This window comes from Dryobates pubescens, chromosome 15 (assembly GCF_014839835.1).
Source record: "Dryobates pubescens isolate bDryPub1 chromosome 15, bDryPub1.pri, whole genome shotgun sequence".
In the NCBI taxonomy this organism is placed as follows: Eukaryota; Metazoa; Chordata; class Aves; order Piciformes; family Picidae; genus Dryobates; species Dryobates pubescens.
In genome coordinates, this window is record NC_071626.1 from 11,787,140 (window position 1) to 11,859,228 (window position 72,089).

Below are 72,089 nucleotides of genomic sequence, written 5' to 3' on the forward strand. Positions count from 1 at the left end.
AAAACCATGAACTTTATGCATTCATTTTTACTTCCACAGTTCTAGAGGTTGGTAGTGATTTGCACACCAACCTCAGCAGGCCCCGCAAGGTTTCTTGCAGCCTCCTGTAGCGCGAAAACAGCGCGTGCCCATGCCAACGCCAGACAGTGACTGGGTGTGCCCGTGGTTTTCTGCCAGTTCTAGCTACATGGAAACCCTGCGGGAAACCCTCACCCACTTGGTGAATGGGGAAAATTAAGTGTTTTCTGGAAAAACTTTCCAGACCTAAAATTGGTGCTGGCTTACTGGGGACCCTGCCCATCATCCATATGTCCAAGTTTAGGGCTAGGCTCCGCAGGTGCACGTGCCAGATCCGCGGGACCAGGGCCAGACCCCCGCCATGCCTCAGGCCGGGTCCTCAGAGGCCGGGGGCTCAACCTCGGGGTTCGTCCGGCCCGCAGCCGTGAGGGGCGGGCTGGAGGCAGGCTGCTCTCTCCGCCGCGCCGGTGGCCAGGCCCGCAGAGGCGCGTTCTAGCGGGCCGGGAGAACGGCGGCGGCGCCCAGCCTACCTCAGCGAACAAAGAAGGGCTCGGGCCGGCCGCTCGCGGGGCAGCGATCCCAGACGCCACGGCCGAACACGGAGAGGACGCCCACGCCTCGTCCGCGGCGGCGGGGGCGGCCCGGCCGGAGCGGAGAAGCCGCCCCACCCCTGTCCTGTCGCTGCTACCGCCGCCGGCAGGGAATGGGAGGAGAGCACTGGTCGCCACCGCCCCCATCCCCGCCGTGCCGAGCCGCGCCCCGCCCCGCCGCGCCCCATGGTGCCGGCGCGGGCGCGGGGCCGAGGCAGAGGCTGTGAGGCCGGCGGGGCGCGCACACGCTGGCTCGCTGCCGCCGGGCATGGAGGGCGCCGAGGCGGCCGCCTGCGGCAGCAGCAGCCCCGCACAGCCCTGCTGCTCCTCCTGCGGCTCAGGGCCGGCCGGCGCCGAGGCAGCGGCGGCAGCAGCAACAGCAACAGCAGCTGCAGCAGCAGCTGCTGCAGCGGCGGCGGCCATGGAGGAACCGCTCGGGGAGGCTCCGTCCCCGGAGGTAACGGCGGCAGCGAGAAAGCAGCAGGGGGTGAAGCGGCATCACCACAAGCACAACCTGAAGCATCGCTACGAGCTGCAGGAGACCTTGGGCAAAGGCACCTATGGCAAAGTAAAGCGGGCCATCGAGAGGTTTTCTGGCAGAGTGGTAAGGCAGATGGAGAGCCTTCTCTTTTGCCTTTTATTATATATGTATGTGCATATAATTTTTCTTTCCAACACCCACTTTAGAACAGAGCCGTCAGGGTGCAATCCCTCAGGGACCCGTTCAGAGGGAGACCAGTCCATATGCAGGGCTGATGTGTCCCGGTGAGGCGGGAGCCCGGCGTGGCCGGCAACCTGCGGGTACCCGGGTCTGCTCCCGCACTGACGAGAGGGTTAGCATCTCACTCATGTCAGCGGTCACTTGGGTCCAGGGCTTTGTTTGGAGTGCAAATCCTATACAGAAACTTTTTTTTTTTTTTTTTGGTCGGTGGGTAGTGGTATTTTTTTTGAAGGTTGTGTTATTATTGGAAAAATAGGGTGGCTTATCGGCTTGTATTTTGCTTTTACATGCAAGTTCACTATGAACTGTTATTCTTTCCCCACTGGAAATTCTCAGTTTAACGAAACCTGTCACATCCCCTGAGGTAACCAAAGCCACTCACAAAGTACTGTCAGAAGGGCAAGCGCTGGTTCTCCGGTTAAAAATGCCATGATTCAGTCATGCTTTTGTGACCTGAACTTTGCTGACACCTAAAAAAATGGCTGGGACTGCAACCCAGCTCCATTGGTTTTTACGATCCGTTTCACCGCTCAGCGGTGCCGGCTGGCTGGAGACTTCAAGCAGCCCGGAGGTTGTCCAGCAGTAACTCGGCTCCAGCATTTCCTCATCGGTGCAGCACTCCAGCAGGGCGCAGAAATGCAATTGAAGAAATGCACACATTAATCAGAGTTATTGTCATTTTTCCTTCCCTGAAATACATAACTATTCACAGAGGGCAAGTGAATGAGAAGCAGGCGTTGCATTAAAGATTGCTCAGAGAAATAGATGGCTTTCTAAAGAGCTCTTAATGCTGCTTTTCATATGAAGCAGACTAATTGAGTTTTCACTAGACTTCATCTAAAAGCAAGACATTTCCGTAGTGACGTTACAGGTTTTATCTCATTTATCTTTCCCTTTTGGTTGCCTGGAGGCTCAATACACACCCAGAGGTAGAAGAAACTGTACAAAAGGAAATGAAATTGCAGATGTCATGGCTGTAATAAGGGACACTTACTTTGCAACTAAATATCTTTGTGTCGACAGTAAAAATGAGTTTCAGCCAAGCCGTAGAGTCATATCATGTATGCTTTCAGTTTATTAGCTCATTTGGAGGCTGGCTAAAGAGAAACCAGAGATGGACATCTCTGCACATGCTCACTCCCAGTCCATGATTTTCTAAGTTTGCTGTCTTGGCTGTTTTACAGTTGAAGGCTAACAAAAGCTTCAGTAGTTTGAGTTAAATTACAAAATGCAGTAAAGAAGCAAATATGTTGAAAACACCTTCTTTAGAAAGACCTGATTAATCACACACACAAAAAGTGACCATATTGTTAATCAGATTTGGGTTTGGGAAGGGCCCTCAGAGGAAAGGATGTAACATAGATGTGTATCTCCTTTAAGTCAACAACACACCTGGGTTTTTTTTTATATTGTCCTGGCAAGCATTTCAGTTATACAGCTAGGGATACTTAGATGATGCATTCTGAAGTCAATTTTTATGGCTAGTGCCATCTTGAAATGGAGAGGGTGAAAACCAGAATTCCCATGCAGACTTAAATGCAGTAAAAATGTTACACTTGCTCTTATCAGTTGGCATGTAGAAGCTAAACAAATCCTTACCAGAGTGTGAGTTTTATACCATAGTAATACAAGCCTTGGCGTGTGGCGCTTCATAATTATTAACTAGTCTGCAGGCAAGTTCTGGTGTAATGTGTCTGTTTTAACTTTAACATCTGTGAGTGTATGTAAAGTATCCACATTTTGTATGCTTACAGAATAAAAGCTGGTTGTCAGGAATCCAGCCAGACTTAAGTGCATGGAAAACTCTTGTGTTTTTTGTTTGTTTGTTTTTTTCCCCCTGAAAGTTCCCTTGTTTGACTGTTGCAGAGACCACCAGTTGTTTCTGTGGGTAAGACAAGGGCATGGACAGAACGATCAGAGATGGGCAGAATTTTCCTTTACTTCCCCCCTAGCCTTTCTCTTCCCATACTTCCCTCAGTTTTTATTAGTGTTGAGTGTTGCCAGGGCTCATGAGCAGGGTGGACTGGATGTGTGTCCAGCAGGGGATGCACAGAGCAAGCGATGCAGCTGACACAGTCTCTTGCACCATGTCCAATGCAAATCATCTCACAACTGGCAGCTAGGTAGCAAGAGTCCCAAGGTCGTTCAGTCTGTTTGCTTCCTATTCTGCTACTGGTTTAGCTAATCATCTTTTTCTTTACTCAGGCGTAAGCAGGTATTTGAAGCTGTACGGTAACAGATTGCGAAGCTGGACCTTGGCAGAGGCATTGTGTTCCCAGTCATCAGCCCTGTCTAAGTGATCCTATTTGGCCTTTCTGCCTCTCATTTGTTAACAATCTCTTTAGCCATACAGCACTTCATAAAGATATTTGCATGGTTAGCTAGACTTTTAATATGAAGCATGAACTTTGGATTTGTCATCATCTGTATAAATAGAGAGCTTAAGAGTGAAATAGAAATTGGCAGATTTGAGTTAGTGAAGTAAAACCAAGGTGAGAAAACAGTTCAATCAAGGGTGCAGATATGCTTTAGTCCTGTGTCACTGGAAATCAATAACAGGATTTTTGGTGACCTGCATGAAAGTATTACTTGGCAGTTATTAACTGCAGATTTATTCAGGTTGTTACAGTGCTTTGTCTTTCCTTTTAACTTAGTGGAACATGATTGTAAAGCTGCCTGCCATAAAACTCCAGGGTAGAGCGTATATGCATTTAATTTGTTATTGGAAACAACGTACATGAATTTGTGTCTTAGTTACCACAGTGACTACAGACAGTATTGCTTGCTGCACAAAGCAGTTAAAATATTGCCCACTGCATGACGTGTGAGGTGCCTAATTTTGCCAGCAAAGCTTCTTTCATTAGTACTGGCTTGGTGTACGCTGTGTGATATTTTAAATTAAGGCACCTGTTAGTAAGTGTAAGGATGAAGAGGGAATATCGCAAGCCTGTGAAGTAACACTCATGTTGACATTTCTGTGGGTGTTTTCTCCACTTGTCATCTTGCACATGTTAAACCAAAGAACTGAGCATTTGTTCATATTATGCATTCAATGTTTGTTAGCCAAGAAATCCACAGTTACACTTATGTCAGCCTTAGATAAGCTGTGTGTTGACCATGTCTGGCTGATCCTGTGCATGGTGCGTGGTGATGGTAGGTGCGCTTGGTTCTTTAAGTAAATGATTCCACTGGCATAAATACTCCTTCTAATGGAACTTTAAATTACAGATAGGCATTTTCAGTCTTTTTATATGTCTTTTCCTGACATTATGTAGAAAACAATGTCTGGCTGCAAAATGCATTACTGTTAGTTACATTGATGTCAATAAAGGAACACATAGCTCTAAAATGGGGAAGATACCTTGTTAGGCTGCCTGGGTCTCTCCCAGTAAGAGTTTAACTCAGGGGTTCAATATTCTGGAGGGCTTACAGCTTCCTGTGGGTGCCCTCAGTGGAAGTGCTCTGGTAGGAGTCATTTGCTTTCCCTGCTACTGCCGGACCTGGAGCTTGCTAATGTTGCTGGTTGGTTGTTATATTTGTTATAACCTTTTATGAAGCACCCCGTTTTATCTGCACCCTCTTTTATCTCTTTTTCCTTCGTTTGTCATCTGCCCTCAGGAGAGATTTTGCGCTTTGCAAAAGCCAGGAGCTTTTCTGCCTTGTGGTGGGGAGCGGCTTCAGGGGCCTCCCCTCCGTCTTCACCTCCCTCTCTGCCTGAGAGCTAGGACATCTTTTCTTCCTCCTCACCAGTAGGTGGAGGAAGCACTATTCTCCTACAGTAGTTCCTCCAGAAAGTTAATTTTGGGAATTGATGACAAGTTGCAGCCCGATATGAAAAAACAGGCATGCAGTGTGTATTTGTGCAGGCGTGTTATATGTGGTGGTGTGTGTTATTTATCTTTCATGCATAGGAACGCAAGTAGAGAGATGTTATCAAATTAAGTTGGTTTCCAAAATAAAATCTTGGTGGGGAAAAAAAAACGACAACACAACTCCCCAAAGAAACCAAACAATCCACAATTTAGAGTGACAGAAAATTTTTTAGTTGCAGCTCCAGAGAAAATCTTTGATATGAGACAGTTCTGCTTTATGGTGTTTTTGGACACAGGACTTCTGGAACTAGGAAACAACAGTAGATAATGCAAGAGGAGGACCTTTGCTTTGCTGGTTGTATTTTTCTGTATCACAGCAAACTGAAACAACGAATACCAACAGTGACAGCTCTGTCATGTTAGTAATTAAGGCCTTGTTGGCCACAAAACCATTTGTTTGTGGTGTGGTTTTTAGGGGTTCCAAATAACAAGGTAAAAGTGTGCTTGTGGGTCGCTGGGGACAGTGAAAGCCAGGTGGGACATTTTGCCCAATTCTCTCATCTGCTTTGCTCATCAAGTAAAAAATGTTGGTATACTTCTATTCCCTCTTATGTTTAATGCTCTCTTATCTTTAATGACATGTTATGTTGCCTTTTTTTTTCTTTTTTTTTTTTTCCCCTTGTAATTTCTTTTTCAGTTAGCACCTGGGGCACTAATTAATATTGATTTTTATCTTGATCACTCAGTGTGTATCTTCTGCAGGATGATGTTCAAATGTGATACAGAACTGTTTACTTGGGGTTTTTTAGGTTGTTGTTCTTACTATATCTTCTTTTATTGTAGGCACCAGTGGAAGTATCTACACAACACTGCTGTGATGTGAAGTGGTTGTATAGTACTTTGCACAGCAGGGTCTTGATTTGTGAATGTGGTTTCCACAGCTATGATAATACACTTTAATAGTAACAATGGCTTGTATCACTACCCTGTTTTATACATGAGAAAGAAAAACTTGGTGATTAAAGCCAAAATCATCAGAATTACCAGCTAGTTCCAAGTGCATAGCCTAATACCTAATTTTTTCAGACATGTAGAGTACATAGCATCAGGGTCCTATGGATGACAGCCTCCTCCTGCAGATCTTGGTTTCTCCTTCATCCTGGGCTTTCTCTTTACTTCAGGCTTTTGTCCCTGCATGACACTCAGCTTTCATCTCCATTTCTGGCTCTTTTGTACTCTGCTTGTGCTTTGTTCTGGGTGCCAGTGCTATGACCTGCCTAGAGAGCGCTGCCTTGCTCCCTGCTTCCAAGTTGGTAGCTGCCAGCAGAATCCGTGCAGCCTGTGATGGGAGCTGCGTGCACCTCTTCTGCCACACAACACTTATAGGGGACCAGAGGTTCCCCAGTGAAAGATTAATGTTATGCAAAATGTATTGCCCAAAGCCTTATTTCTTTATCTGTTTGTTCGTTTAAAATGTACAGACTGAATTCTTTTAGGGACTTAAAATGTGACAATGTTTCTGCAGTGCTGAAGGCATGTTAGTGAAGCTAAGATCATCCTCTGTAAAAATTCTATGAATGTATGCATGGAAATTCTAGATCTGGAATGAGTGGAAGTTCAAAAAAGTATATGGTCTTGAAAATAATTCTGCTGGGTTTTGTTCTACCTTTAATTATTAGATGTGTTCTGAGACTGTTAAAAAAAAAAAAAAGTAAAGGAAAAAGAAAAAACCCTCTGGATTTAATCTAATGTAATTTACAGAGAACATTGTGGGCTTATTACAATAGGAGTTATTACTTGGTTGTATAAAATTTACTCTGTTCTTCACATAAACACTTGTGTAGCTTAAATGTAAAAGAAGACCTGAACGTCGAAGGCTGCAGACAGAACTGATTGCGGGATGCAGGTCATTAGAGGACAGGCACTAGTACAAAATACTTTTTTCTGCACTGAGAGTTTTCGCTAGAGAAGCAGAAGGGTATGGTCCAGTCATAGCAATGGCTGATTAATCACTGGCCGCATCAGCTTGAACATGTTAATCATGTTAGTCAAATCTTTTACCAAATGAAAGAACAGCATGTTCTTTCTGAGCTTTCAGTGAACATGAAGTGATGTTCCTTCAAGGATGTTCACCTTTTACAGGTGAAAAATTAATAAGTGTTGCTTCTTTCCCCCCATCATTGGACCAAACAATTTTGGGCAGGTCAGTTAGCTTCCCTGTGGCTCAGTGTATTCTTTTCTGGAGGGATACTACTCAATATAGGGAAGCTAGACATTTTGGCCTGATACATATCTAGTGTGATCCCTCTAAATATGAAGTCCACAACAGAATTTGAGCCAATGTTTACAATGCAGACTTCAGCTCAAAACACTATAAAATGCCTAAGTGTTATTACAAATGGTTTCACAGCACCATATGCTAGAGAACGCAAGAGAATGGAAATTACTTGTACAAAGTTTTTTATTAGATGGCAAAATAAGCTGCATTTTTTGGTGGCATGTGTTCTAAAAATTATTAGTATTTTTTAAGAACCACAATGTGGATTTACCATGTGGAGACAATTACTGTATATATTGTAGTTGGGGGTCATACATGTTGAATAAAACTTTGTGGAATGTGCAGTTCTTGTGAGCAATTGTTTGTTCTTTGCAGAACTGTAATGGCAGTTAGTCTGTGTTTTGTCTGGTAAATAAATAACTAGAGAGTCTTTACTGGAGTGAGGAACTGAGAGGAGACGTGGCGGTCACGACAGTGCCAAGGAAGAATGCCAAGCGTGGGTTGGAAAACATTTCCAGGTATATCAGCCTTGAACACTGGTAGGTCATGTGTACAGCCATGGTAGTCCAAATGCAGATCATTTGGGATATGTTTCCAAAGCCCACATACCAGGGATTCAGAAATTGGCTCCTGACCTTTGCTTTGATGTGGGCATCTCCATGGCGCAAGTCTCAGCTCACGTACCACACTTACATACCCTCGTGAACCAGGATGCTGATGCCAAAGTACCTCCTCTTGTACAACCATGTCCTCTTAGCAGGATACTTGTTCTCATTGCTGCCTTGAATGCTTCTCCTGTGTAAGTGGAGCCAGACCATGTTTTCTATTGCAGCCCTGGACAATCTCCAAAGTGAGAAGCACAGATTTGCCTCTGGGCTTGGAGTGGGATAGGAGCTTGAGCATGGATGGCAAGCAATGGCAGCTGTCAGCTCCTGTGCTCAGAATGGCCAGAGCCTTAGCAGCTCCTGACCTGGACAGGGGTGGAGGCTGCTGTCAGTGCCCAGTGCTGGTGTACAGTGTGGATGATTTGCACACCACCAATGATGGGCATGTTGGTGTGGGAATCTTTAACCTACAGAGACTATTGATTTTACCTCTTCTTGCCTCCTGTGTAAGTCAGGATTTGCCCCAAAGTCACCCAGGAAGGCACCAGACAGTTCGCAGAAAAAAAAAATCTCTTGTTATGAGGCCTGCTGGGTTGATGTATTTGGGATAGTTGGTTTGTCAGAGGAAATGTCTCAGATGAAAAGGTCTCTGACTAAATATGCAAATGACATTTGTCAGCATTTCCCTCAAATATCTCCCAGCAGATGTGAGTACCATGTGTGTCCATTTAATAAACTAAACTCAAAATAATTTCCACTTTTCTAGATATATGGGGAATAGCTGGGGCAGGGGGGTGGGGAGTGAACTACAAAGCAAGGTAAAAACTGCATATGTGTGTTGTTATATTTGATGACCAATTCATTAAAGCCATAAGTGTATCCAGGCTTTCAATAGTATTCTCCTGCCGCTGCTTCCTGTTCTCCCTGGCTACAAAATCAGTCTCTATGCCTCTCATTTGTCTTACCCACATGAAAGACTTTGAGCATCTGCAAGTTATGGTTTGAGAAGTATCTGCTTTTAAAAAGAATGTATTTATCACCGTGTCTTCACAGGCAGCATAGTATGTTGTATAAATTAGGGGATCCTAGACCTTTGAACACTAGGAGGCTGGGTGAGACACTCAGGAGTACAGTGTCTGGCCATACCCATCAAACATCCTGGACCCATACCAAAAATGCCAGATGTTCAGTAGATGTGGAGGCTTTCCTGCAACCTTTGCTGTGTGTGTTGCAGAGGGGAGACAATGGAAGGGGTGAGGTTCTAGCTGTCCCTTGCTCTTGTGCCATTTTAGTACTGGCTTTGAGCTTAGTATTTTTCATGTTTTGAACTAAAGACTGTGGACCAACCCTCCATTCAGTCAGTTAAACTATTGTATGTTATAAATGCTTAGTGTTCCCCAACTCTCCCAAAGGCTGATGGGATTTGCTTCTAGCTCGGGTTGTTTATGAGACATCGCTCCTGGAAGCTGCTCCTGGCCCACAATGGGGTCTTGGGTCTTGCTAAGTGTGAATATTTTCAGGTTCTGCTCTTACTAATGGAGAAAAAAAAAACCCAACCTTTCATTATGAAAAGACAAGCCACACAGCAACTTTGGGAAAGGGGTTTGGTCTGGCTGGCATGTTTGAAAACATCCCAGCTAATTGTAGGTGAATTCAAAATCACAAAATAAATGCAGGTCCTGTGGTTTATAAGTACTAAGAATACAGGGAGGATGGTTATGGGGTCTTAATCTCTCTTCATAGGGGAGATGCTCAAGTCCCCTAATCATCCTTGTGGCTCTCTGTTGGATTCTCTCCAGCAGTTATGTCTTTCTTGAACTGGGGAGCCCAAAACTGGACACAGTATTCCAGGTGTGGTCTCATCAGGGTAGAATAGAGAGGTAGAAGAACTTCTCTAGACCTGCTGGACACACTTTTCATGATGCATCCCAGGATACCATTGGCTCTCTTGGCCACAAGGGCACATTGTTCCATGGAGAAGTTGCCGTCCACCAGCACTCCAAGGTCTTTCTCCGTGGAGCGCCTTCCCAGCAGGGCAGCCCCTAACCTGTACTGGTGCATATCGTTATTCCTCCCCAGATGTAGGACCCTCTACTTGTCCTTATTAAACTTCATGAGGTTTGTCTGCACCCAGCTCTCCAGCCAGTCCAGGTCACATTAGATGGCACCATAGCATCATGGGATGTCAGCCAGCCCCCCCAGTTTTGTATCATCAGCAGACAAGGGGCAATGGATGTAAACTACAGCATGGGAAGTTCCACCTCAACACCAGGGAGAATGCTTTACTATAAGGGTCACAGAGCACTGGAACAGGCTCCCCAGAGAGGCTGTGGAGTCTCCTTCTCTGGAGACTTTCATGACCTGTCTGGATGCATTTCTGTGTGACCTATGCTAGATTCTGTGGTCCTGCTCTGGCAGGGAGGTTGGACGCAAAGATCTTCAGAGGTCCCTTCCAACCCCTAACATCCTGTGATCCTGTGATGTAAAAAGATTAAGTCACTTGAACACAAGTTTAACAGAGGAAGACCGGAAAGCATTAAAAAAACCCAACAACAAAACAAACAGCTCCTGAGGGACGTGTTTGGAGCTGTCATTTATTTATGTATTTTTGCCAGGATACTCTGCAAAAATCAAATTTCATAGCTTCCCCCATGGAGTTCCCCTCAGGTGGCCAGGAATGCCATGGTGAAACTCAGCAGTGGTTTCAGCAGAGCCATGTTGTGGGTTGTTGTTTTGGCATGGGGGAAACAAAGAATGCTTTTGGGAGAAGAGAGGAGAGTGCATCCTTTCTGGCTGGTGAGTGTCCTAACACCATGCAACCTGGAGCATGAGATAGCTTCACTCCAGCACAAGATGAAAATACATGTAAAATACCCACTGGAGGCAATACAGGCTTAACAGACCAGTGTAAGTACACAACTGAGATGGGTTCACATTGTCCTCTTGGGAAGACACCTTTTTAACCAGGCCTCATACATGAGGCATATCATCTTTCATGCTCCTTTCCTTGTCATGTTTATTCTCTTTGGGTGAAATGAGGTGAAATAATGAAGCAGTCTGTGGGTTTAAGCTCCACCTGCTGAAGGAGATGTTTGTCACAGCTGTGCTTTGGGCACCCAGGAGGTTTGCCTGGAAAGTCTGTGGCAGAGCTGCAGGGAGAGATGGGGTCAACCACAGCTCCATCATTGTGCTTGTCCATTTCTTGTATGGGTGTAGCTATCTCAGGAAGGTTGCTCATAGAGTGGATGTCCTCTTTCATGGCTGTAGTCACACTCAGGAGGGATGGTGCCAGTTTCTGAGAAGTGCACCAGCTGTTGTGTCTTCAGGCCTGGTCGATCGGTACCACTTAGTGTGAAGGAATGAGGGCCTTCAGCTAGACTGTGCAGTGCTTTTGCATCCAGGCTATGCACTAGCCATTTTTTTGAGCAACAGGGTTTTTTGCCGTGTACAGTCAGGGAATTTCCTACCCGCCTTTCTGTTTCAGTAAAACAAATGTATTCTCCCATCCTGTCTGGCATTTCATGATGAAAATCTGGTCTAGTGGGACCTGTGAAATGCCTCATTGTGGGTTGTGCATTGCTTGCAAGGAATTTGTTGAGAAGGATTTCATGCTGTACTTTAACCTCCTTCCAGCCTTTCTTGGATGAAAGAAAAACTCTGCAGCCATGAATGTAACTGGTTATCATTATTGGATGTCATTACTCACTCGCTCCAAGTGTAAAACAGCAAAAAAAATACCGCATCCCCTGTGATGTCCGTGGGTAAAATGCTGCTCTCAGTTACATTAACACTGTTGTAAAATGAAGAGTAGAGTTCGGCCCTTTGTTTCATTTGAAATACTTGTTTGACACAGGCAAGGACTAAACAATACACTTGAAAGCTATTCGTGCTATTGTCTGTAGAGCAGAGCTAGTATTTTATGAACTGGCTGATCATAAAGACGGTATAAATCACATAAAGCATTCTCCTTTACTTTTTCTTTCTTTTTTCCCTTCTTGCAGATGGAGCTTGTAGAGCAGAGTTGCAGTCAGATGTCTGCTCCAGGATATTTTAGTTGTACTGTGTGAGTCCATTAAACAAATGTAATGGCTTTTTGGAAAGAAGCACTGTGTTTCAAACCAAATGTTTTACATGGAGAACATCTGGGTAGTTCTGTGTGTGTGTATGTAGAGCACATCAGACAGCAGCCGTAGTGAGCTCAGCTGGGAGGTTGCCTGGGATGTAGTTGTAGGATATGACAGTTCAGTTGTTACGGGGAATAATTCCTATGAAGTATCGCCATAAACTGAGTGTTTGGCACAAATAGGTGTATCTGTGTTTTACTGTACACCCGAGTTATGCTTATCTTCCCAGCAAAACTCTAAATGATGTTTAAACAACCCAGTAAACGTTGGCACCTCTGAGCTGCAGCATGTGCATTAAAATAACACCAACTTGAGAAAGCTGTTACCATTAAGGGCAGAGGAAGCCTGATCTTTTTTCAAGGAAGCACTATTGATTCCTGCCACAGGCAATGTAGTGTGAGCGAGTGATGTATGCAATGTGTGCAAATGGTGTGTGGGATTGAGTTGGAAGTGATCGATGTTCCAGTGGCACTGCAATGTGTTGCTTTGAGGAATGTGAAAATACAAAACCAGTGAAATGCATGTAATTAGCCTGACATTAGGGTTTATTTGGGCTATTGGAAGAACTTTAACCTGTTAAATTAATGAACCTGCTCTTACTACACAGCATCAGAGGTGATGTTTCCAGGAAATGTAGGAAATGTTGAAAAATGGCTTCTTTGGGAGTCAGTTCTTAAATTATTTCTGCAATTTAACTGAGGACTGTGTGGTTCAAATGAAATTAAAGTTGTAATTTCCAGCGTAGCAATGCAGCTTCCCCTTTCAGGATTGTTTAAGTAAAAAGTTAAACAAAGTGGGTTAGGCAGTCTCTTGCTTCAGTCCCTTGTGGACAGCAATTCACATCGCGCAGCACTGCTTTAATAGTCCTGCTTGGTCTGACATGATTTGTGGTATTTGCTGAGATGAATTTCTGGACCAAGCAGCGTAAGAGGGAATTGCTCCTCACTCTGAGGAAGGTGGTATGTCCAAGTCTGTGTGAAGGTCACTGGCAGGGTGAAGTGGGAAGCCTGTGCTGCTGTTGCACTACCTAACAGCTTAGCTTTTGGCAAGGGGATCCCAGAAATCTGAGTGCTAACTCTCCCTTGTTCAATTGACCCCAGCCAAAATACGTGCCAAAAAAGGTGTCTGAGGAAGGGGGCAACAGTCCCGTAGATCACAGGGTGTGGGGGAATTTTTGCCAAAAGCTTTCCATCTAGGAAAAAAATTGCTGTGCTGTTTCTCCCCTCCAGAGTTAACTCTCCCTGCAACTACTTACAATAACAGCCTGCAGTTGTGAACTCTTCTTCTAGCAGGGAAAGCTAGAATGGTGTGTTCAAGGCTGCAAAACTACTTGATTGCCAGCCACTTAATTGTAGGAAAGTGTAATTCATTCCTCACCCTCTGTGTCTATTCTAAGCCCAAATGGCTGCAGGTAGCAGGAGCATTTGTGTTCCTGTGTTACTCTTTCAGCTGAGCCATTAGGGTGGCCTTGGTAATTTACTTCCAATAAATAGAAGGGAACAGGAGTAGGTTCCTCTACCTTGAGAGGTGTAAATATTTCTCAGAAATCAGAGACCAGTATGGACAAAATGTTAGCAAACTCCTTTCCTCTCTCTATAGCAATTTTCCACCATGTTCTGTCATAAATTCTAGGACAGTCCCTTCCAAAAAGGGACCATTAAATAGGTAATGTCCAGGCAGAGCAATGTAATATGAAGCAATGCTTTCACAAAACCAAATTTAATACTGCAAAGTGGTCTGCAAGCCCTGGAGCAAAATAACCTGGCGTGGATACACACAATTTCCAAGAGTGTTTTTCCAGATAGGATGTGGGTTTATGGTTCACTAGATTTCCACCAGGAAATGGCATTTCTATTTTGATTCACTTTGATCAATTTAGAGAAATATACTAGATATAGGTGCTTCTGATAGTTCTGTATCATGAACCCTTCCAAATATGCTGTTCACACACATCTGTGTACCTTCTGTGATACAATCTCTGTGGCCCACCATTCCTGTGCAATGGGTCTCTGCTCATCAATATTAATCCAAAAGCCTAAAATCTATAAGCTCAACCTTAAAATCCCTCCATGCTTCAAAATTCCACTGGGTTAGTGAGGAATTTGAGGTGGTCAAGCGGTATGGCGTTGGGTTTTAATGAGTGTTGTGGTGCCTAAAGATACTGACATTTCTTCAAAAGAAGGCTCTTCCTGAGTTTTATTTGCATTATTGTAATTCTCATGGTGAAATAGCAGTTCCTTTTCTCTTCAAAGGACTGCTGAGCCAGGAGAGTAAAACTAAAAGATTGACACAATACCAGGTGACTTTGCATTTGGGGCAGAAGAGGCACTGTAAAGATGTGCGAAGTTCTCACTGGTTCTGAAGCTTCTCTCAACTCAAAGAAACTTCAGTGAAAGAGAGACAATAGGCTGACTTAGATTTATTTCCCCACAACTTCCTCCAGCAGAACGTACCAGTGAAGGAAAATGTGCTGTCAGGTGGTTTCTTGGAAAAAATTGGTTCGAAGAAAGAGTTTAAACAACGTCCAGCCCTCTTCCTTGTTTAATGGGAATTACAGCCTTGAACTGACACAGCAACTTTCACCTAAACATGTGTAAAATCACTTTAGAGATTCTGGTAACTGCCGAGGTTACCATTATTTAGCAATTATTTAACAGCACATTGCAACAGTTTGCAGCAGTTGCTTAGAGAGTGTGAATAACCCCATTTCCAATGTAATTTATTGGGAGGAATTACAGCAGACTCTGTCATTTTCAAACTGGAACGAAATCCAGGCACCAGGGCTTTATACCTTTCTTCGTAAGAAAGCCATAAAGGGCTTTTTCTAATGAAGCAGCGAGGATCTTGGTTTTGTGTTTCATCCCCAATTCGGTGCCTTGAACACTGTGCGCTTCTGCTTTGCAGGATTACTTCAGTGTGGTTCACTGCTTATTCACAATGAAAAAACATTGAGTTAAAGGCCCTCTCTGCTGCCCCATGTTAGCATTTTGCATTACATCAGCAGCTGTGGTAGCTGTGAGATCAAGCCTCAAAATTAATGTGAAATCTATCCGCCAGGTTTTGGATGGAGAATCTGTAATACCCATGTAACACTGAGAACAGTAAACTTGGGGCTTGTGAATTCTTTCACTCCTCTTTAACCTCACTTGCTAGTAATTTAATTAGTGCTAAACACTCTGCACACAGACTTGCAGAAGTTAGAAGTCTGACTGACATAGGATTCACTTCCAGTGACTTTTCCTCTTTTGCACATGTGCTGGATGAGGCTGTGCGGTGTTTGGAAGTTGATCAGTAATCATTGCACAATTCTAACCATATTTAAACATGATAGAAATAAATGCTTTGGATGCTACTATATTTTTCCTACTTAAAAGTGAAGTCATTTTTTTCCCCCTGCTTCTCCCCCACTTCCTCTTTTTCCCCCCTTTTTGGTTCCAACAGAATTGTAACCTGGAAGACAAGCAGTTAGACTTTGTGAAATCCCAGTTCATTGTAGCATTTGGCTTTAGGAAATGTGGAACCAAAAAATAAACATCTGCTTGGCAACTTCACCAGAAGTTAAGCTGTAAATGCAGTTTTCATCTTTTCAGTGAATGTGGCATTCAGTGCTGGTTAACATCTATTAAGGAGGAGTGATGCATGGTTGAGGTTGTAAAGCATTTTTTGTTCTTTTAAATTACAGTTATGAACCTCCATTGCCTCAGGGAAATCCCCTACTCCAGTTTCTTTCCAGACATAATTTCTTATGTGCCAAAACTTGAACTTCCCTTGAAAGCTTGAAGGTAGTTGGATGGGACATTGTGAGTTATTAGACTTTGGAAAAGAGATAGTCTTCTATAGATCTGTGCATGACAGCCCCCAAACTTCATTGTGGCCATTTTTTTTTTAATTGACTTTAGTCCTTCAGAATTAGGTCATAAGTCTCTTTTATTTTATTTTTTTCAGGCTGAGTTATGAACATTTTTGGACATTCAGAAGGATATGGAGTTACATTTAGAAGTGAATTAGGAAAAATGTAAGCAGTCCTATCCTTTTGTTCAGGAGGAAGTCTGCACATGACAGGGACTCTCCCATGATGCCAGCCTTGGGCTCTGGTCCTGGCAGGCTATGGTTGCAAACCTTGTCCTGTCAGATCTCTGCTTTTCAAAGAAACCTTTGCAAGCTCTGCTACTACCTGGGCAAATTTGTTTCTCTGAGGATCAGGGAGGATTGAAGTGGGTGCAAGTTTGCATAACGTGCTATTGGGACCATGGAGAAAGGTCAGAAGGGGCAACTTGAGGCAGCACTGTTGGAAGCATTTTGTTATTGCTAGGGGTGCTGACTACCTGTAGGATCTTTCTTCTAAAACTGAGCAGTTCTGTGACTTGAGACTTCAGTAGTGTTGTATGAAACCTTTTTATTTTGGGAAGGGAGAAGTTTTTTGGTAGATCTCTGACATGTGTGGACTGTCTGTTTCTGAATGCTGCAGTCCTTACTGCACTGTTTTGAAGATTCACTGCCTCACTATGAAAAATCAATAACCAGTTTGCTAGGTTGTGTTTTTAAATGCTATTGGAAATTGGATCTGTGCTAAACCAGATGAATGCGCTGGGTTTGGGTGGGTGTGGAGTTTTATGTTGTTGTTTGTTTTGGTTTGTTTGGTTTTGGTTTGGTTTGGTTTTGGTATTCCCAGGGATAAAAAAAGTCCTAGCATGTTTAATACAGAGGTGTAAGGTCTGTCTAGTAGTAAGGATGACTTGAGGCCAAGATTCTCAGCATTAAATGAGGAAAGATCTGCCAGGTAAATTTGTCAGAGGATGCATGGTATAAATATGTTAAGTTTCATATACAAAGCTGAAGATAGCAGGTACCAAACAATGAAGGGATGTAAATTTTCCAGTAGGGCAGTACTCATGAAACTCACTCCCAAATCCTGTTAACAGACACCATATGTGAGGGTGAGGAAAGAAGTGGAGGAAGGGTATTGTACGTGTTCCTCCTGGCACCCACTTTGTATACGTACAACATAAATGTGTTCATCTGGTGCCTTTTAATGCTCATTAAAACGTGGTTCCACAGGCGTTTTTCTCTGTGAATAAGAGGGGAAGTAGAAGGAAGATGTGATCCCCTTGCCTAGTGTTTGTGATTAGTTAATTCCTCTTCACTTGATAAATCATCATTTATGGTATGATAGCAGCAGCTGTGTCCAGCAGAACCAGAAGAGGAAAATTAAGCCAAGGTAATTGTAACCTGGTTCTCCAAGAGGCATGGGCACATTGTACCTCACCTGATGCAAATAGAGTTTTGATTTAACACACTGACTTGGGATTTCTTAGTGCCTTGGCATGAGTTTCTCTACATGTAGTCAGTGATAGAGTGTCAGTAAATCAGCTTTGGTTTTTAGAAATGTAATCTTTTTTTATGTAGTGCATTGGGAAGAGTGGAATGAAACAGGGAGGAGCAGATGTTTGCTATATGCTTTTGCCATACAGAATAAGGCAGCTGTAAAAAACACCCTTTCCTCTTCAAAGCAAATGAACTTGAAAGGTGCATCCCTGCACGTGGCTCCTTGCCCTTCATGTGTGCAGCTCCTGGCTTGCAACAATAGCAGCATTTTGTCTTTGGTAATATCCGTGACACAAACATGCAGTGGAACAGAAGCAATGGGCAGAAGCCCTGAGATTTAGATCAGCAGTCTCACTGGGTATAGGATAGCACCGGTTACTGCTTCAAGCAGCTCCCCTGGTTAATGCGTAGTTTGCTAACATATCAAACAACAGAATTGGGCTGTTGATAAATAATTAATACGGATTTTTTCACATGCTTGCCTCCCAGGCAGTATCACCATGGTGATCAGCTGGCCTTTAGGATCTGAAAAGTAGCAATCTCTATAACAATGGCATTGTGTCAAACTTTCTCCTTCTCTGAGAGAGTTCTCAGAGATGTATTAGCAAAATGCACAATGCCAAGCACTAATGTGGCTTCAAGTCACAGTGGTCTTTTGTCTAACTTTTCAGTGAGTGTATGGAGTGTTTTCTATGACCTTGCAGAAGTTTGTTCTTAGAACCGCACGTCCTGCATGATGCTCTTTGTTACTACATTTGTCCAGGGCCTGGACTCTCAAGATAGTTTTTTTTTCCCCCCCAGCAAATGGACACAGCAAAGATACACTTGTGTGGGAAGAGCCTAACAAGAAGTCTATGTGAGAATACCTTTGCAGAAGCCTTTGGGTGGTTGGCTTTCCTGTAGGGATATCTGTCCATGGCTCCTTCTTCCCACCTGGAAGGTTCAGAGGCCAGATAGTTATCCAGCCCATCCTCTGCCTTTCCTTTCTATTCTTTGTGCAACCTCTGAAAGTGCCATTCCAATGCAACTGGATTATCTGTGTCCCCCCTCCTTATCATTTGATTGCAGCAGCCTTAGGGACCACCCAATTTCATAGCTTTGTTTCTCTTCCTTTTCTGTTGGTGATGTCTGGGCCAAGAGCCATAGGCAGAGACTCCCCTGGAAAAAACATAATACACTGCCAGACTTTATTCTTTCTTGCTCAGCTCCGTGGAGCTGGAGAAAGAACAATGTGCCTTTTCTCTCCCCACCCCCAAACATCCTCTGCTCTCCCTTTCTCTTTTCCCCCTTGGTTGATCCACCTATTCTTTACCTCCCCGCCCCTGTTGGCACTTGGCGCATTGTACTTCCCACCTCGCAGTCTCAAAGAAAGGAAATGGAGCTGTGAAACCAGCCGGGCTCACCCACTTCCCATTGCTGGGTGGTTACAGCCTCAGTTCACAGCTTTTGGAAAGGAGAGGTTTATGTATTTAACCCTCCCCTCCCTCTTTACCCAGACAAAATATTTTTTAATAATTTTCTTTAAGCTACAATTCTGACATACCTCTCAGAGGCAGCAATCTGGTTTCTCTTTCTCAAGGGATTGCACTCTCTGTCCTGATGTCATTTTTCTGACTCTCCACAATAGTATTGCAAAAGCCCATTGGAATTTGCTGGAGCATGGGTGGTATGCATGAGTGCTCGAACCAGCTTGAAAGTCACAGCCCCCATGGTGGAAAAAAGCAGTTTGTTCATATCTCACTAGTCCTAAAAATAGCCTTGGTAGATAATAAAGAGTGGAAGATTGTTTTCAATGGGACTGAATGTACTGCATGCAGGAATTGCTTGGGAAGGTTCAGTGGTTTGTGGCATTCAGGTGGTCAGCCTCAGTTACCACACTAGCCAACTTAAAAATCTGTGACTTTGTGCCCTGTGGCCGATTCTACTTTTGTTTATATGCGTGCGTCTTGTCTGGGAACGAAGCAAACCTAAGTTCGTTAGATGAAAACAAACACGTGAAACGACATGCTGAAATCAAGAGGACCAGCTTTACACTTCGCTGAAAATATAGCTTTGTTGCTCATCACGTAAATGATGCCAGCAGTGACTCAGCAGACAGAGATTTGATATGGAAATGGGCACCTACTGCCTGCCATGCCCTTTGCCAGATATTTAGACTCAGAGATATTATTCTGTACATGATGGTCTTGATCTGCCTCTGTAAAACGAAAACCACACTCATTTTGCTCTGCACAGCAGCTTGTAAAGGAGGAGAGACATTTCTCTTCCAGATAGGACTGAGTGTACAGAAAACCTTGCAACCATCGTCTCTTTGAAGTATTTATAGTTCAAGTTATTTGTACCAAACAAAAGCAAAGAAGCATGAAGTGTGTCGGAAAATGCTTAATAATCTCTCTACACCAGTTCAGAGTGTCAATATAAATCCTCTTTCCAGCAAATGGAGACAGGTAATTTATTGCAGCCTTGAGAGAGGCTTATTTCTCCTTGCTTCCTGCCCAGCAGACTCTGGAAGCTGATTCATGGAGGGATGAGAAGCCAAAAGCTGTGCTCCCTCTTTCCTATCTGCTTCTGGAAAACAGAGCCTGGCCTTTCAGATGGTCTGAGTGTGGGCATGTGGACTTCAGCAGGAACCAGCTGCCCTGGCTCCATTTGCACTACTGGAGTTAGTATGTTTCAGACTTGCCCATTGTCTTTGCTTGTTTCCAAATGTTAGTCACTGTGATCTGAAGTAGCTGAGAGAGGGAAGAGAAAGTCTTGAATGTTAAAACCTGAGAGATGTGCTCAGCATTTCTTTCTTTATATTGAGATGAGATCTTGCAGCCTGGATGTCACTGACAAAATCCTAGTATTTCAGGCTGGGCTGCTGAATTCTACCCCTGCAACTGGAAAGTGTGTTTTCATGAGAGCTTGAGTACAGGCTTCAAAATTTGGTTAAACTTTTTGGTATAGCCTGTATAAATGAAGGCTACTAGGTGCCTTAACCACTCTTCAGCATGGGTTCTAAGACTGTAAACTCTCTGGTCCTGTTCAAAAATACGTTCCCAGGCAACACATCTGTTTGCATTTGAAGATTAATCTAAACATGTATTTACAGAGTGTCACCACACTTTTCAATCACATTTGCATTTTTTTGTATCTAAAAATATATGTTTTCATAGATGTAATTATTCCCTCCAGGCCATTTGCAGTAATTATGTGTAGACATACAAAAGTCCTGTCTGTGAAGCGCAGAGTCAAGTTAGTAGGAGATTGGTGTGCCCTCTGGGGTGTCGTTAGTGCTTTACCAGCCATGAATGGTGAAGAATTTGCTCCCTGTTGTATATTTGACAATGAAACCCTTCTTAAATTCTTCCTCAGAGCCAAGTACAAGGCTGTCTTTTAATAAAAAAATGTTTTTACCCATGACTATATTTATTTCTTGTAGGAATGCACATGCTGCTCCAAGAGCCACCCACATCCTTCTTGTATACAGGGTGTATTTGCATTTGCAGCCTGTCCCAGTGCAAACATGAGAAGGGGGAAAAAAATCCATCCTCAATGTTAGTTTTAATTGCCTTTTCCATCTCTAGAGTCACTTGGAGATAATCTTGATCACTCATTCAATTAAGATCTGTTATATTACCTTTTCTAGCAATAGGTGAAATGTAGACAAGATCATAGTTAAATTGGTACTTGTAAAATCTTTATCCCAAATGTCTGGTCAAGAGCAAGTGAATTAATTTGGTTTTAACATGCAAATTGCTTTGTCCTGTGAGTTTCGTTTCTCTGTTCTGCCGTTCCAAAGTAGGGTGGCACTTGAGCATAAGCTTAATTTTAAGCATGTGCTGAAATCTTTGAGAATTTGAGGGAATGGGGCAGGTACTTACTGCTTTTTTTGAACAATGTTGCTTTTCAGAGTTGAGGGCTTTGTTAGGAAACCTGATCCTTTAAACTAGCTTCTGTTTATGTACATTTGAATTGTATAATATTGTAAGTTTTCCCCTTATTTCTCCAGTGTCCATGATATTGCATCATACAATGAAAACAATACCAGTCATGCCACTTGCAGTTACTGAAGTAGGCCATTATTATTTTTTTTTCCTTTCTGAAGGAACTAGGGAAATCACATAAATCACAGATTTACAAATACTTTCCCAGGAGAGGTCGACAGTAGTTGGCTGCATAGAATGACAAAAGTTTTGTTTACCCATAAAAGGGTGGTCATCTCAGCAGGTCAGTGATGTTTTTCAAAGATCTATTGTTGATTTTAAACTAGCTGGTAATTTATTCCTTGAACTCTGGCTTAAAAAAATAAAGCAGAGTAAATATTGAGTATAATAAAGGCCATGCTGCCATTCAGTATGCACAATACCCTCACCTTCCCTCTCCCACCAGCTTCTCTCCATTGTCAGCTTCTGCATTTCTCATAGGGCATGAGCTGACCTCTGCGATTATTTATGGTGGTGTTCAGATAAGGCCTTTTTTCACAGGCAGCACACATATACACACTCACAAGGGCTGTTACAAATTTGAATTTATATTGCAAGTTCAGCTATCACTTCCTCTGTTCCCACCCTGCCTTTTGGAAAGATACCCAGTCACACCATGTGCTTGAAAAATGGTTGCTGATTGAGGAAGGATGCAGGAAGGATATGGTTTTGCAGTGATTGCATAAGTGCTGTGTAGGAACTGAAAGCCATGGGTTTATATAAGGACAACTTCAGATGTGAATTTCAAAGATTGATTTCTTCTGATTTTAGATAAATCCTAATTCCTGAGCAATTTGCCTGCTTCAGAGAACCATGGAGCAACCCTGTGTAAATGTGATCCTTTATGTATTAAGATGGACAAATGCAAATTTGTAATCAGCACCCCAGGTTCCCTACTTCTGTTCCATCAGAGATCTCAACCTTATTTCAGAGAAATTGTCTCCAAAGCTTCTATTTGAAGTCCTAACACCTGAAGACCCTAAAACTTCATGTCACCTATTACTCTAATGAGTGTATTTATTGCTATAAAACGAAAAGAGCTGGGGCATGGAGGTTTGTATTTTAAAGCTTTGGTTTTGTCATTCCATGTTCTGCCAACATCTAACATCTGTATTTATTTTTTGAACTCTCCTTAATGGATTCTATGCATCTATTCAGTTCCAAGAATAATGCCTGATTTCTTGAATTTATAGGTCGCAATAAAATCCATTCGTAAGGACAAAATTAAGGATGAACAAGATATGGTTCACATCAGACGGGAGATTGAGATCATGTCATCCCTCAGCCACCCTCATATCATCACCATATATGAAGGTTAGTGAATGCAGCTATCCTTCCTGACTGCTCTGTTATGTTCTTGCAGACCTGAGGTTCATGTTTCTTGAGATAAAACACTAAACAAAACCCTACTCCTAGTGTAAACCATTCTTTACCCAAGAGACTGTTTAGAGCATTGTCTTCTCTCTGAACCACCAGTGTTTCACAGATGCATAACCTTTTGCCTGGAGGAGTTTCTCCATGTGTGAGTCAAGCACCATCTCCATGGCAGGTGGGAAATTGTTGCATGATCACCTCATCTCCTTGCTCCCCTTGGATATCTGTATATGTCCCCATCCCCTAAACTGGTCTCTGTATGCTTTATTTTCTCTGGATCAATCTTACCTGCTCTAGTCCTTTGGTTTTCCCTTACCTACCAGTTAATCTTGCTGGTTCTGTCATTGCTTCTGTTCCTTCTGAATCCCAGCATCCGCTTCCTATGCACCTCTGCACACTTTCCTGTCAGTCTGGTTGTTGGTTAATCATTCCTGTTTCCTAATCCTGCCTTCCCCTTCTAACTTCCTTCTTCCAGTGACACAGCTGGGAAGCCTGCTAATTCCTGCCTCTGACAACTGTTCCCTGGTCCTACAACAAGGAGCAGGAAGACGGGAATTCCTCCCTGATTTGCCTGTTTGTTTCTTTATATACTTGTAGAGTGCCACCCTGCAGTAAAATCTCTTCCTTCCTTCCTTACTCAAGTGACATCCTACCTCTAGCTGGGATGTTCAGTCTGGGTACATGCTAAAGGCACTGGCCAAGAGGTCTGTTGCTGTAATGAGGACAGCTGCATGGCAGATCAAGGATATGGAGTCCAGAGCTTCAGAGCAACCTGGGTTGAGCAGCTTTGTCCCTGGGGATCATCTCTTCCCCTATGTGCAGAACAGGCAGCCCTGATTTAGCCCTACATATTTACATACCCATGAGGTAAAGCACAAGGTGATGATGTGTATATGGCAACTCTGCTCTGAGAGTTGATACGACTGATTAAAACAAGGACTGGCTTGGCGTACTGTTACAGTATCACATATTGAGTTATTCAAAAGCATGTTCTTGTACTTGAAAAGAGATGAATATCTGTCTTTTTATTGAATAAACTCATAACAGGATCTGGGAACAGAAAAAGGGAGGGATGCTGTGTCAGCATGTGGGTTGCAAATGGAACAAAAGTTATTTCAAATGTGCACAGGAACTCAGAAAGAAAAAAGATTAAGCATGCTGTGGTCCTTTGACCAATTGCCCTTCTTGTCCTTACCTTAAATAGTTTCTACTGAGTTAAAACATTTGTAGAAGCTTAAAAGATGACAACATTTTAAAGAAGCAGACAAAAACTAAGTCCAGTGGGAATAAAACCTTCCCCTCTGGCCCCGTGGGGGGAGGAGCAGTGTTTCTGCAGCAGAGCCAGTGAAACTCCACCCTGGTGGGTACATCCTGTCTGCCCAAGGGTGAGCGCCTAAGGCAGGTGATCTTGCGGTCCTCTTACAGTCCACCAGCCAGCAGCAGCACACAGCAGTGACAAATCTGGAGGCAGTTTTTTCTCTCATTTCTGGGAATTATTCCATTCTGTTACTCCTTTGTTTCCTTTTCTTCTTGAAAGCAGATCAGTCTTTCTGGCCTTCATATGTTTAATTCCTGGCCTGAAGGGATGGGCAGTGGAAGTCAGCTTCTTGATTGGACTGTAACCCATTGGAAGGAGTTACACATAGCAGAGCTATCGCAGCTGTACAGCTCATCCAAGCATTCCAAGCGGAGCTGATATTCGGCCTTTGGCAGCCAATGCTGTAACATAGGTATGGCAGCCCTGGGAAGATGTGGTAGCTGTGCAGCTGAAGTCAGGGGACGATTACGTGTTGCTAGAGATAAGGATGTGAGCTCAGGGAGCCTCAGACGTGTACTTCATTTTAAGATGAAGAGTACCTGTAGTGAAGTTCAGGGAATACATCTAGGACTGAAGTATTTGTACCTTCTTGAAACTGGATTCTAAACACATGCCTATTCCTCTTGAGTGATGCATAATGAATCATAATATTCCTGTCCTCTGACACAAAATGTTGAAGTCATTCAGTCCTCAGGGATGGGTTTAATATCATAAAATTTAAGCCATCCCATACTTAGGTAGTTGATGTGTGCTAGAAGTCTAGTGTCCCTCTCTAAGTCGAGAGAGACCACAATATACCCAGGGTGGTTTGCTCCCATCTAGGTGATATTTATTCAAGTGGGTGGGATAGAGACTCCTGTTGACTGTAGAAGGGGGTCTAGCTGACTAACTTAGATCAGATGCTTAACTTTTAAACTGAAGCCACCGCACGGATACTCTTTTCCTCTCTCATTAGTTTTTATTGTGATTTTCAAACTGCCACTGCATGTCTGACATAGCTTTCTATAGGTGCCAGGTTGCACAGATATACCTATGGTGGACAGTGCTGTAACTCCCTCTAATTTCTTTGAATGCTCTTTGTATTGCATTTACAAATGTGTTTTCCTTAAGTAGGATCCTTGTTTAGGTATCCTTTTGACCTGCCTGCTTAAAAGCAATTAACCTCTGAATTTGTCAGCTTCATGTAAACACAGGCTTATCTTTCTTTCTTTCTCTTTTTTTTGTTTTGATACTGAGCAAATTCAGATGCGTGGAAACAAAGCTTTCCAGTTTAGAGATACTTTCTGTTAACCTAATCAAAAGGCACATACCTTGCCCATTACTGCAAGGGCAGACCACAGTTGTGATTCCAGCGAAATTCCATCCTCTCAGCAGGGTTGTAATTGGCAATCTGTGGAGCATGGCTGCGAGGGAAGTGTTCTTTCAAGTGACTTTAAACTCCAGGCAAGGGACTGGATAGATGAAGCTGACTGTGTTCTGCTTTCAGCACATAAATGTTAATTTATAGAATAATGCCTCTGCCCATTCATCTGTCTGTCTCCTCCACTGCCCTCCATCCTTCCCCTGCCCTATTTCTTTTTTTGCCTTCAAAAGTCCAGGATTTGAAAATAAAGCCTTTGAGAGCTAGCATGTTTTTCCAGGGGTAGCCTCAGTACAAAATCTACCTCATCTGGCAATACTTTATAAAAGTTAAACCAGGGAAAGAGCATCAGGCCTGATTCTGCAAACTTTTAAACATATGTTGGACCAATCCTGAGAGCGAAGTTGTGCTTGGTACATTCAGGAGAGTGCTCTTGAATCTTTGTAGTGTGAAAAACTGCCTGTATGTGTCTTTCTGTGCTGGAAGACTTGTCCTTGGTCAGCATAACTGTACAGAAAAGTCTGCCCATTTACAAGATGCACTTAAAAATGAACAGCTTATTAACAGATATTTAGTAGAAATAGTTGAACAAAGACATTCCCTGAAGAATGAGTAAATATTAGGATCAGAACTTGGTGTCCATGGAACATGATGGCATTAACGTGAACAAGTAAGTGAAGGAAAGTGAAGTGTAAGTGAAGTGTACTGAACTGCTTTGCTGAATTGGGACCCGGGATGCTTAGAACAGTGCTGGACCCTTCACAGCAACAAGGCACACAAAAAATGATTTGCCATCTAAAAGGGACACTTTTTTACTTTTTTTTCTGTAGGTTGCATTTCTGATACTCTAAGGAAAAAGCACAGAGATTCTCTATCATATATCTGGCAGTTCACAATAGTTTGAGCTAGGGTTGCATGCTTTGGTTAATTAGGAAACTGGTTCATCTCTTCTGTACTTTGAAATCCCAAAGGCAACAGAATAAAATCTGACAGAGTGTAATCATGGTGGTCAGTATTACAGGATATATTCATCTTACTTGCCCAATATATGCTTAATCTCATACTTTGTGCCAGACTTCATGCCCCAAAAAGCAAGTACATCCTTGGTGTTTCACACCTGGGTTCAATGCAGAGCTCCTTGGGTTGTGTCAGTGAAGCCATCATCTTGACAGTGAAAGCAGCCACTTTGCCAAAATTACCTGGATGGCAGCCAGCAAGGTATATGGACACAAATCATTGCTGAGAAACTATGTGGCCCACCAGCAATGCCAGCTCAGACAGGTGTCCCACATCAGACTGGACATGAGGAAGAAGTTCTTCACCATGAGAGTGGTGAAACCCTGGAATGGGTTGTCCAAGGAGGTGGTTGAGGCCCCATCCCTGGAGGTGTTTAAGACCAGGATGGATGAGGCTGTGGCCAGCCTGATCTAGTGTGAGGTGTCCCTGCCCATGGCAGGGGGGTTGGAACTCGACGATCCTTGTGGTCCCTTTCAGCCCTGACTGATTCTATGATTCTATCATTCTGTGATCATCAGCCCTGATGTGCACCCCGGGATGTGACAGGCAGCTGGGTATGGAGGTGGCAGCTCGCACCATCAGTGGGTTTGTGCATGGGCATAACAGAGTCAGGTGGCTCAGGCTGACAGCACTGGGGAGGCAGTCCCTGCCTCTCTCCCAGCTTCTGCTCTTTCCTGTTTCCAGATGTAATCAAAACAAACGTTGGTGCCTAAGGACCTCAACCATTTCTGCGTGCAAAACACCAGAAAACTTCAAAAGTTCTTCAAAACATCACATGAGCAACTGGACTTTGAACAACTGGAAAGCTGGAAGGATTATTATTTTTTTTTTAAAATTCATTTGGCCAAGAGAAAGTACTTCAGCAGTGACACTATTTAACCACATTTCTAATTGATTTCCTCTAATTATGTAGGCTTTTGACCCTTGAGTGCTTTATTCCTATTGTTCTCAGTTGATAACATCCAAGAACATTAAGTAGCATTTTGAGAGTCTGGTGATAGTAAGGAAACAAGTATAAACAAACTTAACTCTTCAGTTACCATACCCCACCTTTATGAGTTTCCTGTCATTCAGGGTGATTGCCTAAACAATGTCTTGCTGGACATAAGCTGAACTCAAATGTGTGACATCACTGGCAGGTCCAACTCAGATGTCAAAACGATTGCATGCAACGGTGATATTTGTTTCTATCTTTCTATTTACACAGTCTTCCCTCTTCAATGTAAATGTTTGCTTGTCTGAAGTTCCTCAGCAGTTTGCAATCATAATTAAAAGAAAAAAGAGGAATTTGTTCTTGCATTCTTTGCTGAAACAAAAGGCAACTGGTGTAACATGTTATTATGGCTGAATTAGCAAATCTCATTTTCCTTTCCTTTTTAAAGAGCAGACCACCAAAATCTGCATATTCTTGGTCTCATTCTCTAAGAAACAACCTCAGCAAGGATAATGGTTTTCATTCTGATTTAATCTCCTCACTGGGGAGTAAATTCTAGCATGCTCTCTGATTTTAAATGATTATTGCAGAATCATAATTACGTTCCTTTAATTGAAGAAAAGATGCAGTTTGGGTGAGTAAGGCCATATTTCAGGAAAACAATTTAACACAAGCTCAGCTTTAAAACCCTGACTTTATATTTTGCTATCTTCAATTATAATGAAGCATATGCATAAATATGCATGTGCATACAAGTGGTTTTCTACATTAGTTTTATGTCCTCCGTATGTTCTGTTAAAAAAGAGTCATAAAATAATAATGAAAACCAAAATAAAAATAAACCCTAATGGCTTTCAAAGCAGACAAGGACACAGAAGAGACACACTCCTGCATTTCTAAGGTAAAAACCACTGTTCAATACCCACATGTCTTTTGGAAGAATAATTCAAGCCTTATTACACAAGTGAGGTAATTGGGTCATACATGACTTTTCTGAATGAAAAGGTTATTCTAGTCTGCATCTCCAAAATTAAAAACAAACTCTCTTGTTCTTTTGATTTGGCTGACCTTTAATAAAAGAGCATTTTGTAGCAGTGGAAAGGTACTTCTGTCTGCGGCTGTTAGGAGAGTAATAAAAATACCGCTGAATGGAAAGACACCAGATGGAAGGAATGTCAACATACTGGAACTAATTTAGGAGATTGCTCTGATAGAGAGCAAAGGCATGAGGAGAATTCAAATGGTTCCAGTGCGAAGAGATTGGCCGCCCCTCTTAAACTAACAAACTAAAATCCTTACCCCAGGGTTACATGTAAACCAAATGGAATCAGCCCACAAGGAGCTAGTCCATTAGGGGGGAAAAAGAAATCCACCTCCCTCTGCACTCACTCAGACTTTAGCATCCTGTAAGCTTGGAGGAAGCAGCAGAGAGCCTTCTGCTTTGTTTTGCTTTTTAAATTAGGTAGTAAACAACTCAAAGGCAAACTGTCCTAACAGAGAGATGTGAGATGTACTATTAAAACTCTGGTGTTTGCCAAGCCATGCCCTTGTGGGCTTTCAATGCTTTTAGGGTGAAGTCCATCTTAGTATTTTAGAGGGATAGTGAATGTGTTCATCCAGTGTCAGACTTGCCCTGTGGAGTTTTAGTGGAGGTGACTTTCATTTAGCTAAAGGGAAGAATTTAGCAGTAGAGTTGAAAGAGAAGTGCTGATCAGCAAGAGGTCCCTACGCAACCAGTGCCATTTAGAAAATGGAAAGCTGTAGATAGAAGCTGAGTTCATCATTTCACGGCCTCTAAATATAAATAAGTGGGGAGATTAAATCCAGGAATTATTGCTATAGTAGAACAGCTTGTGAAAGAGACAGCTTGTTGATGTTACAAAATGTACTTTGTCTCAGATATGTCTTTAGTAGTGAAAAGTGAAATTCTTTCCCAGTTTCACATTTATATTCTTCATTGAACTCTGAAGCCAGCAGATGTGGTTTCAATTATCAGCCTAGAAGTATAGAACTTTCTTTCTTTCTTTCTCTTTCTTTAAAAAAAATACAAACCCCAAACAAAAAGCCCCAAACAAAAAACCCCAAACAAACAAACAAACCACCACCAAACAGACACATTAGAGTTAAGGGGATAGTTTAAAGAAAAGCTGTGAGAAATCTTTGACCACTGCATCTCAAGCAGCCTTTGCCATATGGGTGAGGTGCTGCTCTTCTTCTCTGCTGAGGCTCTTGTAAGGCCAAGCTCAAGCAAGCTTGTAGCCCACAGGTGGATGCTGTTTCTCTATGCTGCCGTGGCCTGTGTCGTAGTAAATTAACACAGTGCACTTGCTCATCTCCTGGGGACACAATCATGTTGTTCCTCGCACCTTGTGGTACATCCCTTGTTCCTGATGTGCTCTCACAGTGCTGTCCCTCCCTCCACCCCTGTGGCCAGGTGGAAGTGTAGCTGTCTCAGAAGTAAATCCTTTATTCTGCAGGCTGCATTTGCAAAGGGGTACTAACATTTTGCAACCGCTACCCTGCACCACTTAACCACAATGGCTATAGCAGTGCAGCAGCCCTCCTGCTACACCAAGGTCTTACTGCAGCTCTCTCAGCATAACTCACCTTGCAGAGTGGTGAAAATAAATACAGTGACTCAGAAATAAATGACATACATCTTGTAACAAGGATTTATCTTGCTAGTGTCTCTAATTAGTGAAGCTCTTATCTCAGCAACTCCAATCTCTTGATTCATGATTGACAGACCATATCTCCAGCTACCATGTCTGGGTGTTGATACTGACATTTCTCTGCTTATCTTATTTGGCCAGCTGTCTTCAGAGTATCCATGATTTGAAGAAGAAAGAGCAGCCCCACCTTTTTTACACATAACCTCCCTCCTTCCCTTGACCTTGGTCAGAGTTGAGGAGCAGGCTTGTATGACACAAGTAGCAGGAAGCTGCAGGATGTTCCTGGGGCACAGCATCCTGCTGAGGCTGTGCTTCTCCATCAGCAGTAGCTGCCGCCAGGGTTCAGCCACACTTCTGTGTGGGGGTGAGTTTCAGAATATGCAATAGGATGTCAGGTAATAAATCATCCACAACAAAAACACAGAGTCAACCAGGCAGTCCCAGAAGCTATATGGAGGCGATCCGTCCGTCATCAGCCCACAGGTTACAGCCCAGGTGCTAACAGGGCAGTATATTTATTACCTCATTATTATTTGCAGTAAGTCAATCCAGCCTTTAATTAATGCCCTCCTCTCTTCCCACAGCCATTGGCCATAATGCTTTCTTGAAGCATATGTTTATAGAACTACATATTGTGCTCAGAAGGGAAATTCTTAAGTGTCTGTACAAAGCCTGCCTAGCATCCTAACTGTCTCTGTGAAGATCATGATATACATGGCCAATGATCTCAGACTTGCCAGAAAACTACCGTGTCATGTGCCTGATAGTTTTGACCACTGAAATCCTCTTTAAGAGTGGGGGTGTGTGTATAGGCATAAATCCTACTGCCTTTCCATTCCCTCCTCCGTCAGTGCAGCTCTCATTTAAGACATTTTTGTCCACTGTTCAGTTCCCCCTCCACATGAAGTAGCTGTGCACCCTTTCATGTGATTCAGTTGATACTATGGAGGTGCTCTGAACTGAAATGATGCTATGATGAAATAAAACATCATAGGTGCTCTGAACTGAACTGATGCTATGATGAAATGAAACATCATAGGTGCTCTGAACTGAACTGATGCTATGATGAAATGAAACATCATAGGTGCTCTGAACTGAACTGATGCTATGATGAAATGAAACATCATAGGTGCTCTGAACTGAAATGATACTATGATGAAATGAAACTACATCCCATGTCCCTGGAAAAAAAGAACATTCGCCATTCACCTCTGCTTCTTGGTGAAGAGATAAATTACTGTGCAATTCTGTAATTGTTCAGCTAGGAGGTTTCTGAGGAGGCCTCTGTTATGTGACTGAAGTCCAAGGGTAGTGCCATTCTCACAGTGCTCCCTCATGAAGAGAAAGAATGTACCCATTTGTCCTGAGTGTGCTGGTAAACTGAAACAATGCAAGTCACTGGGATGCTTCTATTCTATTGATTCTAGTGAGGTTTTTTGACAAAAATTCAAAATCTGGAAGTATGATTTATGCTTTCCTAAATTTAGTTTTAAGGTATTATCTATTTCCTAGAACACATAGGAGAAAAATTAAAATTGAAAGTACCTTTAAATGCCCAGTCCTCCAAACCAAGTGCTTTCCACTTCATTTCTGTAGAAATGCAGGAGAATAGGTCAGGACATACATTAATGTGGCAGATATTAGCCCAGAAAAAATAGATTTTGCATTGTAAGACTTCAGAACATCAAGAATATTTTGAGACGACTCTAATGACTGAGTGACTAAGGCAAAGCTTTAATAAAACACAGGCTGGAAGAATCCTTCATTGTAGCTGTTATTGTTGTCAGAAGCACTGAATTCCTGGTAGGACGGTTGGAGGAGTGGGGCAGGAGGAGATGAGAGCCCCTTCTTCCCCATCAGTACCACTCCAGTGAAGCAAATGTTCCCCTGAACTCAGGGTGGTCCTTGGCTGGTACTACTTGGAATGTGCAGTCCTATGAGAGTCCACTGAAATTGGTGGTGCCATGTGGCAACTTCTATACATGCATGATACAATAACCCCTAACTCATTGAATCACTGGGGGGATTGAACTCATTGAATTGAGGGGATGGGGAACTGGTAGTTGTTTATTTGTTATATGTACTTTTATTTAAAAAAAAAATCTCTTAAATATCATCAATTTTAGTGGTTTGTCTCAGCTTACTAAAGCTATTTCTTTTTGCCTTCCTAAAGAACCCTGCATCTAACAAGGCTTTCCAAGACTGGAGAAACAAATGTGTGTGTTGCTGCTTTATTGGTAACATATCACAGCACTTCCCTGTATGACACAGGGCATGTCCAATTTTTCCCAGACAGTATCAGTCTGTCATTCTTGGAGAGGATACTGCAAGTATAATCCATCCAGAGACGGCTCAACCAGTTTCCAAAGTTTATTGCTAATGAGGATGCACATAGGATGTAATCACTGGCAGGAGCCTCTGCTTTGGGGTACACTGAGGCCAGCAGACAAGTAAGCAGCCAATTTTATCTGGCTGTTCACTCTCCCTTTTACCAGAGCTGTTTGGCTGGGGTTCAGGGGTGTTAGAGGGAACTACATAGGCTTTGGCTTGTGCAGCTGAGTGACAAGGTGTGAGAGGACATGAGACAAAAACCTAAAAGCAGCAAAAACCTGTATTGAGACAGGCAGCTTCTCAGTTTACTAAGAATGCTGAAATTGTTGTTTTGTTTTGTCTTGTTTTGTTTTGAATCATGTGTAAGGACTCGTGTCTGAACTTTGCTGAAGAGATAGAGGAAGGCATCATTCCAATAGGGCTGGTCAAAACTAGCATCCGTTTGTAATAACCCCTGTAACCTCATTAATTTGCAGATGCTTTCCTGCCAGCATGACCTAGCCTCAGCAGGCTCCTGCCACAGATAAAAACGAAGATGAAAATCACCATGTTTCAGTATGAGCAGGAGTTATTTACAGCAGGTGCAGGAAGTTTCCAGTTGGTTGTAGTGGATTTTGATGTCTGACGGGAGAAACTGTTTAGCAGCCCAAGGCATTATGGCAATTTGAGGCAGTCTGCTTCACAAGGTTAAATGTTTAGTTATCTGCAACTCCTGGTGAAGTCCTTGACAGCCTGTGGCACAGAGTACCCTGAGCCCCAATGAACAGTCATGACGTGTATTTCATGAACATTCCTTGCACTGCCTACATGGGAGTTGTGCATTGCTGCTGGCTCTGCACAAGTGGCAAAAGGCATATCTGCAGCATGCAGTAGGACTTGTGGTAGAGGCAGGAGATAAGTAAGCTTGTGGATGTTGGGTGCATGAGACAGGATGCAGAGCTATACTGACAAGAGCTGTACAACTCTGGAGACATTTCAGCCACTGCTAGTTCAAGTGTCCTTGCCCACCATCCTGTCAGAGCTGGTGTTGAAGAGGGCACACACATCAGTTCACTTGCTGGGTTTTGATCATAGGTGAAAGCCAGCCAACAGTTGTTATAAGCCAAATGGCAATATATCAACCAGTCATTGAAGACAGAGTTTATTATGTTAACCCTTTGCAAATGGTATGAGAGTTACTGTTTCCTCCTGTCCTCTGGCCTCAAAAGGACTACTGGTAAGGGGCAGTCCCTGTTGCAACAGGGATTTAGTGTTCGGGTATTGCTGGCGCAAGTATCCACCTCACCTCATTAGGATCAAGCTGATTTTGCCACCCTGTGACTCCATATTAAAGAGCTTCTTTATGTAGCCATATGAAAGTGAAGTTAACCTCAACTTGCTCCTTTTGGTCTGAAATGAAATACTCTTCCTCTGGAACTAACTTTGGAACTTGCTTTTTTTTGCAGGGAAGTTGGTACTATGTCTCTGCAGGCTGCAGTGATGATACAGGGTGTGTTCAGTGATCCCGAGTCTTCTTCACTCTTTGAAGTGTCAGTTTTCCAACACTGATTGAACTATGGTGTTTTTTCTTTTTATCCCATGCAGTGTTTGAAAATAAAGATAAGATTGTGATCATCATGGAGTATGCAAGTAAAGGAGAGTTGTATGACTACATCAGTGAGAGGAGGCGACTGAGTGAAAGAGAGACAAGACACTTCTTCCGACAAATAGTCTCTGCTGTACATTACTGCCACAAGGTGAGCAAAGGATTCAATACTGAAAAGTGCTATTTGAAGGCTAATTAGTGACAGAGATTTCAAAGCATGTCTGAGGCAACAGCATTCATTTGTTAGTATGACAGCACATGATCATATTACAACAGATCTTCATTAATACAGTAGTTCACTGCCTGTTTTTGAAGACTCAAAATGTTTTCCTGCATTAAGGCAGTTTCCAGCCACTCCCTTGAATTAGCCATATATTGCATTTTTGCCTTGAAAATCATTCTCCTGGCTGAAAAAATAACTGACAGCATTAACTAGAACAGACATCTCACAAGATTTCTTCATCATTAACATTAATACATTCAGATGAATGGTAGCTTGCACTTTGAATGTGCAAGTGAACAGCTTCAGGAGATAAAATATATGGAGAAAAAGAAAAGAGCCAGGAGAAATACCTGAGTGTTCATATATGGGAACATACTAACTTTTGCAGATGTGGCAGGAGCACTAGAAAGATACCCTTTGATAATGACTTCATCCATCATGGTACCCACTAGAAGGACAATTTAAGCAATTAAACCCAAGGCAGCTGTCTGGGCGTCATCATGGACCTTTTATCTCTGCTAATGAAACAACTGCATAGAGCCAAAATGTGCACGAGGCTGAAGGCAATGAGCAGCTAACACAATTTTTAATATGAATTTTTAAAACACTTTATTCTCCACTGGAATTCTGATAAGTATACTTCTTTAAGGAAGACTTTGACCTAAACCCAGCTTGTTCATTTCCATCCTTAACATTTACAGTCCTTTAGGATTATAACTCCCCTCATCTGCGTGGCTGCCCACTGGAGGAATGAGGGCTTTTGTGAGGGCTAGCATCACCAACAGATAGTGTTTTCTGGTACCTGGGACGATTGTATTGCTTTCACACAGTGGGGGCAGGATGCAGGCTGGAATTAAGTTCCAAAGAGACATCCCCCAGCCCTGCACCCCCCAAGCCCCCTGCTGGTGTAGCAACTTTGTGGGAGGACAGATTCCAGTCATTCTTCTCTTAACCACACACCAAGTGACTAATACATTGCCTGTCACTAGTCACTGGGCCATGAGTGTTATGACAGTGAAATCAGCCCTGAAATGCAGATGCAAAGACCACCCTGCCAGCTCAGCTCACCTTTAATTTTCCCAATATCTTCTCATGTTCTCCCCCATTTTTTTCTTTCTTGTTTCAGAATGGTGTTGTCCACAGGGACCTAAAACTGGAAAACATCCTTCTTGATGACAATTTTAATATTAAGGTAGGATTCTTTTTCTCAGCTTCTCAGAATGGATTTGCATGTTTTGTAAAACTTTTATCTGGGGTCTTAAAAGAGGCAGTGTTATGGCAACAGCTACTAAGCAACAGCATCTGGCAAGAGGCTTAGGGTTTTGGAGATTGGGGAAAAAGCACCACTGGTGTGATGAGTCATACACACTAAATGAAGCTTTGCATAATTTAGGGGAGATGACCCTGTCTTGCCACCCAAGGGCAGTGATTCCCAAAGCAAGTTTACTGCTAGGAAACAGCAGAGCATTTTGTGCAGTGGAGTTTATTGAATGAATTATATTATTGCTGGCTGCTGCTAGGGCTAGGAAAAACCTCTCCTGGTCTACAGGGTTCAAGTGCCTCCTACAGAACACTCTGAATGTCCTTTTGATCATGGCTGGAAAATAAGCAAATAGAGTTTCAAAATAAACCTACTAAAGCACATGTGCTTCATTAGGAAATGGCCTTGGAACTCCAGATACGAGCGTATACTTTGGATAGTGATGACAATGATGTCATTTCCATGTCATTTCTCCTCAGTAAAAGCATGGGAATGACCTTTTTTTCCTTTTTCTTCTTTTTTTCCTAATTGCTGTAGCACAAAGATAAGTAATGTAGAGGTGAGAGCAGTCTCCAGGTTGCTGGACCTGTTTCACTTTCAAGTCTGTTCATCCCTAGATAGCTGGATGTGAGAGTGACTCAGTGTGCTCATCTGTGTGCAGAAAGAGGGAGAGATGCCAGAAGAGTTTCTGATTATGCTTGGGCATCCTTGCTTAATTATCCAAGTAATCAAGGAGCCAAAGAGCTAAATTCATTTTGTCTCTACTGAAAGCTACGGGGCTGCAAGAACTGATTTCTGTGCTTCACGCTGGAGAGATTGTCTTCATTTTAAGCTGATGTGCAATGGAAATGGAAAGTAACATATGGTAGCTGCCATCTGTGTAATGCTGATGACAGAAGCTAACTTGGATCAACCAGTGGATTAAAGGCAGATAAATATGTGGTATCTAAAAATAGTCTTTTAAAGAAGGCCTATCCAATGCAATAGTTGGACTTTTTTCTGTTAACATGCAGTGTTAGAGAGAACCTCCTCACTCCTGTTCCTGCAGGGACGCTGGCTGCAGCAGCCTGAGCTGTTCTCAGCAGTACTGAAAACAAAAAGTAGCCTTTCTAGGACATTGTATACGGAGCGGGCTTCCGCAGGCAGGATGACCTTTCTTTCCGCATTACGCGCCAAACTATCTTCCCAGCTAATCAGAGAAGTCTTGAGAGAAAAGAGGAATTTGGGGAATTTGCTAGCTGCGGCAGCCTGCATCTCCGCACTGTGGTCCTCGTATGCAAAACCAATCACTTCTCCATCCCTCTGGGGAGCTGTGCTTTCTCAGAAGGCTCCACTCCCTCCCCTGTCTTCTGTATGGGAGCATAATTGTCCCGCAGGGAGAGTGGGAAGATGGTGCAGGAAAGGGTAGCTTTGTGTTTGGGTCCAGACAGTGGAGGTGACCCAGTGGCACTGCTGTGGAAGACATTTGCGTAGCTGCAACTCCCCACATCCCTTCCCATCTCTGGACATATTTTTCTTGAAGGCTTTAATTTCCTGAGCTGCATTGTATTGAAGCTGCCTTGTAGGTATTTTGTGTATTTTGAGCCTTTTCTCAGTTACTTCTCTGCAAGGTATAAGGCTCACCCCTGAGCAGGCCAGGCTGCCTGGGCATGGATAGGTGGCTGCAAGTCCCCTCATCTTCATGAAGCTAAAAATAGACCAAGATTGGGAAGCTATTGGTATTTCATACATTTTGCTATCAATTAGTGTTTGAATTTGGATTACTTCAAGAAATCACTTTTTATATTGTTTTCTTTTTCTCCTTGCTGTCTTTTTGTAAACACCTTATGACTAGGGTCAGCTTTGAGTGCTTGATGTTAAGCACACTGCCATGAATGCTGAAGGTTTGAATGTGTTACTGTGGTTTCTGTGTTACTTGCACAAAATTTTACTTCCCACATTTTCTTTGTCTCTCTAAACAGAAACCGTTGGCAAGGAAACACATATGGAGCTGTAAATTATTTATTAGGAGTAAATTTATCAGGTCCTCATTCCAGGAATACTTATATATGCTTTATTCAGGCAGAAAAAAGAAATATGCAATTTTGGGGGTTTGATACAGACTGATGGCTTCAATTACTCAGTGGAAAACATTTTGTAGAAATGGAGTGATAGTCTTATCTGTACTTTCCCAGTATTTATGTTTCATTCAGTGGATTACAAAATTGGCAGTTTGATTTTAAGAAAGAGAAAATGAAAGGAATCCCTTTGTTCTTGGGTGCAATGTGCAATTAAATACATGTTTCTGAAGAAGCCAATGATCAATCTGTTACGATATAGCAAAGCATGTCAGAGTAGTGTGAAGGGAAAAATGTAAAAGTAGATCCAGGGGTAGCAATTTAAGTAATACTTTTTAGAACAGGAAATAAAGAGGACAAGTAATCCATTAGAAATGATTATCCAACCTAAAAGGACTCCAAGCCATTTTACATGTTACCATTATTAAATTTTAGCTAATTAAATAAAGGTCATGATATAGTGTATAGAGACAGTCACCTTTAAAGAGTTACAATAGTATAAGTCTCTGGAAGCAGGGTCATGTGCTCATGCAACTAGGAAACACTGCTATCTGGAAACTGATAATAAATACACGTCCACTGGTCCACAGGCCAGGAGGGTGATGAGGGGAAGAAAGTGATCTGGTCTGTGTTATATAATTATGCTTTTCAGGGACTTGGTAATATTTCCTGCAAACCATTACTTTAAACCTCTAAATACAGAAAGTAGAAGTGAATAAAACTAATTTTAAACACTTGTGAGACTGAACATAGCTCTATGGGGTATGAGTTCGTCTAGACAATTAATCAAACAGTGCCTTGCCTTGCTCCCCAGATAGACACCCCACCATGTAGCAAAAACCCCAAATGTGAGTGTTTCTCCTGGGAGCTAGCCTGGGATCTGTGGAGATCAGTAGTGTAGCACAATCCTAGAGCTAAACCTTGCCAAGACATTGCAGCCTCCCAGGGCAGAAAAGTGTTACTCGCTTTCTTACCTTGCTCATGGTGCCATGTTCCTTAAAGAAGGATTGTGGCAATGAAATAAAGGTTTCTGCAACGTGCAAGCCTCTCCTGCTTCACATTCATATGCCAGCTGCTAACAGCACAGTTCACCTTAAAGTATACTCTGTTCTTCTTTCAGCTGCCTGCACTTCCACCTTAGTGACTTCCACCCTCTAGTTCTAGGTAACTAGGAGATGTCTCCACTGCTTGCCCCAGGTTCCCAGGGATAGGTACAGCTGCTACCCCTGCCATGCAGGGGCTGAGCAGCCTCTTGCTGGCATTTTTATCCCATTAAGAAGATCATCATTGTTCATAATTCTAACACAGCAGGAGGTGGGCAGAGTCAGACAGGCAGCAGGGCTAAGGCATTCTCAAAGCAGCAAAGGGTCTGTCCTGCATTGATGAGTTAGAATGCCTTTTGAATGAGGAAATTTGTGATGGTTCTAGGCATCTGCCTTTGATGGTCTTCAAAAAAAGCCTTCTGGTGGTGTCTTCTTCTCTTCATTAGTTTTAAAAGGACCAAGTTTGCTAGTTTTTAGTTCACTGTAGGTATGAATTTGCTAGAAGAAATAGCTGTGGGGCAAGGATGTAGCTGCTTCCATTAGCCCATAGTTCCTGCAGTTTGGCCCGATGAGGAATGTATATCCCTAAGCATAGCAGTTCTTCCCAGTGCCAAAGTCCTCAAAACTGCCTGCAGGGAGTTGGAGAGAAGTTGCTGCCCAGTGCAGCAGCCAGGCAATTAGTGCCTCTTGCTGGCCTATCCATATTCCATGTCCCTGTCCTGTTACACAACCTGCCTTGAAAGACACCTCTGTCATGCAGCCTGGCATGATAGAGGGGACCTCCTTGTTCACAACAAGGCTGTGGTTGCTCCTGGGCTGGCAATTGCACCTAAAAGAGACGTTTAGTAGAGGCTGATGTAAACTGTATGACCAACCCCAAAGTGATAGAAGTAGAGAAAAATGCAAGTATAATAGTAACATAATCCTGCTAACTATACTTTCTCTTGGGGTAGTAAGGGGACACCAATCAGACTAACCACTGAAAACCCATGAGGGTTTCATAGTACAGGGTAAGTATATGTAATTGGGATTTACCTTTCTAGAAGTCTCACTGACTGCAGATACATTTGCTTTAAAAGACCTAAGTATTTCTTTATATACACTACAAAGAGACAGATTCTTAGGTGGGATAAACCAGCCAATTTCCATGAGTGTAAACTTCATGGAATTTAATAGTCCACACTTACAACAATAAATTACATATGGTTTATCATAGCTGGCAGTAAATATGAAACATACACCTCCTGAAGCGAGGGGAATAAAAGTCCACTTCCCCGCTCCTCCCAATTTAGGAAGTTTTTTTGACTTGATGCCTTAGTTCCATTTAAGTGCCAAGAACATGAAGTAATGTTGCCTTCTATTAATCTTGTTTTGGGGGGCATGACAGTTTTAATGGGAAAAGCTGATAAACATCAGTCTGTGAGTATGGGAGTGGACTGTAACATAAATACTCTTTTCCTGAATGGTCAAAATGAAAACATGAATGCCCGAGTCTAAAAGTTTCTTAGTGTGAACAATGGTATGTGTATCCCTAGATATATATATATATTCATGCACATCCACATGCATTTTATACATTCCATGGTGTTAAGGGAATGTATTTTCTTAAGGAATCACACTGTGCAGTGTTTGTCCTTGTCTTAGCTGCATCCTGAACTAAAATAAAACTCAATGACCAGCAGGAATTTTTAACACTGAAATGATCCCATTCTTCCCCTGATTGACAGGGCACACTTCATAAGGCTTAAAACCAACTTCCTGCAAGCCAGGCAGGGTGACTTGATAAGAAAGTGGAATTTAGGGCAATTAAGTGCAATCTGAGCCATGAGAATATGTTTGCAGACTGCAATTGTACACCAGCTGTTTTCAATGACATTCCAGCCGTACAATGAAGAATTTACAAACCACATTTATTTAAGGGTTGAATTTTCTGCTGTGGGTTGATAATGCACTGCTTGAGAGACTGTTTTCAAACTATGAATGGACAAGGTGAGATGACTTACTGCTAATGAACAGGAATCAGCTGCTCGTTGAGCAGGATCTTGTGAGTCCAGATTGTTAGAGGAACACCTGCACAAGCAGAATACCAAAATAGGAGGAGGTGAAGTGTGAAGCCTTACATTTGCTCTGTGCCTTTAAAATTTTGTGAAAATGGTATTTTTAAATTAAAAAAAACACTCTTGTAATTCTGACATGAAAGGATCTATGTAGCTATATCACTTTATTCCTAAAGTGTCTGTATATATTTCTATTTTGGGAACCTCTGTCCACACTTCACCAACGTTGTTCATTTTGGTCTCAACTGTGATATTTTTAGGTGTAGCTGTAGGAATTTAGATAATACATACAAAGCCTTTATGTCTCCCAGGGGTTCACTAGACATTGCAATTAAACAGGCATTAGAGACACTCATGATACAATACATATTTTAGAAGGCCAGGAGTGAATGCTGCTGCTGGTAAATCTTTCTTTTTTTCCATTCACTTTGTGTTTTCTTGAATATTCTCTTGTGAAAATTCCTGAGTTTTTGTTTCTTTCTGGTAGAAAAGACCCAAATAAGGTGAAGAAAACCCAAGGAAGACTCCTATCTCTTGTAGCTATAATACCTTATTATGCCTGTGCTTTTGTCTTTTATCTGTGCCTTATGTCAGTAGTGGGCAGTAATAAATCTCTGGGAAACAGAAGCATTTGGGTTTTAAATAAGATAAAAAATGAGAAGTGTTGCCTTGTGCTAGAGAAACAAAGGAAATGCAAAGGTTGTGGCAGTGTTTGGTGTTGCTATCCTCAGCCTTTGTTTTGTAAGAACAAGAACAGAGAACTGAAGTAAACAAAATGTTTGGACCTCATCCTGCAATTCCTACATGGGCAAAATTCCCAACAGTCTCAAGGGAACTTTTGTTTGTGTTGGGAAAGCCAGACTTGGGCCCATTGTTTCCAGTTAGGAACCAGACTTGTGTTTATTATCTCGTGATAGACATCTCATGTGCTTAACAGCTCAGATTCCTCATCTGGACTCCCTGAATCTGGAAGAGTGAGCGAGTGCCTTACCTTCTCCCTTCTTCGAGTGTAGCTAATTTCCAGACAATTAAAAAAAATCACTTTATTCCTGTGACACTCCGGCATCACTCCTCCTGTTGGATTTAGAGGTCTTAGCTTTTGGCTTGCCTGTGTGCTGTAAGAACATCAGTACTTTCTGATTGCTTTCCTTTGGTATTAATGATTATACAAGATGAAGAGCAATCAGCAGACAGCAGGCCCAGTGCTTCTCAGTATGAGACTGTTTTTGTAAGCATATGCAGTTCATCTGGGATTAAACTACTGACTGATGGTTGTGGAGTCAGTCAGTGATCTGTCTGTGAATGGAACCAAAGCATCCTTGTTCCTAATCTGGAGGATTTAACCTGGAGACCCTACTCTTTCTTCAAAGATCTTTGGAGAGAAAAGTCAAAATATAGAACAGTGAGTTAGCTGGAGAACTTGAGATATTATCTGTATTGAGATCCTTGCCCTGCTACAGGGTAAAACATATCTAAGACTTTCCTGATTAAGGATTTTATGTTTCATTAAGATATTGTAAATACTACAGATGCCTTGTGAAATTCTGTTTGCAGATTGCTGATTTTGGACTCTCCAACCTGTATCACAAAGATAAATTTCTGCAGACCTTTTGTGGAAGCCCGCTGTATGCTTCCCCTGAAATAGTTAATGGACGACCTTACAGAGGCCCAGAGGTAAGAAGGGTCAGCTTTTCCATGGCGGTGTTTTTGATGGTGTCATTCCTGAGGGTTAATTCTAGTGTGATTGTGCATGTGGGTTTGCTCCAGTCTCTCCTGTATTGAGAGCTCTTAAGCTGCCATCCTTTGCTTTCTTTTGCTTTGCCTGCGGTTAATCAAATGTTAGATACCAGTTTGCCCATCAGTAGGCACAGCTGGGTGTGATGCTGCTGTTGAGATGCTAATGGCAGGGAGAAGAGTGAGGATCAGCTTTCCTGAGCTTCACATACATTGTCTGTATTTCAGGTTGACAGCTGGGCCCTTGGTGTATTGCTTTACACTCTGGTTTATGGAACAATGCCCTTTGATGGCTTCGATCACAAAAATCTCATCAGGCAGATCAGCAGCGGAGAGTATCGTGAGCCAACACAGACCTCAGGTATAAAAAAGGAGTGAGGGCAATGTATATTGAGCTGACAGGAATTCAAAATGGAGGGTTTGCCTGGCCCCTTCCAACATGTTTTGGTGTCATTTTAGAATGACGAAGAATGAGAGTCTCTCATTCCCCCACTGACTTCATCTGCTGTGAATTCCCATCTGGGCACAGCATTTACCAAAAGCCTTTTTGAAATTAAAGTTTTGTAGCAGATTTTATTGCCTTGGGGAACTCGTAACCAGCTCTTTTCACTAGATCTATGACAGCGGAAGGTTAGCTATTGCAAATGGAATTGTTCAGACAAGTTGTAAACTGATACAGCATACTGGTACAGATTGGTCCTCTACCTATGCTGTGGTGCATCACAAGCAGAGAGAAGACAAATGGTCAGTGGTGCAGCCTCTTACCCAAAAATGCAAGCCAAAATCTGAAGTAATGCCACTTCTACTCTGAGGCACTTGACAGAAAAGCATCATCTATGTCTGGGTCATTGATTGTAATGATTTCGTCTAGCCTTAAATACCTATGTATATGTTATATTGGACTCAACATTTTTCTTGCATCATTTGTTCGCCGTCCCTTTCAATTTTCTTTCTTCTTGATCTCTGTAGAAAAATGCACTGGTAAAACATAGAGAAAGTTACTGTGTAGGGGAAGGTAAATACAAAAGCAGTAATGTGTAGATCATCTGCAATATCCAGTTCTCCTTTCTTTTCCTCTCAGTTTTGTAATAACTAGAGCTGGTAGTTTGGTGACTTCTTTCAGTAATATGGAACTATTCCATCACTAATACAGTATAAATGTTAATTTCTTTGATAACCTAGCGTTTCTTTCCCAGAGTGAAACATACTCTTCTGATAAGAAGTAATATTCAAGTGCATTTTCCAACATTGGCTGATGGCCAAAGCCTTGCTCCCTCTCCCTCTGAATTATTTTTGCTCATTTGATGAGCTTTTCACTTCCATTTAAAAATGACAAAACTAAGAATGCTCATATTCTAAATATTTCATATTCCATTCTTTGTCCATAGATGCTCGTGGTCTTATCAGATGGATGCTGATGGTGAACCCTGAACGCCGAGCAACCATTGAAGACATTGCCAATCACTGGTGGGTTAACTGGGGCTACAAGAGTAGTGTTTGTGACTGTGATGCCATGAAGGACTCCGAATCCCCGTTGCTGGCGAGGTTCATTGATTGGCATCACCGTTCTACTGGCCTCCAACCAGAGACTGATACCAAAATGAAGTGCCTTTCTAAGCCCAAAGGTCCTGAAGTTACACTAGAGAGACAAAGGTCACTGAAAAAGTCAAAAAAGGAAAATGACATTGCACAGTCTGTACAGGAAGGAGGAGCTGAAGGTGCATCCAAACCCACCTCCAAGAGACCCAAAGGCATCCTGAAGAAAAGGAGTAACAGTGAACATCGATCTCACAGTGCAGGTTTCATTGAAGGAGTGGTCAGCCCAGTATTACCCTCTGCCTTTAAGCTGGAGCAAGAGTTGTGTAGGACTGGCGTAGCCATCAAAAGTGTTGTAGAGGGAGAAGTAGCAGGCAAATATGGCACTAAGCAGTCTTCACTAATGCCAAAGAAAGGAATCTTAAAGAAGACTCAGCAGAGGGAGTCTGGCTATTACTCCTCTCCAGAAAGAAGTGAATCTTCTGAACTCTTGGACAATAATGATGAGACAGTAAACAGTGACACTTCTCCTGGAGTCACTGAGCCATCCAGAAATGGGTTTTACAGCCATTCCTGCAGGCGTAAGGGCATCTTGAAACATAGCAGCAAGTATTCTACGAGCAGCACTGAGTGTACTTTGATTAGCCCTGACACACCAACACTGGAGGCTATGGAAGAAGTGGTCCTGCCTGGGGATGCATTACCTCGAAGTTACAGTCGCCCTTCCAGCGTGATTAGTGATGACAGTATTTTGTCCAGTGACTCCTTTGATTTGCTGGACTTGCAAGAGAACAGGCCAAACAGGCAGAGGATACGGAGCTGTGTCTCTGCTGAAAATTTCCTCCAGATCCAAGACTTTGAAGGGCTTCAGAACCGCCCACGGCCGCAGTATCTAAAATGTTATCGCAACCGTCTCGGGGACAGCAGTTTTTCCCTTCTCACAGACATGGATGATGTGACTCAGGTCTACAAGAAAGCCCTAGAGATCTGCAACAAGCTCAACTAGCAGAGAGAAATGAAAAGGGAGGGAATGGAGTTTTACTGTGTACCTTTATGATGGAGTAAGCCAGGTCACTGATTTGCTGGCAATGGTGGGTTTTGCTGACTGCACCTACATAGCTGAACACCTAGTGAAGTAACCCCAAAGCTATCTCACATTTCTGTAACCTCTTGCTGTCAAAATATTACCTACCTGGCCAGAGAAAAACCTTTGGTCTTTGTATATATGGTGAAAGCACATCAGAATCTAGCAGACAAAAGCATCAAGATTTGATGTCTTGAAGTCAAAGCTAGACAGAATTAAAACTGGAAGTGAGGGACACAGATTTTGAGAGGGTTATAGTTAGTGTTAGATTAGCTTTATCAAGAGGTGATCTGAATACTTCAAGTCAAACTGGGATGTCTTTTAGAAAGAGAACTTCTATTTTTCCCCTGAATTTATTCATCAGGATACAGGCATTGCACATTGGGACTCTTTGGCTTTTTTTATGCAGGAGGCCAGGTTGGGTGGTCACCGTGATGCCTTCCACCAGGGTGACCTGAGAGGTTCTGATTTCATTCTGGGACAGATAATGTGTGAGACTCACTTCAGAACAGCTTTGTGAGGTGTATGTGGGCAAGTGGTGGCCATTCAGATCTGGCCTCTCCCACAGCCATGCTCTTCAGTGAGCAGGAAGCCCTAAAATTGTATCTAGCTACTGCTCCTACCACAAAAACAAAGTCACAGAAATTATAATGGGAAGTGGAAGGAATGGATGTTAACAGCACCTAAATCACTTTTTAAGGTATTTCAGCCTGTGTGTTCAATGTATGACTCTCTCAAAATGGCCAGCCAGATGAATGCCCAGACACAGATGGATGTAACAAAAGATCTCAAGGGTTAACTGACCCTCCAATCTAGAGTTCAGATGCTGTCAGCAAATGATGCAACCTTGCTGTTAGCTTGTAATATTTGAGAGTGATAGGTAGTTTGCAACCAGAATGTTAGGTTAAAAAAAAAAGGTTGTAGCAAGTAGGAAATGGATAGAGGTCAGAAAGTTAGTGGGAAGGTGCCTTTCTCCAAGTGAAAATGTGTCTAGGTAGGTAGTAAAGGAGCAGAAAGACTTGAGCAATGAAATGATGATGGTGGATTTGATAACAGAGCTGACATGAAATTGCAGGCCTCTCTCTCTGTAGTGTAGCTGGTACTGTGTGTGCAATGATACCACTTAGAAAAAAACAAACAAGAAGGATGTGGTTTTTTTCTCAGACATATCTGACTATCCAGACTGAAGGCTTCAACTCCCATAAAGGTACCACATGGGTCTACTGGATTACCTGAATGTAAGCCTATGTCAGAAAGGCACTGTGTGTTTGACAGGCCTGGGCAAACTGGAATCTTAAGGCCCATTTCAGTCTCATTTCTGTGAGCACATAGCCCCTGGCTTTCTTGGAGATTTCTTGGAGGTGCACTGGTGCAAATAAGTGGCAGGTTTCAGCCTGCGATGTCAAATGATCCACAGCTGCAAAACTTACATCTATATGCGTACCCAGAGCAGAAGCATGGGGCAAATTCTGTTCTCAGTCCTACCCTCTAACTGGAACTGAAAGGAGAATTTGGCCCATTGCATCCAAAATCGTGGAGAATGTGTGGAAACACAATAGAGTTGCTCTGGGAATTCTCTGGGCATCTGGGATAACCCCATAAATCGTTGCTGTCTGGGACAGGGAGCTATTTCACTTGCAGGTTCCTTATTAATGGTACTCAAGTCTGCTGGTTCTTCCAACTGGGCTGCCTAGCATAAAGATGAATGAACTTCAATGTCCTGAATCAGTTGATTAGTCTCTATTAAGGACCTTATTGTGAAGCACTGGACCAAATTTGGCCCTGGAGTAAATAGCATCAATACTATGAAGTCTGTGAAAGATGTGTGCTATCAGGTGGTCAAGAGAAGTCTGGGCCACTGTTCTGTTTCAAAGAATCAGAGAGTGGTTTGGGTTGGACGAGACCTTCAAGATCATCTAGTTCCAACCTGCCTGTCATGGGCAGGGATACCTTCTGCTAGATCAGGTTGCTCAAAACCATCCAACCTGGCCTTGAATTCTTCCAGGGAGGGGGCATCCACAACTTCTCTGGGCACCCTGTTCCAGTACTTCACCACTCTCACAATAAAGAATTTCTCCCTAACATCTAATCTGAATCTACCCTCTTTCAGCTTAGATGTTAGCTCAGGAAGGGCAACTGCAGGTCATTTCTCTACAGATGTGTACTTCTCTGCATGATATTCAGATGTCTCATCTTCTTACAGGCCCTGCATGTGCTCTTTTAGCCCATCTGAAATCAACATCTCATTTTGCAGCGTATTGAGTAAGTAAGTTTGCTGTGGTGCATTTTAAAACAACTCAACACACTCTCCATGGCCTTTCTGAAACAAGGATGTGCTTTGCAGCCATGGCTTTTAACTTGTGCCCTGGAGCATAAGAGCCAGATCCTCAGCAGGTGACGGTCAACATTGTCCTGTTGACATGATGGAGCATCACTTTGGCGAGGTTATGCTGACTGACCCTGCAGACCTGGCACTAAACCTTGAAAGGATTTATAGACGTTTCAGGATGAAAGGAAGAGATCTCAGATAGCTGTGGTAGGGAAATGAGGAGCACCTCGAAGGCTCATACCTTCCGAGGCTTTTGCCCAGGCCTGCTTCCTTGTGTACAAATGTGAATGAGTGACTGACTGCTTGCTGCCAAACTGGAAATGTTATGTAGGGATTTACTGGCATGTTACTGGCATGTTACATGTTTACTGGCATGTTATCATTCCTAGAAGAGAAGAAAAAAAAAACCCAACAAACTTGACTGCACATTGTTACTATTAGTGTTGTGATTTTTATTTAATTTTTTTTTTTGTAATACAAAGTTGACTTTTTTTATTTGAATTTGTCTCTCTTTTTTTTTTGTTTTGCTTTGTTTCGTTTATTTATTGGTCTGAAAGCCATTTCAAAGGTATAATAATATATTTGGTGTAATTTAATTGGTGCAACATTATTTTACAGCTGCGGCCGAAATGGTTTGGTGGTGTTTTCTATTTTTATTCTCCAAATCCTTGGTTGGTTTGAATTCTACGAGGCACACAAGGGAAAACGCTGGATAATCACCCAAAGTGTTTGTATTTTTAATCTGATACTGTTTTTTATTAAATAAAATGAGATTATCATAACTGTGAAGAGTCTCTCTCCCCCTTTTCTTTTTCACTGTACAGCAGCGTCAGCTGAGGCCAAACGGTAATGAAGTTGTCACGCAGAAATACAGCAGCGTCTCGGCACAATTGTACCAAGTTGGGTATGCAAAACTTCTTGGCTCGTTTGTGCATTTGAGTATAATGTGGGTGGCCCCACAGACTCCCGTGCTACGGAGCGTTTGGCACTGCAAAACAGCCAAAGCTTTCAGCTATAGAAATGTTTGGTGGAGAAGAATGGTTAACTGGGGTTTCACTGCTGGAGAGTAATGAAGTGTGTAGGCCAGGTGTGCTGCAGGTGAGACAGAGCAGGCTTAATGACCACGACGCCTTTGTAGACCAGAGACAGTAGGTCACAGTCCTTTCTCTGGCAGAGAAATGGGCACCTTATTGACAATGTTCCTGTTGATATAATTTAGGAGTTGTTTGGGAAAAAAAAGACTGATGGCCATCCACTGCTGTCAAATGTGGGATGATTTCAGTGAGATAAGCAGCCAGCGTAATTGGCTGGTGAGAGAGGAAAAGGGAGGCGATTTTCATTTTTGTGGAGTCTCCTTGATAACAAGAAGGCTTTAGATTGTTTTTCTTGGAAAACAGGTGGGCATCATAAGGGAAACTGGGTGCTTGTTACGCTGTGTGTGCTGGGGACTTGTGAGAGGAAAGGTTGGCAATGCCCTAACGTTGGCTCTGAGCAAGACACCATTAAACTTCGCTCTTGATGCGGCCAGCCAAGATACCTGTGGTGTATATTCTGCTTTTTAAATTACAGGTGGTTTGGATTAGGATCCAAGGTTCAGATATCATGCAAAAAAGGCTTTCATTTTTCAAATTAAGTTTTTCTCTCTTGAATCTTTTAAAGCAAGAAACCATAGCTGTAGGTGCTAGGTGTATTCATTATGACCACTTAAAAGCAAGTGGGAATAAAGGGAGAAAGCCAACAATGCAGAAGGGCAAACAGCCATTAGAAAGGGAAAGATTAGCTGCTGTATGCTGAGTCAGAAATGGTAAGGTATGTGTTCAAAGTCAGCACGTGTATTCTTGTACCTGAGGTATCTCAGATCTAACTGTGTTGCTGTTGGGTTTGAAAAATGTAATGCAAGTCTCTTCTGTAATAGCAATTATGATGATTTTTATTTGTTTTAACACACTGTGTGGAAAAGTGAAGCTGAAGGCAAACAATTTGTTTTGCTTTGAAAATAGTAACTTTCAGAAACAAAGTTCTGGATGGCTGGGTATGGTGCACATATGGGGCAAGCACTGAGCAGTAATTTCAAACATATTTGTACAGCTCTGAGAGTGCACACTCCTGGGGTGGGATGGGGAGGTGGGTGTCTAATTTTCCTATTTATGAAAGGAGGTAAGTGCACAGTGATATGCCTTAGCTGAAGCTGCATAGTAAGTATCACAGAATCACAGTATCACCAAGGTTGGAAGAGACCTCAAAGATCATTGAGTCCAACCTGTCACCACAGACCTCATGACTAGACCATGGCACCAAGTGCCACATCCAGTCCCCTCTTGAACACCTCCAGGGACTTGAACGTGTCCAGAGAAGGGCAACAAGGCTGGTGAGAGGCCTTGAACACAAGCCCTATGAGGAGAGGCTGAGGGAGCTGTGATTGTTTAGCCTAGAAAAGAGGAGGCTCAGGGGAGACCTCATTGCTCTCTACAACTACCTGAAAGGTGGTTGTAGCCAGGAAGGGGTCGGTCTCTTCTCTCTATCAACCAGCACCAGAACAAGAGGACACAGTCTCAAGCTGCACCAGGGGAAGTTTAGCCTCAAGGTGAGGAGAAAGTTCTTCACGGAGAGAGTCATTCGTCATTGGAATGTGCTGCCCAGGGAGGTGGTGGAGTCACCGTCCCTGGAGTCTGTAGTCAGACTTGGTCTTCTTTCATGCTTGCTCCATGGAGATTCCAGTGTTTCTCAGGGACTGTTGGAGTTTTGTAAACTGGACAAGACAGGAGCCCCAGGAGCTATACTGTCAAGTGACAAAAGCAATAGTAGCTTTTAAAAATACAGCCACAAATAATCTTGTCCATTATAAGCCCTTCTTTAGAATAGAATAAACCAGGTTGGAAGAGACCTTCAAGATCATCGCGTCCAACCCATCAACCAACCAACCCACCTAAACAACTAAACCACGGCACCAAGCACCCCATCAAGTCTCCTCCTGAACACCTCCAATGATGGTGACTCCACCACCTGCCCAGGCAGCCCATTCCAATGGGCAATCACTCTCTCTGCATAGAACTTCTTCCTGACATCCAGCCTTTAACTCTAAAAGTCAGCAATCTCAGTTTCTAATGCTGGGAAGCCTGTGCATGTGCCTAACATGGTAATGTCAGGATCTCTCTCCTGTGGTAGGCTTGTTGAAGTCCAGGGGCCAGCTCATGCAAGAAGCATTGCTTGATATTGAGCAGCACTTCCATGTATTGGTGGAGCACCTGGAAGCCAGCACAAAAACTTGTGGAAGAGCCTGACACTGCTCCTCAAAGCTCACTAGTCCTAAGTCACTGGTGCAAAGGGAGAGGACTTGTGCTGACACAGTGGATGGCAGCTGTCTTCTAGTGCTTTGTCACAGCCTCTGAGGTGGTCCCTGCAGCCACTCTGTAGTGCTGGCAAGAGAATCAAAATTCAGAGCACAGTGATACAGGACCAATTCCAGCCATAGAACTTTGCACATGATTTGTAATTATGTCTCTTTTTATAGAAGAGACTGGTCTCCTTTTAGAGACTTCAAGGACTGGAAAGTAAGGAGCAAAATTGAGGTGAAGCAGTGGCATTTTTCATTGTTGCAGACAAATGTATTTACAGATCAATTTACTAATGGTTCCATAAGCACGTATAATAAACTTTGCAACATCAGAGGCTCACTTACAGCTACAGGGTAAGTCATAACCAGTCCAATGAAGGAAGAAGCCTAGTACTCATGTAAATTTGGTGTATATGAGATGCTTATAGTTTAGTTAAGCATTTATCTCAGTGATTCACATCTCATTTTAATGAGATGCTTCTAGAGACAAAGCTGCAGGAATGCTTTTGTTGAGCCAATAGAAACTCCAGTGTTTGCTAGCATCAGCCCAGGCTTTTTAATACCTGTCCCAGAGTTACTGGTTTCAGGGTTTCAACTGAAAGTTTTGCCACAGAGGAGAACAAGTTGTGTTTCCCCTGGATTAATGGTATTTAGTGTTCAGCTAGGGCTTCTTTTTATTATTATTGTCTGGTGGAGCTGTCTTTTCCTCCCTGCCAAGCCAAGACATCTTTCTCATAAAAGGCTGAGTAATTTGGCTGGAGAAGCAGCTTTTTTTTGGATAGATGATCTGAGCATTTTGTTTCTGGCTATCTCTTTCTAGCCCTTACCCCCTGCCCCATATTTCCTGGAATTTCATCAGTGCAGAAAACCCTTTGATTTGTGTATCCTCTGACCATACAGAACCCTGCACTTTTAAGGACATTATCTGTATTTGCATAGATGCTTAACTGTTCTTTGGAAATGCCTTTTACGAGACAATTTCATGCATCACCAGAAGGCTCCTTGTCCCAACTCATATGATGGGCTTGGAGTTCACAGTGAGAAGCAGCTCATCGTACCCAGGATCGTGAAGGGATGAGATAGCCATCAAAATAAGAGTCAGCTGTGGATGTTGGCCACAGGTACACTTGCAGGTCAGGACATCACCCTGTTTCTTCACTCAGCAAAGTAGCTCTACTGCTGCTGTGAACTCAGGGGTTTTGATAATGAGCACTGCCAAAAATTCAGTCTAGGTCTTTCTCACAATGCACATCCAGAGCTGAAGCCTTTGCTGTTGGAGACCATGTGGAAATGTTGGTGCCAACCCACCTTGACATTCTCTGTTTGCCCTTCCTCCTTTTACTTTATCCCATTTATCCCTTACTCTCTCACGTGGTCTAAATTTTGTTCACTGTCCTGTTTAGTTTTGCTCCAGAGACTGCATAATACCTTGTCAGGACACTGGGTTGAACTTTGCTCGTGAGGTGCACTTGCAGCACTAACCCTGGCCGTGGCATCCCTTCTGTTTTGGAGGCTATTTGGGTTGCCAGCTAAAAGCATAGTCTTGCTCTGCAGCAGTGACTCCAGCTTCTGTGCCTTGCAGCCAGTTACTTTTCTTCCTGAATGCAGAAACTAGATGGGACCTTGAGCTAATAGCAGGGCATTCTTTGAAAGAGATACCGTGCTGAGGAACAATTAAAAAGTTGGACTGCCAGGACAAATGGGTTAGACCAACCAAATATAAACCCCTGGAAGCTGATGGTGAGATTATGCTCTACCCAGCAGGAATCCACTTAGAAATCCGTGCTCCTTTCATAGTCTAGGGAGATACTATTGCACTTAGAAATACAAGCAAGGAACAGCTGTAGAGGAACTGAAAAGCCAGGAAGGAAGGAAGAGTTCTTCTTGCGGCTCTACAGTGATTGAGTTTATTAACAGACTCTTCCAGATTTCACCCTCAAAGATAATAGGACAAGACATACTTTAAATAGAACCAAAGGGAAAGCAAATTCAAACCAGATGTTAGGAACTATGTAAATATATGTTTATATTTACACTTAAAGCCCTAGCTCCCTGCCAGGCAAGTTTGCTAGGACCAGAGTCTGTGTCATCATCCTGGCTGCACTGGGAATTATCAAAAATATTTCTTTAAACGTTCCATCAAACTCTGTTGTTCTCTTTAGCTGCATGTCCAAGAGTTTAATTGGAAGATTTCTCGAGACAAGAGATCTGCTGCCTGAGAAGGGAGGTTTGCTGAATTCCCATACAGCTCAGTGCCACAAGGAATGTTCAGTCAGCTCTGGCTCTTAGAAACCCCAAGGTAGTTAATCCCCTTGTGCTCCCAGGAAAAATTTGTGTCAGAGTGGAAAGAGACAATGTGTAATGGTCAAGTGCTAGATCCCCAGCCGCTGCAAACTGATGTTGACCCAAATCACATAAGTATTCAGCCTTAAAAAAATAATAATTGTATCACTGTGAAATTCTGACTGGATTTAGTGGGGGATGGCTTCGGGTCCCACATGCTCACCATTTGATTTCCCCATAAGAGGAAGAAGAATTCCAGATTTTAAAAAATTGGTTTAGAAGTAGGTGTTTCTGAGAAGCCAGGTTGAGCTGTGTACCAATTTTTGAAAACAATGGCCCACCTTCTGTTCTGCAGGACCTTATCCTAAGCCACAGTCATTTGCTGCATACAAGGATAAGGCTCACTGAGCATTTCTAAAATCTTTAGCCTTGCCTTAGGTGGCAGGGGGTCTTCTAAATCACCAACACACTGAAACATTGTACAAGTAAGTCCCCACTTCCAAGATCTGGGGGAAACTGCACAATTTTCCAGCTGAAGCTGGATGTATTGTTAGTGGTATCTTTTAGGAAATCAAAATGCTTTTAATTGCTTGGGATTGAATGACTTGGAGTACTGCTTAATGTACAAGGAGCCCCAGCCCCTTGCAAACCAGACAGCTGCAAAGGTTCCAACGGCCCCAAACTTGTCAAGAAATCTGCCATTTCCTAAGGAAAGTGAAGCGCTGCTGTTGGGTAAGTTTCTACTGTGGTCTTTCCCCAGTGTGTCCCATCAGGACAGTGGTAATAGCATGCAGATCAGTCTGTGTCTGGATGGGCACAGAACTTGCACTTCTTTGACATTAATATAAAACTCATAAACAACCTAGATAGGTACTACATTAACAAAGTCACCTGGTCTATGAAGAAATAACTGTGGTGGCCATCATAGCTCCTTTTTACCAGAGACAAAATGCCATTGTCTGAAAATTAAGGCCATGACCTGACAATGTCTTATCTGGGCAACTCTGGAAGAAACAAAACTATTGGCTCTTAAGGAAAATGAGGCAGAGTAGAGGCTACATTTCTCATCTTGGTGAAAGAGCAAAGAGACAATCTTTTCTTGCACAAAAGAGAAATGAATAAATCAATTTCCTCCCAATGTTCCATTCTAAAACCTGAGCAGATGCAGCAGAGCCTCCCGCGATACAAGCAGTTAAGTTTGCTCACAGGAATTACAAGTTTGTGTCTTGTCAGCATTTGCAGCAGAACTGCAATATTGCATGGATGATAGGATTCTGCTTGATGACAGTCAGAGGGAGATCTCTTAGAGTCCCTCCAGGGAGCCCTGGCACAAAGACAACTGTAGTGTGAGAGAGGCATCAGAGCCCATAACATGCTTGAATGAGGCTGTCAGGGACAGCTTTTGTTAAAGTTCTGCCATGCAAAGAAAGGAAGATTTGCATATTTTCCCCTCTGACACAAGCATGCCCCCAACAACCACAGAATCACTTTCGTCACAGAGGCCACTTCTAAAAACACTGTGTTGCTACAGAACCTGATTGCTTTGAACATCAGAAAAGCCACTTTTGCCAACAGTTGCACTGAATGTTAATGAAAACTGTACCTGTTCCACCATAAAGTTATCTGACTTTTCGTTTGGCAAAGCTGGTACTGCTGAGACAGGAATTCCCATGTTTAGTTTATATGTCTTCCCCTCTTAAACCACTTTTTCTGAAGAAGCCCTGGTCAAAAGCTGAAACCGAGTCCTCTAGTTACAGAAATGATGCTTATGTCAGGCTAAGAAATTAAACAAAAATTGTGTGATTTATGACCAGTCACAGCTTGTCCACCCAGCCTGTATTGAACATTGCATATCTAGTGGCAAATTCCCAGAAATGGCAAGAGGCCACGCTGACTGACTCCTCGCTGGTAGGAAATGTGTCGGAAGCATCAGCAGACTCTAGATTAATTTAGTCTTCTGCCCTGGTATATATACTTCTCTCTCCTGGTAAACACTTAAACCAAACATTTAGTTGGCTGCTTTCTGAAAGGACAGTGAAAGCCTCAGAGATGCTACAATTAGCCTATCCACTGGAAAGTTCAAAAGAGAGATTTGATCTTTCACCACAAAAATATCCACACTCTCTTTCACATGCATGTGAATAGAAAGCCTTTGTTCAGATTAAGCCAAGAAGAAATAAACTATTGTTGGAAGGTCATTTCAGCTTGCTTCGAGGGGTGGGGAAGAATTACAAAAAATAACCAAATGTGGTCTTCTTACCAGTGATTACAGATATTTTCTTTCAGCAGAACAGGCAAGTTTTTGTTAGAAAGATCTGTTCTTGTGTTGGACTAATTCATTCTAGGTTCAGGCAAGGGTTTTAATATAATGTCTAGTGGCTTTAGGTTCCTGAGTGTTCCACTTGAGACACCCTAGCAAGATTTCTTCTTAGAGAATGAGTGACTCCTATGAGGCAACAGCAAATGCAGGCATTCAGACTGCTTCAGACAACTTGGTGGTTACTTCTTTGACTGGTGCTTGTCAGCATTCAGGAAATTATGAGTCCAACTTGCTATTAGAATAGGAAGACTACCAGTAATCTGTTCTGTATTGATATTTGGAGTTTTTACTTGAATTTCATACTCCACTTTAACATGGCTGCCACCAGGTTGGCAGTAACCACATTAAGTCCATCTTCTAGCAAACCACTGCCACTTCTATTTGAAACGTCGCATCAGCCCCGTCCCCATTCTCCCTTTAAAAAGGAATTTATTAGTTGAAGCAAAACTGTTCTTTATATAACTCTGTCAGGATTTACTTTAGTTTAGACTTTTTATGAAATCTGTCCCCTTCTCTCTCTCTTATGAGACCTTATACAGTAAATTACTCCTATAGTGTTCACATGTGTAAAGGTAGGCCTGCCTGTTCCTTGCTGACTCGGGACCATGACTTTCTGTCTGACAGTGAAATACTGTCCAGGAAAATCCCCAAAGGTCAGTTTTCAGTATTACTTTTTGACATGTACTCAAAGAGGCCAGCAAAAAGTCTTCAGTAGTGGTTTTCTAGGAAAAAAAATAAAATCTGAGGAATATTATATATCTGTCTTTCAGCAAATATGAAGCTTTGGTGCAAACCACAGCTTGACTGCCTATGACCTGTTTTGTTTTGTTGTGTTTTCTATTTGAGTATTAATTTCTGTGGACAAATGGCTTGCAGTTGTCCACCATAGAAATGATCATTAACAAATCAGAGCTGAGATTTTAAAAAACATTCAGCATAAGCCTATCTCTGCTCTTGTTCAAGTTACTGGCAAAAATCCCAATGATTTTTCCTTCCCCTTTTTCTCCAGATAGACTCACAAAAACCTGCCCTATGCCTTTGCCCCAGAAGAAAATGTGCCTAATTCTGACAGAATCACTGTAGGAGTTATTGCGTAAGGAATGAACACTTTGCAAGATTATAATGGTAGCCCTGGTCGTTTATATAATTAGGAATTCACAAGGAATTCAATCAGCAAACATAGTGATAACGAGGAAAGCTGAAGAGGTTGTTTCAGTACATCCAAGGTCCCTGTGATTTTTCACTCCTGTAGCCCCTAAAACGTTCCCTGCTGTAGTGGACAGGCCATCCTCACCTACATCTAAAATGACTGGGTTTATATACAGAGTTTTCTTTTCCAGATGGCATAGGTAATCTCCTTAGGTTATGGTTTAAACTTCTTTTAAAATGTAACAGAAATAATAAATCCAGCCTTTAACTTGCTGGATTTCTTTTTACTTGCCAAAGTAAAGGAAACAGTCTTTGAAGAAAAGAGGCAAAGCCAGAGCTCAAAGCAAATGGATATTGCAGGGCGTCTCCCCTCAGCTGTTTCCGTCCTGACTTTCCTTGTCACCCCATGAGCCACATAGCATTACCTAGCACAGGCACACACCAGATGTGTCAGCAGCAGCCGTCAGCACAAGCCCAGACCTTCTTGCTCCAAAAATGCCATCAAACCTCAGAAACTTCCTAGATTCCTTCTGTGTTGTCCCTCATGAATATCCTTTGCTCCACACACGCACTGATCTGAATGACTTTCAGGATCTCCTGATATTTCTACCATTGTTTTTATTGTTATTTTTTTTCCCTTGGAGCTTGGCACACTGTTAGGAATTGCTAACTGAGGCCCAGCATGCCAGGACCATGTTTTTTTCGTCCATTTTTTTCCAAGCTGTAGATTGTATCTTCTGTGCACCCTTCCACATTTTTTGTTGATTGCTGTCTCTGCGGAACATGCTGCAGATTGTGAACTCCTTGTGAGGATACAGTAACATGTACACAGCCATGCAATTTTTATGCACATTTGTACCACAGTCCTTAGCTGAGCACAGCTCTGACTGATGTCATGATTACTCATGCCAGAGGTCTCATGTTGGCATTCAGGCTTTTGTTCTACTTTCATGATGACTATGGGGAGTGGCATTGGGGAGATCTTGCAGAAGTACCATCATCAGGAAAAGAGATTAAAATAAACTAGGATTTTGCTTCTGTCAGTGAGTGAAATCTGCTGTTCAGGACACTTTGAGTTATTTTAATAACAAAAGCAGCTCTCTCTCTCTCTTTTAATTTTCATTGGCTTGCAATTGGATCTTTCAACGTTTCCACACTTTTATTCCTTATGAACTTATTGTGAACTGAATGAAAGAAACTGGAGACCTGCATTGCACGACTCTAAGTGATTTGGGGTACAGGCACTTTCTTGTAGGAAAAGATGTGAAAATTTGTAAGCCACTGGAAAAAATGAGACTTGGCCTCCAGCTTTCCTTCAAATCTTCAAATTGTAATTAAAGCATTTTGTCTAAATTCCAAAAATTCAGAAACTTTAAGAAGCCACACTGATCACTCATTCTGCAGCTGTGTTTAGAGGGGACTTGGGAACCTGTAAATAAGAGACCTGAAGAACAAAGACTTGAGCCCTCAGGAAGGATATTAATATCGAAGGAAGCCTATACTTGAGCATGCTTCTGCCTCTGCTTCAGGGGATTTTCTTGCAGCGGGGATTTTCCTGCTTAATTTGCTACTTTTCCTGAAGGCACTTTGACTAGTCAGATTCCTCTACACGTTTTGTCATAGCTACGGTATTTGAGGGAGACAAAGTGAAAATCAACAAACCTATACACGTACAATGAAGGAAGGAGCTGTTAGTATATGCTTAAAGGCAAAAAAAGAATTAGCTTCTGACCTGCCCCTTTTGCTAAACAGAGGTTCTAGAGATTTGCCAGACATGACTTGAATCTGTTTAAATTACATCTTATAATTTAGAAAATAGCCAACCTTGGTCCAAGCATTTCAGTGGATGAAGAACCAATTGCATTCCTTAGGAAATGGTTCCAGTCATTTATTGCTAATACATGAAACCAGGATTTTCAGAGTTGTCTTGAGAAATGAGTAGCCCAAGTCCTAAAGGTAGTTCATCTTTAAAATCTCCATATAACACATTTCTGTAGCATTTCTACAGTGTCCCTCTGGAACACATCTGAAATGGAAAGCAGTAAGTCCCTGAAGTCTTTTGATCTTGAGAAGAAACTTTAAAATGGTAGGAGAACATGAATACTCAATGCATGTCCATTGTGTGCGCATGACCTTCTACCCCTTTCTCCCCAGAGATCTGCCTATATAGTAAATAATGACTGAATGAGTAAATAGGTATTGCCTATGTTCAGAATCAATAAGTGTGTAAACTTTTCTTTGGTTAAGTTTCCATGTGCTTCTGAGGGACGCATGTGCTGGGCAAAGCTTCCCTCTCTTTTAGATACATCAGAAAAATGGAATTTTGGCATCCTGTAGCCCATGTTTGAGGGCTGGAGTATTGCAGTGCTTGCTTCACTCATGCCAGACCAAAAAAAACCCAACCAAACCAAACCAAACCAAACCCCAACCAACCAACCAACCAAATAACCCAAACAATAACAACAACAACAAAACCCAAACAGAAAAACCCCAAACCAACCAACCAAACCCTGAATAATATTTTAGGACTTATTTTATTTTTCTAACTAAGTAATTTTTCACCCTCAGTTAGCAAATTTTCCTGACAGGTGAGTTATTCTTCCAGCAGTATTCTGCTGTTGTACAGCCCACTCATAAAGCGCGCACAAAATGCCTAATGAATCTCTCGCTTCAATTAGCTTTAAAAAACACTGCAGAGGGTTTGGATATATGTAAATGCTGATTGATATAAATTATGAAAAGAAGCCCTAAATTATTTGACAGTGAAGCCAAGTGTGTATTACAAAAAGAGAGAGAAAAAAAATAACCTAGAATAGAAACCATCCCTGATCTACTGTCTGATTTTCCAGTGCCTCTTCCTACTGGTATCAGTGATGGCGTGTGAAAAACAACCACAAAATATGTAGCTTCATCATACCAAACAGACACGTAAGTAGGAGAAGGGGACTGCATTGCAAGAAAGCAAGCTGGATTTATGGAGGAAGATTAAAAAAGCTAATTATGTTTAACTTGGCTGACGGACAGCTCAAAAGGGGATATGATAACTGCCTGCAAATATTTGAAAGATGCAAAATACACCAAGGAAAGAGGGAAATAGTTTGAGACAAAGTCTGGTAAAGCAAAATTTAGTCTGGGTAGAATGCTAACAATGAGACCTGTCAGACTGCAGAAAAGTTTCCCGAGGGAATTAGTCAACACCTCATTAACAATACCTTGGACAACATACACCGAGGGGGACTGCAGACAGTAATCCTTCAGTGAGAAAGTCAGGGACCAGGGAGCTTCAGTGGCTCCATTCTTCTCTAGTTATCAGTACTGTCACATACAGGATATGATTTTAAAGGTTTTATAGCAATGCTTTTGAGGCAGGAGACATTCATTTCCACTCTGGTAAGCAGAAGGTGAAGGGAAACTGTTTTTGAAGGAGGGAAATGACTGAATTTACATTAAAAATTGCATGAAAAGAGAGAAATTATTATTTTCATGGGAAATCTGAGACATCACGGGAAAGTGACTGTATTTGGAACTGGAGCTGTGAAACACATCAAAATGGTTTCATGCTGACCTTCCCTTCCCCCACAAAAGATTCAGTGTGGGTGACAGGAGTGGTCTGGTTGAAGTGCCAAGGAATAGGAAACAATCTGACTTTTGGATCATGTGTGTAGCTCCTGTTGAACACAAGCTTTGTGGCAGACTTGCACGTGAGCAGCTATTCTGTGTCAAAAGCCAGCACCTTTCCTTGCATCTGTGACTTTTTTAACCTAAATCAGCTAATTCACTTTTGTCAACTCAGCTCCAGAGCACATGACTTTTATTCTTGCAGTCTAGACCTATCTTCGCTCTTAGGGGGTGCGATTTCTATGCCAGAAATACCAGCCTATATTTTTTCCTAGGACTGGTTCTCCTGCATGATCTACCACAAATAACAATACAGTTGGAGCAGAGCAACTGTGAATCTACTTAGCATCGATCTTATGAAAGTCAGTGGAAACAGCTGATCCTTTAAAATGAGAAGGCAAACAGTGTTTCACTGCACATTTATGCCGATGTAACTCCTCTGCCTCATACTAGGATAAACTGAAGCTAGGCAGCAGTGAATCAGACCTAATATGTTTAGTACTTGTATGCTGAATTTATGAGGCACCCAGTGACATTTGCCTTATGTATAATGGTAGCACTCCCAGCAGGATGATCTAATCATTCATGAGGAATTACAGTACAATGTTGGAGTTTATTTAATGCTTAATATTCACAACAACCTCCAGCACTGATTTTAATCTGGTTACTGCACACATTATGAAATAGATCTCTGTGGAGCAGTAGCAGCAGCAGCAGCAGATCAACCACATCTCATGTGGCGTGGCATATATCAGAAATACAAGGTTGTGCTGTTTTCATGACAAGCAGAGGAAGCGGAGCTGATTCACACACCAGAACGATTCCTCTCACCAAGACACTTAGGAATGCATCAAAGGAAGCCAGACTTTCTCTGCAGGCTTCCTCTGAGCAACAGACTTACTGTAAGTCTGAGGCTAAAAGAATAGTACTTTTAAAAAATGGTGTCCCTGACAAAAAGAGCAGGAAAACCTGTGGAAATTTGGATCCAGCAGAATGGATATGCAAGAACTGCAAGCCAAGGTGTTAATTTTGCAATATGTATGCAGAGCAGCACATTTTTCTGCTTCTAATAACATATTCCTTTCAGAAGGGAGATTCAGGCCAAAAAAGTTCTCCACATCCAGGAGATACACTGTCCTTTAAAAAGAACCAAAAATGGAAAAAGAAAAAAAAAAAAACAAGAAAAGGAGGAAAGAGGATATTATTCCAAGTTGATTACTCAAATTCTAAGAAAAAGGTTTTGAATCAATGAATGAGCTTTTCATAACCAAAATCCCCTTCTGGGGTCCCTGCAGTTTGGAGCTGGAATATAGGTGGTTCAAGTTGCCTTCAAGTCATTTTAACAGCAAATATTTCCTGAGCAGGAAGGGCAAATTGTCCTGCTAGTGGAATTTAGTCACAAAGTTTTAGGGAAATAACATTAATATTCATGGCTGCTGTTTGTGCCACAGAGGAGCAGCAGCTTCAAGACGATGGCTGGTTTGTGTCTTGCCCAGCCTTTAGCCAAGGCTGGCAAACTCATTTTGCTGATTTTCCCCTGAAGAGATCACTGCTTGGTCCCCTCAAAGATTTCTTGAGCTACTTGCTTAAAAGAAGTAGTTACATGGCATCTGTTTGTGTGATTGATTGTTCTTGTGACTTGTTGCCCAGCAGCTGCTTAAATATTACATTAAAAGAAAAGGGCATAAAAAATTCCTTCATGGTAAGTTAAAATTACATCAAGGAGGTTCTTACATTTAACAGTCCTCCTGCAACCACATGTGACAACGTGGTGAGCAACAGGACCCATCCAACTTGCTTGCCTTGGGCTGTCAGAGAAATAAATGACCGTATACTCTTCCTAAAGAAGCTTATAACATCATTTTGAATGTCATGGGGCAACAGCCAAGGATCGTGTATTCTCCAAATGAAAACACACTGCCATCCACACAGATCCTGGTTTCTTGCTAAGAGAGGAAGCAACTGCACCACATCTCCCACAGCTGTGGAAACAGCTGGCAGAGCACCACAGTTTTGTGTGGCTCTCTATCAGCTGCCCCACATTTGCAGCACTGTCACCACGCTACTACCTTGCATGCTACTTTGCTCAGTGGAACAACCGTCAGCATGCCACTCATAGGCAGGTCTCTCACTGTGCCCTGACCCAGGAATGTTGGGTATGGGGTGGTAAGTGCCTGCAATGAACTCCCTTGAGCAAGGATTCAAATTGAAGCTGTACCTTGGGATGTTCCATGGGGAAACAGGGGAGTGAGATGGAGGAGAGAATGAGGTTAGTCATAGTAAGGAGCTCAAGACATAAGACAGGGTCAAGTTGTGACCCTGTATCATTGACTTTTGAGGTAATTCTGATGAAGTTCATGACCTTCTCCCCCAAGAAGGCTTGGAGAGCTTGATCTTGGAGGGCAGTGGCCATGGGGCTGGTGGGAAACACATCACACAAGCCTGGCAGTTAATTCTAATTATCAGTTACTCTGCAGACCCTTTGCACAGCTCCTGTGCCTGCAAGCCAGCACTGATGTAAGCAAGCTGCCAAGGAGCAGCACTATTATCAGGTAACATGTCTGGTTACTTTATAGAACCAGTTAACGAGAAAGGGGGTGTGGGGGAATTTCTTCATCGTGCAAAGGACTCTTTTCTGCCCCCCCTGTTGTTTGGACCTTTGCCACTGTTTAAGCAGATTTGCTATCCCAACATCTGCAGTTTGATTATTTGACTATTGCCTGGCTCTCGGTCAAACCACAGCAGAACACACTGGTCTGTGATTTACAGCCTGGGCTGTGATTATAATGGTTTTATTTTAGTTGGACCTCTATTTACAAGCTCATTTGTATTAGTGCACAGTGTTATAATAACAATGGTAGAATTATTAGGTCTCGCAGAAACAATCACACATAGTAAATGGCTGCAGCTCACAGGGCGCTGCTTAAGTGCTCTAGCAGCCCAGCGATGTCTGTAACACAGGGGTTTCCATTTTAATAGTGAGGTGCAGGGGGGAGTGAGAAGAGGACCACGGAAGGGAAAGAGCTGAGGAAAAACGTGGTTATTATTCATTCTTTTCTATGTAAATAGAAAGGACGTGTGTTTCCTGGATTAACAACTGAAAACAAATGCTGAGAGGGAAGAGTGCTGGTGTTTCCCTCACCAAGGTTAAATAAGGTACTCTGCCGCAGCACTGATGGCTGCCAGCTGCTCAGAGCCACACCTTGTGGTGTGCCAAATGCCACAGCTGGCATGCCGAGGGGCAGCCACAGGGTGGGTCATGGATAGCCCTGAGCATCTCAGCTTGCTCTGGGGGAGCCCACGGCTGCCCATGCTGGAAGTGCTTGGGGTGCAGAAGTGCAGCCCTGCAGGCCTTTCCTGGCAGTTGGCCATGGACAAGATGAGGTGAGGTCAGGCAGTTTGGCAGCACCTCTGATGGGTGTGTGCTGAGGGTGTCCCCGCAGGTGCTGCCTTGGGTTGGTGTGAGCTGTCACCAGGGTGTCCTGCTGCCACGCAGGGTTGAGTCGCTGCTCTGCAGACATTTTTCAGGGTTTGTCTTGGGAGCCACTTCTCAAGAAAACCCTCCTTTTAGTGATAGCAGAAAGAGTACTCAGGGCTTTACCTAGCACACCATGGATGCTGATCAGCTACAGCCCACTAGGACTTGGCTGCCTACAGTTGGACCAGACCACTTCACATGTTTGATCTGCCAGTGTGAGGAACACCAGCTACTCTCTCCAGAGACTTGTGGATGCCTGGCTTTCCTATAAATTAGATCCTTCAAGTGACACATGTCTGTAGGGCAGCAGCAGCAGAGCTGGGATGGAAATGATGAAGAAGTTGGACTTCAGCCCCTGTGGCTCTCCCACTGTCACTAAAGGGTACAAGGAAATGACAGCTTGTCTCCTTTGCAGAAACACTGCATGAAGACTTCTACCTCCTGTCCCACCACTGACTGAAACATGGTGATGTTTAAAAGATGCATAGATGTGGTGCTAAGGGACATAGTTTAGCACCAGACTTGGTCGAGTTAGATAATGGTTGGACTTGATGATCTTAAAGGTCTTTTCTAACTAAACCAATTACATGGTTCTATAATTCTATGAATATAAGACAAGGAAACCGCCCTGACCCAAGCTGCAGGACTTAAGTCCTTTCCCTGATGAGGCTTCCTTAGCCACCATCCAACCCTGCACAAGAATCTGAATCATCCTTTCTCCTTTGGCTATGGAAAAAACATAAGACAATAAAACACTACACGTGAATGTTTCAGATGTATTACTGAAGATGCCTGAGACTAAATCAGAATCAAGATACTCTAAGATAGCAGATTTACAATTGGAATGTCCTTGATGCCTGTGCTTAGCTACCCTTCCTTTCAACAGATGTTTGGCATTGCTGACTAGGGCTGTTCAAAGGTAAACCCCTCAAAGCTAAGAGAAAAAGTAGTATTTCTCTTCCTCTGGCAGCCCTCTTACTGTGTACATCACTGTTGAAAAGCTGCTGGTTTCCTGGGTGTTTTGATATTTTCCAAAAGAACCTTCTAACAAGAATTCTGGTTTTAGGGCTTTCTGCAGTGCCTTTGTACTAATTGATTCCCCAGTGCATTAGCGTCACCAAAGCTAGATTAATCTTCTTTTCATTTTAGTGCTGAGCTCAATGTCTCTGTCAACATAGTTTATTGAACCTGGTACAGTTTTACCAGTTGCCTTCAGCTTTTCTAGTATAGCATTCTCCTAAGTGTGTCCTGAGAAAGGATCACGCTTTACAACTCTCTGTGACCAAGCTGTGAAGTGGAATTGCTGTCCTGTAGGGCATGGTCCAGCACCAAAATCCCTTCCATTTCATCACAGAGGCCAGATTTCCTAACAGCTGGCATGTCATCTTGAATGTTTAGGAATCAAGCTGTGTCTTTTTGTCAGGGAAAAAATAGGATGGACTCCTCTGCTAAAGGGAAGCACTAGTGGGAGTTATTTTTACACATAGGCTGGGCAGCCTGGGCTCTTCTTACAGATATAAGACAGCAACCCTGCAGTAAAAAACTTCTTTTCTGATGGAGCCAAATTTCTTGCTTGTATTTTTCAGGTGCCATTGTATTAATTCTTACAAAACTTGGCAATAACAACCTTTTTCTGTTTCCATTTCTTTTATTATCTGTTTTACTCAGGCCAATTGAAATTTTATGACTTCTTTTTTCCCAGAAGAAAGAGCTGGGATAGGTTTGGCACTGAGAACAAAGCCCTGAGTCAGTCGGTATAGCCACTGGCCAGCACTGGGAGAACATGATATATGCTGAGATTCAGAGCAACCCACCATGGCTCCACTGTTCTCTGCTGTCTCCACGTAACCTTTTCCCCATGGAGCCAGCCTGTGAGGACATGGCACACTAACAAGAGTGCTGAAGCTCATAATAACAGTTCATTCAAAGTCAGCTTTATTGTATGGTACCTTGCTTGTCATCTTTGTCTTGTATGAGAAAGTCAGGTTGAGAAGCAATTCCTATATAATTACCCAGCCTTATAAAAAAGGCTGCAAAGACAAAGAGTTGTAGATGGTCTTGCCTGAACTCATTTATTTAATGCCACAATAGTCTGGGAAAAGCAATCTTTCTGCCTGCTTATATGGGCAGCACAGATGTGGTTGTAGCCAGGAGGGGGTTGGTCTCTTCTCCCAGGCAACCAGCACCAGAACAAGAGGACACAGTCTCAAGCTGCAGCAGGGGAAGTTTAGGCTCAAGGTGAGGAGAAAGTTCTTCACGGAGAGAGTCGTTCGCCATTGGAATGTGCTGCCCAGGGAGGTGGTGGAGTCGCCATCCCGGAGGTGTTCAAGAGGGGATTGGACATGACACTTGGCCATGGTTTAGTCATGAGGTCTGTGGTGACAGGTTGGACTTGATGATCTTTGAGGTCTCTTCCAACCTTGGTGATTCTGTGATTCTGTGACAAAGTGTCCAACCCCTCCTCTGCTGCTGAGTCTGCTTCTCCTGAAGCTGATGGTAAATTGACACTGACTTCAGCAGCAAATGGTGTGATCTCTTTTGCACTGGGTTTGCACTGTTTTCTCTTCTCTGGTTATGTAAAGGTCAGTCTCTGTAAACTTTCTGTACATTGACTAGCTCCCACCAGCTTCAGGGCTATATTTGAGTGGATGAAGATAATTTGCTCATAGGTGGCTTGCAAGTTTAGAGTCAAAGATAACTAACTAGATGCACAAATCTTGCCTAAGATTGCTGAAACAGAGCTCAGTTTACTCATTCGCTTTTGTTACATGCAGTGAACCTGACTTGCAGCACAGCTCTAGCTACAGTACTGTGCTAAACTCTTTGCAGTACAGCAGTCCCCAAAAGAGCTCAGAACTCCCATGTCTACAGGGAATATCAAACAGACAGGTTGGAGAATTTGATTGTAGAGCTCCCACAGACAGCTCTGCATTTAAAATGAGTATAAACAAATAGATCTGGCAAGCTAGGCTACTTAGAAAAGAAGTGAGCAATGCAAACCAGTGAAAAAATCAGTCTGCATTTATGGTAGTCTGATCTCTTATGCTTTCATTAAACAACATACTTCAGTAGATATCACACTTCAGTGAAGTTGAAGGGACTTAAGTATATGCTTAAAAATCTGTAAGTGCTTAAAACTATTGCCAAACAGGGATGCAAGTACTCAAAGTGCTTGGGCTGAGAGTATACTTAAGCATTTTGCTGAAACAGATCCTTGGTGTCACAGAGCCTTAAAGTGAGCTCTGAGGCTTACATGAGGGATAAAGCCAAACAGCATAACAGGAAACTCTCAGGATTTTCCAGAGTCTACTGCATAATTAGATTAAACATGAAATCCTGTTTTGAGATTATGAATGAGTTTGAGAGCTTTTTATCTCATTAAAAAGAGAAAGGCATACACAGTATCTATCAGGTAGCTTTTCCTACCCTTGCACTTTCCTAGTATGTGTCATTTCAAAATTAAAGAAGTGTCAGTGACATTACAGTTTAGTCCTGAATAATAAAACCCATCCAGCTCATGAGAACAAATCCTCCCCCAGTGTTCATCCAGATAGTGTTCAATTGCTTCCCAAGCTTCCCTTGGGCAAAGAAGTGTATCGTAATGGTACTGCAAGTGCAGCATAACACTGACCAAAACAATTACATTGAATCTGTTCTAACCATACATTTCAGCAGACATTTCTTTTTGATTGTATACCTTGTGGCATGTAAGCACATTTATTTTAATATACATTTTACATATTTAAAGTATGTTTCCTCTACCTCTGATCAGCTAGCCACATCCATTGCCTGAAAAAAAATGCATGAAGCAGGGCAAATTGAATGGCTTCATCCCACTGCTTCAGGTCTATCATATTACTTAGCTCTTGAAAAATCGTGTCCTCCAGCACTGCTAAACTTCAAGGAGGTAATAACCACTTTGAAATTGATGGAAAGAGCTGTGAAGAAGACTAAAGACATAAACCCCATTTGTTACCTTCTCACCAACTTTGGCTGTATCTGGTATATGATTCATTTCAAGTGTTCCAATTCAAAGTCTGAATTTATTCAGTCATCCCAGCACAGGTCCTGAAACTGTAGTCTATTGAGCAAAATTTCATTGTTTTTAACAATGACCTTGCATCTCTGAGGAGAACTAGGCTATCTCTTGCTCTTATCTCCACTAATCTTACACTTGATACATCCTGTTTTCTGGTGTTCTTCAACTTCCCCATTCCTAGGCCAGGGCCCTTGGGGCAGGAACAGGTGCCAGCCCTTATTATCTGGGCTCAGATAGCTCCAAATGTGGGTGATTTGCCAAGAGATGAGGCTGGGTGACCCAGGCTGACTGCTTGCAGAGACATGGGGGTGTCTTTGTGTCATGCTCCTTAGGAAGCAGCTTTCCCCATTTCTGAAATACCTCAGCAGTCTCCCATCATTTTCTTCTTGCCCATGAGCACAAAGACAAGAGCTGGCTGTGCCCACTCCAGGACCTCCAAATGTGCCCTGATGCCTGGAATTGGGTTCACAAGCCAGAGCTGGCTGGACAGTGCTCTAGCAAAAATGAAAGTTACTCTAAATTGTGAACAGTTTTGTTTCCAAGATGTCATTGCCCTCCTTTTTGCAGACAAAACCTGGGCATTGACTTATCTTTATAGACACCATCTGACTATACTTTTAAAAATGCAATCATATCTCAATGGTTAGTATCCTGGTGTGTTAGCTTTGAAGTCTGCTAAATGCAGAAGCAGTCAGGACCTGGGCTTCCCGTGAGTGACAGTGTCCTCAGTAATAAGGAAATTAGCAGCTGGAAGATAAGGATGCCAAGGAAAAATGAAACAGGCCTCTCAAGTGCTCTTGGGAAAATCTAATTGAGAATACTCAATTAAATATGGATATTGGTTAAAACTTACATGCTGAGGCAACAGCTGTGCCTGCTGAATCCCATTCCTTTGTCTGAGCAACAGCACAGGTCCCCACAGATATGGGAGCTTTCTTTATTAGCTTTCTTTCCCCCCCCCCCCCATATCCTTATCTTTATTTATAGCATCTCTAACAGCATCTCGGATTGTAACCTTGATTTATAATATTGGGAAAGCTGGCACACTATTTTGTTTGCATAGTCATTAGCTAGGTGAATTGCATCGCTGAGCTGTAATGTTGCTGTGAAGAATAGCAGATGTTTAGCTGTTTTCATTTCCAGTCCTTGGTGGACTATCAACAACGTCTGATAACTTCTCTCACTTGCTATGAGGTGGCCCAGAAATCTAAGTGGGGGGTCTGGTCAGAGAATTGTATACTACTGAATCAGCAGAATAACCCCATCAGCCTTTACATGGACTTAATGACAGTCAATAGCCCAATAATTTGGGCATTGTTCAGAGCTTTTTATGTACTTCTGACTGCCCTATGTCCCTTGCCAAACTTTTCTGGGTTGTTTTGCATATGCAATACAGTCCTTTTCTCAGCCTTCCCACAGGACATCAATCATCTTTCTTTTCTCTTTTACAGGAACCGAAAGTACACGGTACAGATGGCTGAGAAATATTTTCCCCCTAGTGAATATTTTCACTAAAATGGAAACATCTTTATTAAAACTGTATTTCCCATAAACTCTTAATGAGAAACCTCCTGCTTTACAGAGGAAAATAAACAAGCAAGCAAAATCCTCAACCCACACTTGTGCTCAGCAAATTTCCCTAGCTGGGGATTTAGCCAGGCTGCAAAAATTGTGTTGTGTAATGCCATGGATATGTAAGAAACACGACAAATCACGCTCGCTCATCCCTCAGTCGAGCTATCTTCCCACTCTTTTCCACCCAATTTAAACTGATACCCATCCTGTGACTGCAAGGGACCTCTCTGGGTGAGTCCTAGACTCCATGATCAAGAGTCTGTGTCACTCAAACAATGGCACTGTTTGCACTGGTACAGTTCAGCTCAGCTGCACTCTTAATTATTTTTAATTGATTGATTCAATTACTCGCATATCAGGATGCACCAAAGCTGCATTCTGAGTTGTAAACCAGTTGATTCAATCCAATATCAAAGCTCAGTCGTGCTGAACCGGTATAGGCTCATCAATTTCAAGGGAGTTACTCTTGTTTTGTGCCACTATAAACAACAGCAGACCTAAGCCATGAGTCATCACCCATCTTTCTTTTGCTGATTCTATTTCCAGAGCAGATCTGCTGGCTGAGCTTGCAGTGATGCTTTTTGGAGCTTCTTGCTGGTTAAATAGGGGTAGACTTTGTTCTCTGTGGGAGAGCACAGAGAATCCAGGATACTGTGAGCCAGGAAAGGTTGAAACCCAAAGACTCACAGTATTTTTAGTGATGTTATGAAATACAGGTGCTCCAAAGCCTAGATTTTGTCTCATCTGGTAAGAAGCATTTGAAAGCAGCTATTCTGTGGCTGTATTGGGTTCCCAGAAAAAGTGCTTGTCCTCATCGATGAAAGAGTAGGTTCCAGCAAAAAGAAAAGTTTATGGTATTATGTGGATCTGGACAAAGATGACTGAGGTGAATAGTTACTTTGAACCCCTTAAGTATCATTGCGTCGCCATATAATCAGGAGGTATTTTGATAGAGATAGCTATTTTAGAACGTACTCCTCTGACAATGGCATGCACAGGCAGGATGCATCCGTTTTCTGAGACAGGAGATGTAGCAATCCATCAGCTGAGAAACATCTGAAAAAGGGTGGTTTTTCTCAGAAGGAAAATGGCTAAAGAAAGCATGTGGCTTTCAGAGGAGGAATACTTTATTATTATTAAAGAACCCAGCCCACAAAATGTTTTCAGTCTGACACTTAGCATTTGAACTATCCCATGTAGTCCAGCATTGTAGTTATTAAAATCACCCATCTGCACCTACATTCAGCATGTAACTTGCTGGCTAAGGTGCTGTATTCATCACTCCCTTTTCCACCCAATACGACACTAGCTGTCTGGTCTTTGCTTTCAGAAACCACTCCCTGCTTTAGCCAGGCCTGAAAACAAGATGTGGTAGAAGCCATTACAAATTGGCACATTCTGTTTGCAGACTTAGGGATGGGTACCATGCCCACAGGAGCTAATGAGAGTTGTGTCTTCCACGCATGCATTGCTTTTGAGCACAGTTTGTCCCGAAGATTGCCAAGTTGGCAAACATCTGCAAAAGAATAGGATGAAATTCTCCCCTGTGCAGGCAGCCAGCACAGGGTATGTGCTTCACCACAGTCTCCCATGAGCCTTATTTTCACAATGCAATAATGTACAGCCATTCTGTTGGTCTTCTGAAAAGGACTGAATTCCTGTCTTATAACTTAACTGGTGTCACGTTATGATGAATCACCACCAAAATATTTTCAGTGTTCCTTGGAATAAATAGAAAACCCAAGGAAAAGCAGAAGAGCTAAATAGGAACTTAGTACTTACATTAGGAGCTATGAAGTTGTTCTAGTTAGAGCCCTGTAAGTCTTGATATAGAGCATGCTGAATAACGTTGCCTCTGTGTTTTTTTTCAGGATACCTTTTCTTTAATGTGTAGTTATGCTAAATTGAGCTGATTTGCTTTTCTGTGTTGCAGCCCAGCAATCAAACAAAATAACATACCATGCTGGCAAAGCTGAAGAGAACTTATGGACTGCAAGTTCCACCCTGGTGGATATGCCTGGGTCAGAAGAAACTGGAAGAGATCCTGCTACAGACAGGATGGATTCTGCTGCTATTGTACCCAAGCATTTTCTGTGCAACCTGGTGAAGTTACTCCATCTGCATGGCAAGGATTCTTGAAGCAGGACTTCAACTATTAAAGTCAGTGGGAAGCTTTCCACTTCCATTGGCTTCATATTGTTGGCCTAAAAGGACAATCAGCTTTCAATTATTTTTTTCTGGCTTGGGAGGGAGGGCTTTGAGAGGAAAATTACTAGAGAGAAACCTTGATTAAAGCCAAGAAAAGGAGTTTGAGAGCAGCATCATTATGCTTTCTCAGAACAACAGGACACAACACATCTCTGGATGAATGTAGGCTGAAATCAAATTAGGAGGCTTGTATATTTTCCCTTAGGAAAAATGCTGCGGTGAAAAATCTTAATGATTTTTAAATAATGATCTATTTTACAGGGAACAATTTTCCAAGCAGCCTTTGCCTCCAAATCAGTTGCTGACCACTTAATGACATAGTAAGTATCAAATACCAGCAGAAATGGTATGTGGTAAGGACCTTATAATCACAAAGTAAATTCACCAATATTTTTTGCCTTAAAAACCAGCACACGTGTTAAATGATATTTTTGGGTCGGCTGTGTATGATTACCAAACATCATACATTTTGGGAATACATAATGACTATGTATACTCTTGCATTAGGAGTATAAAATTACTCCTTCAGGTCCAAATTCTTCCCTTGGATGCTATGAATTCCCTGCCTGAAGGGCCGAGTGTAAGCACAAATATAGGATCCATAGTGACCAAGACTTTGGGGGCTTTTATGTAGAAAGGCAAGTAAACATCTTACTCTGTTCTGGTTTCCTTGAGAGAGTTTTGGGTGAGGCCAAGAACCTAAAGCAAATGTTTCAAAGGAACTACAGG

The 72,089-nt window shown here is 42.6% G+C and overlaps 1 protein-coding gene across 1 annotated transcript; it reads left to right on the forward strand.

Moving 5' to 3' along the window:
- Positions 1-808: 808 nt before the first annotated feature.
- Positions 809-47,876, forward strand: NUAK1 (NUAK family kinase 1). The gene is made up of 7 exons (XM_009908350.2): positions 809-1,212; positions 22,635-22,755; positions 34,032-34,183; positions 35,382-35,447; positions 42,228-42,347; positions 42,636-42,768; positions 43,796-47,876. The coding sequence occupies exons 1-7, from the start codon at positions 877-879 to the stop codon at positions 44,947-44,949; spliced, it is 2,082 nt and encodes a 693-aa protein (XP_009906652.2). The 5' UTR covers positions 809-876; the 3' UTR covers positions 44,950-47,876.
- The last annotated feature ends 24,213 nt before the right edge of the window (positions 47,877-72,089 follow it).

Coding starts and splice junctions, on each gene's coding strand:
- NUAK1 (XM_009908350.2), top strand. CDS start 877: ATGGAGGGCGCCGAGGCGGCCGCCTGCGGCAGCAGCAGCCCCGCACAG. Junction 1,213..22,634: donor AGAGGTTTTCTGGCAGAGTG/GTAAGGCAGATG, acceptor TTGAATTTATAG/GTCGCAATAAAATCCATTCG. Junction 34,184..35,381: donor CTGTACATTACTGCCACAAG/GTGAGCAAAGGA, acceptor TTCTTGTTTCAG/AATGGTGTTGTCCACAGGGA.